Source organism: Pinus tabuliformis, chromosome 4_2, assembly GCF_031772625.1.
Source record: "Pinus tabuliformis cultivar Carrire ecotype Pingquan chromosome 4_2, CPIR1, whole genome shotgun sequence".
Taxonomy (NCBI): domain Eukaryota; kingdom Viridiplantae; phylum Streptophyta; class Pinopsida; order Pinales; family Pinaceae; genus Pinus; species Pinus tabuliformis.
The window spans coordinates 423971708-424043796 of record NC_142304.1 but is presented as its reverse complement, the minus strand read 5'-3'; the positions used below and the strand labels follow the sequence as shown (position 1 = coordinate 424043796).

At 41.1% G+C, this 72089-nt stretch overlaps 1 protein-coding gene and 1 pseudogene across 1 annotated transcript; one reads left to right on the top strand and one right to left on the bottom strand.

The window, feature by feature from the left end:
• The first annotated feature begins 43268 nt into the window (after window positions 1–43268).
• On the top strand, window positions 43269–65840 carry LOC149169763 (AP-5 complex subunit mu-like; annotated as a pseudogene).
• Window positions 65841–66262: 422 nt separating this feature from the next.
• LOC149169762 (uncharacterized) lies at window positions 66263–67498 on the bottom strand. Its single transcript, XM_089425327.1, has one exon. It carries the CDS (start codon window positions 67496–67498, stop codon window positions 66263–66265), a length of 1236 nt encoding a protein of 411 aa, XP_089281453.1.
• Between the last annotated feature and the right edge of the window lie 4591 nt (window positions 67499–72089).

Genomic DNA, 72089 nt, shown 5'->3' with positions numbered 1-72089 from the left:
GACTCAGGTGCCGGTGTGTGTCTATGTTATTTAGGCAATGGATTGATCAGATTGCAAATACACAGACACTTGAAAGGGAAGACAACAGAGAAATACAGTAAGCAAATACAAGAACACAATAAATCAATAAGGAGTTCACTGTATCATCCAGGGCTACATCTCCGGTCCAGCTCTGAGTGGTGGCCTTCTTTTATTGTGTCTTGAAGCAGAGAATTACAATGAAGGAGATCGATTTGAGTCTCCTGAAACAGATTGGATTGGTAGAGTGGTTCTTGGATTCCCTAAGCCACTAGAGTGCATAGACTCTTTTCCTTACCAGTCTTTGACCTCTCTGGTTTGACAAATCCCCTCAGGGATGGCTTGAATCTCTCAAGCACTCTGGTACTCGACGTTGCCTTTGGTCAGCTCGGCCCTCTGTCTTCTTTCTGATTTTTTGCCTCACTGGTTCTTCTCTTCTCTATCTTTTGTCTTCGGTGTTCCTCTCCATGTCCCTTCTATTCTTTGTTCATGGCTTTAAAGCCATTCGAGCTCATGGTAATTTGTTTCCTCTTCCAATTCCTTTGATTCACCTACTAGAGCTTCACTTGGAGTTCTCTGTCTCGATGTCATCATCGGACTCATAGGGAGCAGCCACTTATCCTCCTGCGAACTGTGCCAGCTTGCTTCGTTGGTTCATTTCTTCAGTTATGTTATGGAGTGAGTCATATTCCACCTTGGCAGTCAATTTGGACTTCAAATTATTTCATATCGCGGCTTAATCCTCTGTCAATTTTTTCTTCTCCATCGGACGTGATATCAGCCATCAGATCTGGATTCCCCAGATCCAACGCCATCCGCTCATTTCGTGCGGTTGACTTGCTCGATCGTTAGTGCGAGATGAGCGGCGGTTTTCTCTCTCCTCCACTTACCACACGTTAGGCGCTGAGTGGAATCACTCCACTTTCATCAAAACTGCTTACTACCCATGGATGCCCCCGATCAATACCGTCAGTTTTGGAGTGGGTCCCGCCTTTAGCCTATAGCCTTTTTCCCCATGGTTTTCCCAGCTCCCATGCGACCAAGTGCTCAGGGCTTCTCCATTTCGAAGGTTTTCTCCCAGTGATGCGCTAAGTGCTAATCATGCATCAAAAACTCCCTCCATTTCCTGATCCAGGCTTCCCAGGGGCTAATTTCGCCTCCCGCGCAGTCTCCATGGGCCTCGGTCAACATGCTTTGACCGAGGTCCTCGTCATTGCACGCTGGCTGCCAACTGCCACTAGTTCAGAGGTGTTTTTGATCATTGTTCTTAATTCTTTGAAGTCTGTCCCGAACTGGTACAGCCATGGCTCTGTTAATCATTCTTTATGGATCTAATTCGAATCATGGCCTTCCCACTGAAAAGCTTTTGTACCACCAAAATTTGGTTTTCTTTCAAGCATCGACTAAGTGAGGGTACTGTTGTCTCACTTGCCTAATATCAATCCACTTTGCACTGCTCAACTTTGAACCTTTGAGTTCGATTCTGAGGTACTCGACATTTCCTCTTCGCGTTGTCCTCACATTCCTGTCCAAGACTGTGTCTTCCTGCAATTCATTCAGATATTTAGGTACCAAGTCATCAATAGAAGGCAATTGACTTTGCTCTTCAAGATCCTCAATCATTGAAGCTTCAAACAATCTCAAGCAATCTGCATTTACGACTGAGTAGATGTGCATGTAAGCTGGTAGATCAAGGCAAAAATCATTTTCACCAATCCTCTCAAGTATCTTGAAGGGTCCATACCTGATAGGCTTTAGCTTTTTACCTTCACCTTGCATCCTGTCCTTGCTGATATACAGCCAGACCTGGTCTCCAACTTGAAAACTATGCTCCATCCGATGTTTGTCATGCCTAGCCTTGTATCTGGCTTGGCTCTTTTCCAGCTGTTCCTATACTGCCTGGTGGATTTCCTAGATTTGTTCAATGAACCTAGTTGCCTTGTCCACATCACTGTGTCCATCAACGGTGGTATCTTTACCAAAGACAAAATCCAAAGGAGACCTTCGTATGAAACCAAAACAGGTTTCAAAAGGAGATCTCTATGTAGAAGAATCTTTTGCTCTATTGTAAGCATGCTGCACATAACACAAGTGTTCATCCCAAAGCTTAGGATGTTTGCTGCAATATCCTCTGAGTAGCTGGATCACTATCCTGTTAACTACTTGTGTTTGGCCATCGGTTTGTGGATGAAAAGTTGTGCTTTTCTTCAGTTGGGTGTCCATCAGCTCCCACAGACTTGACCAAAACTTCCCAACAAATCGGGTGTCTTGATCAGATACAATAGAAGTGGGTAACCCAAAATGAACCCATACATGTTCAAAAAATAGTTTTGCAGTTTGTTCAGCTGTAATTTGCTTATTGCAAGGTATCAAAATACACTTTTTGCTGAACCTATCCACAACCACATACAGATAATCATGACCCTTTCTAGACTTAGGCAGTCCCCCAACAAAATCCATGGAAACACTTTCCCAAGGGTGAGAAGGAACTGGTAATGGAGTGTATAGGCCTAGTTTTCTATTGTTGGGCTTGCTTTTAGCACACATAGTACACCCTCTTACATATCTAGAAACTGTCTCATTCATTCTTGGCCAATAACAAAATCTTTGCAGTTGTGCAATTGTTTTACTTACCCCAAAGTGACCTGATATCAGAGAAGTGTGTGCTTCTCTAATTATCTTTACCCTCTCGGTTTGTGGAATGCAGAGTTTCCCACAATGATATAAGAGTCGGTCCTTCACATGATAATCCAATTCTTCTACCCTTTTGCCTTGTCTCAAAGTTGCATATACATCTTTAAAGTCCATATATTGAGCATATTGTTCAACGTAGCTTTCATGTAGTACATAATTATGCTTAAGTATAGTAGATGCATTTATAATGAGTCTAGATAACATGTCTGCAACTTTGTTATGTATGTCCTTTTCATATCTGATGACTAAATGAAACTGTTGTAGAAAACCCATCCATCTGTAGTGTGTTGATTGTTGCAATTTAGTTTGGGAGTGTAGATATTGAAGTGGTTGATGATCAGTATGTATTACTGTCTCTTTGCCCATTAAGTAATGTTTCCACTTTTTCACACTCTGAACTAATGCATATAATTCTTTATCATATGTAGGATAGTTAACTATTGTAGGATTAAAAGTCTCAGAATGATAACATATGGTTTTACTGTGTTGTGTCAATACTGCTCCTATGGCATAGTCACTGGCATCTGTTTGGATCTAAAATGGTCTTTGTAGATTAGGCAGTGCTAGTATAGGTGTTGTACTAATCTTTTCCTTCAAGGTGTCGAAGGCTTTCTGATGTTTGCCTCCCCACTGAAACACCTTGTTCAATCCTGTCAAAGCATGTAAGGGAACTACAATTGAGGAAAAGTTAGAGATGAACTTCCTCCAATATTGTGCTACTCCTAAGAAGCTTCTCACTTCTGTAGTAGACCTCGGTTTAAGCCAATTTACAATGACTGCCACTTTAGAGGGATCTATTTTCAATTCACCAACCCCTACTAAGTGACCCCGATAATTTAGAGAGGTTTTACCAAAATCAAATTTGGAGAGTTTAACATAAATTTTTCTCTTTTCAAAACATCTAATGTCTACTTAACATGCTTTAAGTGTTCTTCCCACATTTTACTAAAAATCAGAATGTCATCCAGATACACAATAACAAAATCATCAAGACAAGGCCTAAGTACATCATTCATTAATCTCATGAAAGTAGCAAGGGCATTGGTCAAGCCAAAAGGCATAACCAGCCACCCATACAATCCCTGCTTTGTTTTGAAAGCAGCCTTCCATGCATCTTGCTCTCCAACTCTGACCTGATGGTATCCACTGTGCAAATCCAGCTTGGTGAAATAAACAGCGTCCTTTAATCGATCTAAAAGATCATCTATGCGAGTAAGGGGATAACGATTTTTGATTGTTATCTTATTTAGTGCTTGGTAGTCAATGCACATTCTCCACGAGCCATCTTTCTTTCTCACCAAAACAATTGGTGACCCACATGGTGATGTGCTAGGCCTGATGAACCCCTTCTCGAGCAACTCTTGCACCTGCTTCTTGATTTTATCATTCTCTAAAGTAGAAAACCTATACATTCCAATATTAGGCAATGGAACATCTTGCTGCAAAATAATATCATGTACTATTTCCTTTTTGGGTGGCAGCCCTTTAGGTTCTTGGAACAGAACATCATACTCTGAAACAACCTTTTCTATATCAGCTTGCTGCTTAGCATTACAGCCCTCAAATACATTGGTTTTATTAGGTTTCTTTTCCTTTACAACCATTAGTAAGAATTGTTTGCATGAATTTATCATTCTTTTCATCTGCCCTAAGTTTATGAGAGTATAATTATTCTTGATCTTATGAGCTCTTACAAAGTATTTGATTCCATCTTTAACAAGTAGATACTTGTTCTCAGCCCTATAGAAAATAGCCTTTCTATCATACAAGTAAGGACTTCCTAAAACAATTCCACATATATCCAAAGGAATTATGTCTAACACAACCTCATCTACAAATGCTGACCCAAAAGAAAACTTGAGTTTACACTGTCTAGTCACTTGTAGTTGTGCTTTATCATTTAACCATCCTAATGGGTATGGTTTCTTGTGAGGTGTAGTTGCTAATCCCAATTTCTTTACAATTGCTTCAGAAATCAAATTTACTTGTGAGCCACTATCAAACAAAGTATCAATCTTTTTATGTTTGGAAACAACTCGAATATGGAAAATCTCATGTCTTTTTCTCTCATGTTCTTCATCAATAATAGATTGAGCAAAATTACTAGTAGATGCTTTAGAACTCTTACCTTTTATACATGTGGCTGCAATGATTGTTTCATCTCCCGAGTCTGACCCCAAATCTTTCTGAATAGCTGCAGCAGTCTTCTTCTTCTTGGCCTCAGACTTCTTAGGTCTCAGCTCTGGATGTAGAATCCAACAATGCTCATCATCATGGCCATCCTTTTTACAGTGAGTGCATGAAGCTTTGCTTTTCTGTGCAGTATTAGCCTTCCTTGCTTTCCACTTCTGCTTTCTTTTCTCCTTACTCTTGATTGCATTGGGTTGGGTTGGTCCCCCAACTTCTGGATTTCCATTCTTTCCTCTAGCCTCGAGATGAGTAGCTTATACAAATACCTCATCTATACTAGTGGGATTAAACATGAGGATGGTATGCCTCATGTAGCTGTGTAGACCACCAATGTACTTCAAAAGAGTCTCTAGTGAGTCTAATGAGATTCCTAGAATCAATGCTCTCTTTCTAAATTCTTGAGTGTACCCTTGCACACTTTTCCTTTTTAACTGCCGAAGAGTTTGCCAACTCATCATGGCTTGTTGCATGTAGGCCAATGGATAGAATTGCTTCTTGATGGCAGAAACAAATTCACTCTAGACAGAGATAGTCTTACCATGTCTTTTCATGTCAGCTTGGGTTCTTCCTTCCCACCAAACCAAGGCAGTGCCTCCTAGGCATAGGCTTTCCAGCTGAATTTTACTCTTGTCTAAGTCTATGTTCTGCACTCTACAATACGCATCAATTTGTCTAATCCATTTGTCCAAATTTTTAGCATTTAACTCTCCATCATATATAGGCAAGTCGAATTTAACATCTAGCTTGGTCAAATATGCTTTCTTATTATGCACAGGGCTATTAGGAGGTGTAAGAAAGTTTTCCTCTTTCCCTTTTCCTTTTGAGTGGTCATGGGAATGAGATTCATCTTCTTCTTTATCTTTTTTAGAGCATGATGAATCTTTGTCCTTATGCTCTCTAAAGTCCCTATACATTTCTTCTACCATAGACTTTATAGCTAGGAAAATCTCTATGAATTGAGGGTCTAGCCCCACAGAACCTTCCTCTAACATGGTCTTCCGAGGATAGACTCTCCCAATCTCAGGATTAGTTTCGACCAACTCTCCTTCTCCTAATTTGAGCTTTGATCTAGTGAGCATTCAACAGCTAAACCAACACAAGCTTGTCCAACCTTACAACCTAAAGCTCTGATACCAATTGATCTGATAATCACCCTATGAATGATCTCAGTTATAGATTTATTAAATGAAGGTATTATAGACTCATGTGCTGGTGTGTGTCTATGTTATTTAGGCAACAGATCGATCAGATTGCAAATACACAGACACTTGAAAGGGAAGACAGCAGAGAAATATAGTAAGCAAATACAAGAACACAAGAAATTAATACGGAGTTCACCCTATCCTCCAAGGCTACATCTCCAGTCCAGCTCTTAATGGTTGCCTTCTTTTATTGTGTCTTGAAATAGAGAATTACAATGAAGGAGCTCGATTTGAGTCTCCTGAAACAGATTGGCTTGGCAGGGTGATTCTTGGATTCCCCAAGCCACTAGAGTGCATATAATCTTTTCCTTACTAGCTCTTTGACCTCTCTAGTCTGACAGATCCCCTCAGGGATGGCTTGAATCTCTCAAGCTCTCTGGTGCTCGATGCTACCTTTGGTCAGCTCGGCCCTCTGTGTTCTTTCTGCTTTTTTTCATCACTGGTTCTTCTCTTCTCTATCTTCTGTCTTCGGTGTTCCTCTCCATGTCCCTTCTGTTCTCTGTTCATGGCTTTAAATCCATTCGAGCTCATGGTGGTTATTTTCCTCTTCCAATTTCATCGATTTTCCTGCTACAACTTCGCTTGGAGTTCTCTGTCTCGGTGTCATCATCGGACTCATAGGGAGCGGCCACTTTTCCTCCTGCGAACTGCGCCAGCTTGCTTCATCGGTTCGTTTCTTCAGTTACGTTATGGAGTGAGTCATCTGCCACCTTGGCAGTCAATTTTGACTTCAAATTCTTTCATATCGCGGCTTAATCCTCCGTCAATTCCATCTTCTCCATTGGATGCAATATCAACCGTACGATCTGGATTCCCTAGATCCAACGCCATCCGCTCATTTTGCGTGGTTGATTTGCTCGACTGTTAGCGCATGATGAGTGGCGGTTTTCTCTCTCCTCCGCTTGCCACATGTCAGGTGTTGAGAGGAATCACTCCGCTTTCATCAAAACTGCTTACTGCCCATGGATGCCCCTGATTAATACTATCGGTTTTGGAGCAGGTCCTGCCTTTAGCCTATAGCCTTTTTCCCCATGGTTTTCCCGGCTCCCATGTGACCAAGCGCTCGGGGCTTCTCCATTTCGAAGGTTTTCGGCCAGTGCTTAGTGCTTAGCGCTAAGTGCTTAGCACTAATCTCGCATCAAAAACTCCCTCCATTTCCCGATTCGGGCTTCCTAAGGGCTAATTTCGCCTCTCGCGCAGTCTCCATGGGCCTCGGTCAGCGTGCTTTAACTGAGCTCCTCATCGTTCCATGCTGGCTGCCAACTGCCACTGGTTTAGAGGTGGTTTTGATCGTTTTTCTTAATTCTTTGAAGTTTGTCCCGACCTGGTACACCCATGGCTCTATTAATCATTCTTTATGGATCCAATTCGGATCATCAGGTACTGGGTTAGCAAGTGATTTCATAAGATTTATCTGAGTATGACTCAAAAACTGAGCCAGAACTGTGATGTGGAGTCGCGAAGAGGTTCGGCCTCCAGTAGAGTCTCCAGATAGATGATTACAACCAAAGATGTGTCCAGACTTTGTCTATCATCAAAGTTGGATCTGTGTCATTCTCCCAGGGAAGTTGAGCTTCAATCTCCTCTCCCCAACAATGGCGCCAATTATGTTAAGGCTCTAGGAACCTCTCCTAGGTTGTAGGTCGAAGATGCCTAGTAACGTATAAATTGATTTATTTTTGCAGAATTTTATTGGAAGGGATGATGGTTTGGTTTAAGCTAGATAACCACTTCTACTATGTTTTCACTCCAGACATGCATGAACACCCTCAGACTACAAGGCTTTAGACCACCAATGCTCAATAGTATGGGAATTAGGTGAATATGGAGAATATTGACCACACCAGCAGATACACACAACCATGTGATGGCTGGCTGCAACCAGTAAAGAAACTTGTAGATCTAATCTATCAATGCAAAGACAAGATGACAGTTGTTTTGCATCAGACACAGAAGGAACCTGAGTGGCCTACTCACTGATACATTCAATATTTCAATACAGAGATAAGATGATAGTTATCTAGTATTAAACATGGAAGCAATCATGAATACAATGCCACAGGCACAAGCTTAGAACAAAGAAGAAATGGATAGTGAGCATGTAATAGCAAAAGAAGCTTGCATTGCTGAAAATGAAGATGAGATGCTACAAGTTACAGAGTGTCTACAGTCTCCAGAAGTTGAACCTTACATCAAATGCCAACCCTTTTTACATCTTTCTTTAGGCTATTTATAATTTATCATTACAATGGCTCTCAGTCGTTTAGGGATGGGGGTCTTAATCAACCACTATTAACTGTCTGATAGCGTCTTCGGATGCAGCTGCCTTCTTTGTTACGAAAACTCCATTAGTTCTGGTACTGTGCTATCCTTCAGGTTGTTGGACTGATCATGGCAGATGAGTGCCATAACTATTAAATTCAGTTTCTGAGTCGTGCCATGTCCTTTTCTCCATTTGGCCATGCTCTCGGTTTAATTCAGTTGTTGGGGTCAGACTGGTCATGGGGATGGAGTGCATGGGTAGATGAACGGCAAGGGTGGTCATCATATTGAGGAGATGTGTGGCAAAGATCAATTTGCAAAGCCTAACGGTCATGGTGGGAGCGGGATATGTCTAGGCCGTCAGATATTCAAATAGGTAGATCGAATGATTATCGGGCGGTGGAGTTGCGCGGACGGTAATGGGAGGGGTGGTGTACTCTGGGTGGTAATATATTTTTTTTTATCACGTGACCATCAGGCGGTTAGTGGTAATTGTCCAAAGTCGCGCGATTCCATTTAGCAGCTGACACGTAGTGACTGAGGGAGAGAAACTATCCATATCGCACGTGTATTGCCCGCGCTAGTTGCCCATGCGATATGAGAGAGGATCGTCAAATCTGGTGGAGGTGATCTGATGGTGGAGGCCAATCGGGCAGGTTGCCTTTATCGGGAGGAATGTGGGTTGTTGTACTGGCAGGACGAGATCAACAACGTGGATGCGGTGAGGTGTTTTATGAGCGCAAGGGCGTATGGTCAGGTTTTATGAGTACTTTGGCTTTGCGCTTGGGGTTAAGGCCAAAAGGGAGTATTTTGTTAGGGTTAGAGGGTGAATGAAGGAAACGGGAAGGTTAGCAATTGAGCGGGTAAGAGGAAAAAAAAGAAAAAAGGAAAAATGACCGAGGTGGGGCCCCTTTGAGAACAACAGATCAGACCGAGTCCCTCTTTGACCTTCAAAAAGTCAGCACTGCATCTCAGGGCTAACATGGTTCATGAACAGATGTGATGAGGATAGTTTTCTCCTGTATCAACCTCGTTAAAAATGAAACAGATATGAGGATAGTTCCCAGTATTGTGTCAACCTCATTAAAAAATGAAACAAAGTCTCAGAGCATAGTTCTTTGTCTTATGTCAAGCTCATTAAAAAATGAAACAAGGGTCTCGAGGATAGTTCTTTTATTATGTCAACCTCATTAAAAAATGAAGCAACTCCCTTTTCCAAATCGAGTCTTTGATTAAGCTCTCGTAAAATCCTAGTCGAGTCCTTCCAAGGTCTCGAAAGTGAACCTTCATTCCATCCACCTAGCTGCATGAAATGAAGCTTGGGGGGGCATGTACCTCGAATTGAGTCATTATGCTGGGGGCATGCAAACTTAACTCAAGCATAGTTTGTTTTTGTTTCAAGCTTGTGCAAACATGAAACCGAATTCAGGTAGAGTTCCCCATGGTTCAAGCTTGTGTAAAAATGAACCCATGCCCAATTTACATCTTGTGATTGCCATTTTTATCAGCTAATTTATGTTAGATGAGCCTTACTTGTTTCATTCCATCATCGCCATCTCTTTGGCCGATCATATGCTTTCACTTGGTTGTTTTTTCCTTTCCTGAAGAACCACAATGATGAGTGGTTTTGTTAGCCAGCCTCTTGACCATTACATGTTTTGAGCAGTTCCATAATTACCAGATCTAGTTGCTACTCTTTATACCACTCGTTCCTCGAGGATGAGTCGCCTTTAAGCTCTTTTCTAACTCATAAAAAATGAAAAGATTGCTGAGTATTTTTCCCTTTTTGGCTCGTTAAAGAGAATAAAAATGGGGGGTCCGCTTTCAAGCTCTTTTTTGACCCTTTAAACATGAAAAGATTGTCGAGCTCTTGTCATTTTGAACTTGTTAAAGGCTGCGAAACGTTGTTTACCCAGTATACGTTTACCCCTCTTTCGGGCTAGGATGAACTATTTACGAAAAAAGGTACTCCTTGACTGAAATGGTTAAGCAGTTCTCTCAAGTATCGTTTTCTACCTTTTCGGGCTCGAGAGACACAAATGTGTTAGAAAATTATATATTATGGAGCAATGGAACACATAAAATATTGCAGAAATATAAACACAGAAAGCGCATAAAACAAGAGAGACACAGATATACGTGGTTCACCCAGTTTGGGCTACGTCCACCCCGAACAGCCAGTCCTTCCTTTCTATTATCCAGCGAAATGAAGAGACACAACTTACAGCAGATCCGCTGTAATATCCTATGTTTTCTCTCACAGTCTCACCTCTCTATTTCCCGCTCACAGAATACACATCTATCACACAGCCTCAAATACAATGCCCTCATACAAAGAAAGGGGTTGCCTTCTAGGGCAAAAAACCCTAAACTAAACATAAGTTCTACCGTCAGATAATCTGCCTAATGAACGACCCAGATTGACTAGAAATTACTATACTTTTACAAGGCAATTTTATAGTTGTTTTTAGCTTCGAGGGCGCTGCCCCTGAAACCCCCTGCCAGGGGGGGCTCCCAAAGGTCGCAGCTGCCCCCCCCCCCCCCCCCCTGGACCCCCCTGCAGCGAATATTTTACGGGCAGCGTTGCCGCCCCCATTTCGAACTGGGGTCCAATGTGGTGATACCTTTGAATATAGAAGATAATCAGGCTCCACACCCAACAATCTCCCACTTGGAGACTGATTGTAGCAACTCCACCGCTGCTCCATTTGCTGGACAATGACTCCTCTTTGGACCTGGTTGTTTCTCATCTTCATCGTCATCCTTGAAGACCAATTGAAACTGAGCATATTCTCAGTTTCTCCCTGGTTACAACTTTTGTTAGCATATCTGCAGGATTCTGGCTAGTGTGTATCTTTTCCAACTTCAACTCTCCATCTTCCAACACTGATCGTATGAAATGGTACTTGAGCTATATGTGTTTAGTCCTAGAATGAAATGTTGAGTTCTTTGCAAGATGAATGGCACTTTGGCTATCATTGTATAACGTGCCCATATCATGCTCCTTACCCAATTCACCCATAAACCTTTGTAACCAAATAATTTCTTTACTAGCCTCTGTAGCAGCAACATACTCTGCTTCTGTTGTTGAAAGTGCAACAACACTTTGGATTTTTGAAACCCAACTGACAGTTGTTCCTCCAACAGTAAATACATATCCTGTAGTGCTCCTCCTGTTATCTCTGTCACCTGCCATATCTGCATCAACATATCCTTGTAGGGAGATATTTGAACCACCAAAGCATAATGCTTGATTTGTGGTACCTTTCAAATATCTGAGAATCCATTTCACTGCCATCGAGTGTTCCTTTCCTGGATTGTTCATGTACCTGCTTACAACTCCCACTGCATGTGCAATATCGGGCCTTATGCAGACCATTGCATACATTAAGCTTCCAACTGTTGATGCATATGGAACTTTAGACATATAATCCATGTCTTCTTGGGTCTTTGGGCACATTTCCTTGCTAAGTTTGAAATGGCTAGCAAAAGGTGTACTAACTGGTTTTGCATTGTGAATGTTAAATCTTTTCAACACCTTTTGTATGTACTCATTCTGAGACAATGTTAATTTACGATTTTTCCTGTCTCTAGTTATTCTCATACCAAGGATTTGTTTTGCAGCTCCCAAATCCTTCATTGCAAATGAATTTGCCAATTTTCTTTTCAGCACATTTATTTCCTGCATGTTAGATCCTGCAACAAGCATGTCATCTACATACAATAACAATATAATATAGCTGCCATCATTTTGCTTTTTCAAATAAACACAATGATCAGAGTGACATCTAGTATAACCTTGTTAGACATAAACTTGTCAAATTTTAGATACCACTGCCTTGGAGCCTGTTTTAAGCCATACAAGCTCTTCTTCAACCTGCACATTAGTTTCTCCTTCCCTTTCACCTCATATCCTTGTGGCTGCTGCATATATATCTCTTCCTCCAAATCCCCATGGAGAAAGGTTGTCTTTACATCTAACTGCTCAAGATGCAAATCTTCAGCTGCTACAAGACTTAAAATAGTTCTGATTGAAGTCATTTTAACAACAGGAGAAAATATTTCATCAAAATCAATACCTTTCTTCTGTGCAAACCCCTTCACCACAAGTCTAGCTTTATACCTCTGTTTTCCTCCATCTTCTTCCTTCAACCTGTAAACCCATTTATTATTCAATCTAGTTTTTGCTACAGGCAACCTGACTAAATCCAAAGTATGGTTATGCATTAAGGAGTCCATCTCTTCTTCCATGGCTACCTCCCACTTCTTCTTGCTTTCAACTTGCATTGCTTCTTCATAACATTCGGGTTCACCGGAATCAGTCAACAATAAATAATATAATGAAGGAGAGTATCGTTCAGGGGGTCTACTTATCCTGGTAGATCTTATAACACCACTTTCAGGTGTTTGGGGTGCCTGTTGTTGTTGTGGTGGTTGATGTTGTTGTGGTTGTTGATTATTATTATTTTCAGGCACCTTTACTTTTTCAGTCATTTCATCAAGAACTACATATTCCTTGTTTTCCTTTTCCTATTTCTTTTCCTGCAACTGATTCTTATACAAGACCTTTTCATTGAATATTACATCTCTGCTCCTAATGATTTTGTGATTTTCGTAATCATATAAGCGATAACCAAAATCATTAACACCATATCCAATAAAGGTACATTTCTTTGACTTTGCCTCAAGCTTTGTTCTATTTTCTTTATCAATATGGACAAAGGCCTCACAACCAAAAGGCTTTAAAATAGAGTAGTTTACCTTTTTACCTGTCCATGCTTCCTCTGGAACACCACCATCCAAGGAACTTGAAGGCCCTCTGTTTATTAGATAAACAACAGTATCTACAGCATCTGCCCAAAACTGTAAAGGCAATCCTGCATGCAATCTCATGCACCTTGCACGCTCCATGATTGTTCTGTTCATCCTTTCTGACACACCATTTTCTTGTGGTGTTCTTGGAACTGTCTTCTCTCTCCGAATTCCATGCTCTGAACAGTACCTATCAAACGCTTTGTTGTAATATTCACCTCCATTGTCTGATCTAAGACACTTCAATTTCTTTCCTGTCTCAGTCTCAACCAAAGCTTTCCATTTCTTGAAAGTATCAAATACATCAGATTTATTCTTAATACAATAAATCCAAGTTTTTCTAGTTGCATCATCAATAAAAGTAACATAATAACGAGAGCCACCGAGAGATGATACCTGAGTAGGTCCCCATACATCTGTATGCACAAGCTCTAATTTTTCATTCTTCTTTTCTTTCCCAACTCTGAGAAATCTGACTCTCTTCTGTTTTCCATAAATGCAATTCTCACAGAAGTCCAAATCAACATTCTTCAAACCCAGTAACAAATTCCTTGAGTGAAGAATCTTCATCCCCTTTTCACTCATGTGTCTGAGCCTATGATGCCATAATGCTGCATCTGCTCCTTTGGAAGTTAAAGCATTAACAAAGTTAGAAATACCATTGCATAAATACAATGTACCAACCTTTTCGCCTTTTGCTATTACCAAGGCTCCTTTGGTGACCTTCCAAGCTTTATCTGTGAAAGTTGTCACACAACCTTCACTGCCTAACTGCCTTGTTGAAATCAAATTTTTCTTTAGATCTAGAACATGCCTTACCTCCTTTAATAGCCATTGGTTTCCATTTTACTATTTTACAAGAACCTTACCCATTCCAATGATTTTACAGGGTTTATCATCACCCAGAAGAACTTGTCCAAAATCTCCTTGAACATAGTCATGAAAGTATTTCTTATCAGGTGTGGCATGGAATGAAGCCCCTAAATCTACCACCTAGGAATCAGTAATATTTTCGAAAGAAAGAATCAGAGCATCTTGTAACACCTCACCTGTCACATTTGCTTCATGATTGTTTTCTTGCTGTGCATCTCCTTCTTTTCCCTTCCGAGATCTACGGTCTTTCTTTAGGTGTCCTTTCTTTCCACATTTCCAGCACATTATCCCCGATCTGGACTTGGATCTGCCTTTCCTTGATTTACTGCGATATCTTGAGCTCTTTCCTCTTTCCATTTTTTTTCCTCTAGATTCTGCACTCAAAGCATTTCTCGATGTCTCACCAGAGCTTTTCCGTCGCATTTCCTCGCTAAGGATAGCACCGACAACATCATCAAAATTTAAAGTACTAGATCCAGAAATGGAGTTACTAATGGCCATTACCAAACCATTCCAACTTTCTGGTAGTGAGCACAAGAATAACAGAGCTCTAACTTCATCACCAAAGTTTACCCCTACAGAACTTAACTGACTTGTAACTGTATTAAAATCATTTAAATGGTCTGCAACAAATCCACCTTCTGGCATATTCATATTAAATAACCGTTTCATAAGAAATACCTTGTTTGAGGCCGAGGGTTTTTCATATAGTTTCGACAACGTCTGAATCAAACCCTCTGTCGCGGTTTCCTTCGAAATGTTGAAGGTGACTGACGCAGCAAGGCAAAACCATATTGTTCCAAGTGCCTTTCTATCGAGAAGGTCCCATTCTTTGTTTGTCATACCCGTCGGCATCTTTGATTTTCCGCCCAATGGTAGGTATAGATCTTTCTAATACATATAATCTTCCATATGCATCTTCCACAGCAAGAAGTTTTGGCCGTTAAATTTCTCGACCCTAAACTTACCATCTTCCGCCATTGCTCCCACTCGAACTAGGAAACCTTCTTTCCTGCGAGTTTATCAGCCAAATAGACCTTCGGCTCTGATACCAGTTGTCAGAAAATTATATATTATGGAGCAATGGAACACATAAAATATTGCAGAAATATAAACACAGAAAGCGCATAAAACAAGAGAGACACAGATATACGTGGTTCACCCAGTTTGGGCTACGTCCACCCCGAACAGCCAGTCCTTCCTTTCTATTATCCAGCAAAATGAAGAGACACAACCTACAGCAAATCCGCTGTAATATCCTCTATTTTCTCTCACAGTCTCACCTCTCTATTTCCCGCTCATAGAATACACATCTATCACACAGCCTCAAATACAATGCCCTCATACAAAGAGAGGGGTTGCCTTCTAGGGCAAAAAACCCTAAACTAAACATAAGTTCTACCGTCAGATCATCCACCTAATGAACGGCCCAGATTGACTAGAAATTACTATACTTTTACAAGGCAATTTTATAGCTATTTTTAGCTTCGGGGGCGCTGCCCCGAAACCCCCCGCCAGGGGGGGCTCCCAAAGGTCGCAGCCGCCCCCCCTTGGACCCCCCCTGCAACGAATATTTTACGAGCAGCGTTGCCGCCCCCATTTCAAACTGGGGTCCAATGTGGCGATACCTTTGAATATAGAAGATAATCAGGCTCCACACCCAACAAAATGTACGAAAAGGGACCATGTGGAGTTTTATTTTCCATGTCTTTTTCAAACTCTCTAAACATTAAAAGGATATCGAGTTACACCTTTGTCGGACTCATTAAAACATTAAATGACATCGAATTCATCACCATGACAGACGTGAGATTCTCCTTCCTAGGGCTCATTAAACTTACTAGGTCAGATTCATCCGAAGGATGGACTTACAATGCAAGCATATGCTATCCCCTTCAAGCTTGCGATTAAAAAATAATTGGGGTACCTGCCAGAAATGGTGGGGGGAAAATGGGAAATTTTATCAGTTGTGTCAACAACTCACTCTTGAACATGACACTTTCTGCTTCTAGTCGGGTTGGGATATCCTCACTTCATCTTTGACCTTCCTAGGTTGGGCCGTTTATTTTTTCCTTCCATTTGATCTCTACCGCGTCATCATGACCACCGATACTATGGATGATGTTAGCCTCCTGTCGCAACAGGGTATCATCTTTCATGATTGACATTTTTACATGCCAAATATGTCATACTTTGCAGGCTGTAGTGTTCCATATTTCCACGAGGTGCCATGAAGTATGCTTAGTCCAAATGCACTGATGTATTCCATTTTTGATGAGTTGTTCCAGTTTTGGAGAGTTTTCATTTAGGGGAGGTCCAAACAGTCTAATCTTGGTCTCCCTAGGTTTCAATTTCCTGTTGTAGAATATAGAGAATGATATCTGTCCAAACAGTTTAATCTTGGCAGATCTGTAGATAGGTAGAGAATCAAAGGGACCCAACTGTTTAATCTGGGCCCTGGCAGAAATAAGTGCAGATTTAGATAGGAAACATTCAAAACAAAAATTGTGAATCTCGGTCTGCAAGGCTAAGTGCACCCAAACCAAAAAGAAGAAAAACTGTTAGGAAGGTAGGCTGGGTAGGTAGCTGTGTGGTTGCAGAATGATAATTTATGATCAATTTTGTGTTGCGAAGTGCTTTATCTTTACAGATTACAGTACAAGCAGTTTTCATGCAAAGGAGCTCAAAGGTGGACATAACTAACTCCCCCTTCTTCTAATTCCCCAAGTCACTTACTAACTTCCCAAAGAGGTCAAGATCTGCTTGGTTCCTCTTAGTTTCATCATCCTCCATATCAGTTGCCTTGGTGAAGATCTGCTTCGCTCAAGAATTTTATTTCTTTTCAAACTCTTTTCCCCAAAATTAGCCTAAGGTCCCTGACCTTGGCACCTGCTTATCATCTCCATATTAACTACTAACTCTAGTATATAACTCCCTATCAGTTTTCCCCCTTCCCCTACTACAACTTTGTATATAAAATTCCCCTATGTAAATATCCCCTCCTTGGCAATATAGCCATATTCTTTATAAGTCCGAGAAAAAATGGTCCATCTGGGGCTGCTTTTAGCCCATCCGTGTCCAAGCAGGGATTAATCTGACACCTGGCCAGATTAATAACCTCCCGCTCTAAAAATCTCAAAAATCCCCCTATTCCACCCCTAACCCTAAGTTTGTACATAAATCATTAAACCCGCGCTCAAAAACCCATGTTCCACCCCTCTTTCCTAAGTCCTAACTGTAAATATCGTAACCCGCCCATTTTTAAACTCCATAAACCCCCCAAACCCACTAAACCTGAGTTTTAAAACCCTACCGCTGCGCCGTATTAAATTTGGAATATTCCACTCATATTCCCCGCCCGTATACCCCCGCCGACTCACCATCGCCGCCAGCCATTGGATCATCCGCCCCGCAGATCTACGGCTGACGGGCCCTCCCATCCCCGAACCGCCCGAAGTTTAGCGTCCGGGAGATGGGCGGTATTACCGCCGTACTCCTGCCACGCGTCAAGCTCTGGGGTGTGGCGGAGCCCCTTCCCCAAATACCGCCCAAGCGTTAAGGTGGTGCGCCAAAAACCGCTTACCGCCCTCCCCTGTGACGTAAGCCCCACGTCACCTGCCGTGTCACCCCCCCTGCCCAGTCACCATGACGCGTCATCCGCCTGCGTGGCCCCCTCCCACCGTACCGCCGAGTCCCCAGCCACGTGGCCTCCTGCCACCGTACCCTGCCACTATACATGCCACGTCACCATCCATACATGATGATGTCACCTGCTGACGTCATCCCGCCACGTCATTGCTGACGTCACCCGTCGTACAATGTCCCGTCATGCTGATGTCATCAGCACTTTTTTGGCGCGAAGGAGCAAAAATCGCACTTCGGAGCCCCGGAATCAGTTTTTGAGGCAGTTTTTGATGAGCGATTTGCGCCGCCTAGTGCAAATCGCTCATCGCTAGATTTTTTAGGCCAGAATGGGGAATCTTTAGGGAATCTTTTCATTTTGCAGCCCCCAGGAAGCCCGAAAGGCGCCGAATGAACCATTTTTCTTCGCGAAGCACTCAGAAAGGAGCAGAAAATAGTTTTGAAGGAAACAGAGGCCGAACAGCGGCCATTAATTTGTGATTAGACCCACAGCACATCAGAACAGCATCGGTTTATTGCCAAAGAGTATCAGAGGAAGAAGAAGAGCCAAAGAATATCAGCCGAAGATTTTTTTAGGGGCTCGAAGCACCTGAACATTGATGAGCCCCCCAGAAAGTCAAATCAAGAGGCATAAGCCCATCCTTGCCCTCAAATCACAGTTAAAGCTTTAAATGCAGACAGACAGCGAAAAATCAGAAACCCATACACATTTATTGCAGAAAACACTGCACCAAGCCGCCAAGGACTACATCATTTACTCAGTTTTGATACGGCAGCCCTGAGCGCAGCCCGAGATATTTTTTTGCATTTATTTTTGGATAGGATTAGGTTAAGTGATCATCTTTCTTTCAAACCTGTTTAGGTCAAGTTGTAATAAAAGCAGTTGTAGAGAGTTTTTCCCTATATATACCGCCCTCTACATTGTTTCAAGGGTTGGAAAATTGAGAATTTTCACTAGAGACTCGCATTGTATACCTGAGTTTTTTCTATAATCAAAGATTGCTGAAAGCTGGGAGAGCAAACTGTCTGTTGTAAATGAATGTTTGGAGATATGAAGATGGAATTCTTGTGCTGCAGTCTGAAGCAATAAGTGCATCTTACCTCTGTTTATTGTTTACCACTATCTAAATAGCAGAAAGAAAGAATAGCTTAGAATTTGTTTAAGTACACTCTATGCTCAATTTCTGCTGTTTCTTTATGTTTTCCTCTGAATGAATGAATTGGTTATGAATGTGAATTCCCCCAGGCTCATATTTACCCCGATTCACCTGTGTTTTCCAATTATCTAGGGATTCTTTACTGCCCCTAGGTAGAGCTCTGTTACCCCCATCTGTTAAGCTGATTGAGAGATTCTTAACTGCCTCTCATTACTTAGCATTCTTTCCATCATTTAAACCTGAAATATTGTTTCATGCTCAGCTATCTTGCTCCATTTTCCCTCTTTTGTGACCAAGAAAAAATGCAGCAGCAGTCCCCCTCCTCGACTCCATGCCCAATGGTTTGAAACTTCCAGACTATGCCTTGCCTCTCTGTCTGAAAACACCAATTTTCCCACCAAAAACAAAACAAAAACCCTCTGGACTCAAGACCTAGCCTAAAATCCTTTTCAACAAAGCTAAATCTAAAAGAGAGAGCCCTCTCTGATTGCAGGTTGGCTAGAACCTGCAGTCCAAAGTTGGTCTGTGGTTACCTCGGCCGTATCCTTTTCCGGAGCTTAAGGACAACCTGAGTGATAACATAATGGCGACTCCACTGGGGATCTTCCTCATATAGTTTCACGAAGAAGGTAAGAAAGCTTCGCTGAGACCATAAATCAAACTTTCCAATTGTTGTTTATCTCTTAAAACTACAGATGAAGCATGAATGTCAGCCAGGAAGCCTTTGAAACTGTTTTTTGCTTTGCATTAACAGGAGTAAATAAATGATGCTTCAGTCAATCTTCATGCTAGTTTTAAGTTACAAATAAGCTGTCCCAAATTTTAAATAGTCCCTTGTCAATTACAAAAACATTCCCAGGAAAAATACCCAAAAAATAATTCAGAAGCTGGCTCCCAAGAAAAATCCACAATATACCAGATCAAATCCAGATCCCAACCCTCCAGCTATTTTTGAAAACCCTAACATAATCTCGAAAATCCTTAGGAAGCAAGAAAGACAGGAAAATTTTGCTGATTTGAGCCCTGAAACAGCTTACCCTAGCTGTATTCCGACTCCTGTCAAGGTTTTGTTCCGTTCAACCCCTATTTCCCTTAGTTCATCATCTACATCTCGTAGTACTCCTTCCACACCTTCATTCACTATACATACTAACACTACTGTTGTTTCCAGCGTTCCAGTTACTCCTGTGATCCCCGTTACTCCAGTTGTTCCACTTATCCCCGCTGTTCCACTTATACCTGCCAATATGGCTAATAGATATGCACCCCTGCAATTACCTGCTAATGCTGAGGCTTTACCTCAAGAGTACCAATCTAAAATTACCTATTTTGACAGCACTGGTCCTTTCACAGCCATTTAGCATACCAAAAAGATGCAAGATTATTTTGAAAACTACGAAATAGATGATGATAGTGTAAGAATGAGAATTTTTGTTCAGAGTTTAACAGGTGATGTAAGAACTTGGTTCAGATCACTTGCTGCAAATTCCATAACCACCCCAGATGAGCTTTACCAATCTTTTACCAACAAATGGGAGAAAAAGAAAGACCCCTTGCACATACTAGCTGAATATGATACGATCAAACGAGGTCCTCAAGAGACTGTTTTGGAGTACTGTGCAAGATTCAATAATGTATACAACGCAATACCACAGAACTTAAGGCCTCCACCTGACCTTGCCTTGTACAAATTTCCCGATGGATTCGACCCGGATATGGCATACCAGTTAAAAGAAAGAGCTCCTCAAACCCTTGTGGACATGCAAAATGTTGTTGTTAGTGTAGAAGCCAATTTAATTGCCAAAAGAAACAGAGCTAGAATGAAAAGAAGAACCACCTTTAAGGAAGAACCCTCAGCTTTTGATCAAAATCTTGATGCTATCATCAGTGGTCTGCAAAGGCTGGGAGAAAGAGTAGAAAATGTTGAGAGAAAAGCATCATGGGAAGGACAACAGTCTAATACCATAAGGAACCCAAATTTTAGGAAAACGCAGAACACAAATGCTGGTAGGCCTAATCAAGACCATGATATAAGACCCCCTTTCCAAGATAATTATGTTGAAGGATCTACTTCTAGTGAACCCATAGAGGACACTCACATGAACTTAATGGATCTGAAGGGCGAGCACCAAACTGTCCTGTCCCAAGAAGACCAAAATGAACTCGATTACAATCAGTTTCAGACTAGGTCTGGCGAGTCTTTTGATTTTAAACAAGGTTATGATACCGTTGTGTATGAAGTACACAAACAATATAAGCTGAGAACTAGGACCATTGACATTTCCGAACCTAGCAAAACAAAGGATAGCAAACAGCCCAACAAGATCAAAGGCAAGGCTGTCATAATAGAACCAGCTGATATACTTGTTCCAAACCGGCATCAAGTGACTGTAGAAGACATAAGAGAAATAAAGCCTTCCAAAGATCAACCTTTGTCACCTTCTTCCTCGAAAGAAAGCTCAAACAGAGTTCCCAAAAACTTTCCTGAAGTTGAAAAACCGCAATAAAAAACTTCCCATAACGCTGATAAACAAGAGCAAAACGCAGACAATTCAAATGAAACAGAAAAAACTGCCATTATCAACACCAAGACTCCACTGGAAAAGCCATTTAACTTAGAGACAGAAATAGCTAAGTTAAAAATATCTATTCTCCTCTCAGAACTTGCCAAACATGATGTATATAGGCAGCAAATTCAAAGATCGCTTCAAATGCCAGAGGTTAAGGACGATGTAAATGTTTTAGATGACACCCCAAAGCTGCTATTTGGCCCAGAAGTTAATGGAAAATCAACACATGGACCGGTCCCACCCTTTTATGTCAGTTTGCATATACATGACAAAGTTTTGCACAACGCTATGTTTGACTCAGGGGCATCGCACAATCTTATGCCCAAAGCAGTTATGGAAAAACTGAATCTTGATGTTACAAGACCTTACAAAGATTTATACTCATTTGACTCAAGTCAAGTGAAATGTTTAGGCCTCATCAAAGACTTGTGTGTCTCCTTAGTCCAATATCCCAACAAGACCATCCTCATGGATGTAGTGGTTGCTGACATTCCACCAAAGTACGGTATGCTCCTGTCAAGATCATGGGGAGCAAAGCTTCAAGGATCCCTTCAATTAGACCTTTCCTATGCCACCATTTCAGTCTTTGGGCAACCAAAGAGACTGTATAGAGAAACGCTCATGAAATATGTGGTAAGTAGTGAGAGCAAGCCTGAAAATTTTCCCATTTACTCGATCCACTCTGATATGGATTCCTTTATTTTGTTTAATGATGATACAAATGTTTCAATGGATAATGAGCCCTTTACTCTAGAGCAACAAGCACACATCAACGAAGAGTCGGTTGCACATACCCACGAAACTGTCACAGCAGTTGATGCAACCAGCCTACCAGAAGAATTTCCCCAAACAGAAATTTTAAATCTGCCCAATCCTAAAACAGCTCAATCTCTTGATACTGACCATAAGCAAGAAATCACACGGTATTTAGAGTTTGATGGCTCTGTCAACAAGTTAGGAGCAGGGGCAGGTGTATGGATTCACTACACATATAACAACCATGCAGAAGGCCATGCCTACAGACTGAACTTCAAATGCACAAATAACATGGCAGAGTATGAAGCTCTGCTTTTAGGCCTTAAACTCCTCAAAGCTCTAGGAGCTGCAAAAGTGTCTATTTTAGGAGACTCTGATTTAATCATACAATAGATGAAAGGCAATTTTGTAACCAATGACAACAGAATGAGAGCCTATAGAAATGCAGCTACTAATATACTCCAGGCAATCACTGAATTCAAGCTTGACAAGATTTCCAGAAATCACAACATTCATGCACATAGCCTAGCCACCTTTGCTAGTACATGCAAGCTTCCTTTTGACCCAAACCATCACTTCACAGCTGAAATAAAACATAGGCCCGTTGTCCCAAATAATGTTAAAGATTGGCAAGTATTCGAAAATGATGCCCAGATTAATAATTTCCTCACCCTTGAGCATGAGTTTTCGAATATTAACATCGACATGGATGCTATGAATGGCTCCCAACACCAAACAAATGAAAATCAGCAAGATATAACGGCTGCAACAGTCAAGCAAATCCTGAAACCAACCATTTTTGAAAAAGAAAACATAGAACAGCTGAAACAAATACACTTGGAAGATATAGCCAAAACAGAGGCAGACATCATTGACTTGAAGGATAACTTTCTGCCTGCTGGCCTAACCCCATTAGAAGACATGTTTGATGCTAATGATGTTCCAAAAACCAAAATTACAGCCTATAAACACTGATATAGAGGAACACAACATTGGGACAACAGAAAAGCCAAAAATGATCAAATTGTCCAAAAATTTACCACCTGATCAAAAGCCCAAGTATATTGACTTATTCAAAGAGTTCCAAGATGTATTTGCTTGGAGCTATGAGGATTTGAAATCCTATGACACCTCGGTGATCCAACACACCATTCCTTTAAAACCAAACCAGAAACCCTTCAAACAGAAACTTAGAAGAATTAACCCTATGCTTCTTCCCCCGATTGAGAAGGAAGTAAAGAGGATGTTTGAAGCAGGCATCATAGCACCTATCAGATTCTCTGAATGGGTGTCCAATCTTGTTCCTACGAGGAAAAAGACAGGAGAAATCAGACTTTGTGTAGATCTCATAAATTTAAATCAAGGCTCCCTAAAAGACCATTACCCTTTGCCTAAAATGGACCACATCTTGAAAAGAGTAGTGGGATCATCTAGAATCTCTTTGCTAGATGGTTTTTCAGGTTTCAACCAAATACTTGTTCACCCGGACGACCAAGACAAAACAACTTTTACTACACCTTGGGGAACATTCAAATATGTAAAGATGCCATTCGGTCTTAAAAACGCTGGTGCTGCCTTTCAACGTGCAATGGATATTGCTTTCGCCAAAGAAATACATGACTTCCTAGTTGTTTACCTTGATGACTTAACCCCATTTTCCAAATCTGATGAAGAACACCTCAAGCATCTCAGGCAAATTTTCATGACATGTAGGAAATATGGCATTTCCTTGAACCCCAAGAAGTCTCTGTTTGGCCTTGAAGAAGGCAAATTACTTGGCCACATCATATCAAATGATGGGATCAGAATCGATCCCGAAAGAATACAAGCCATCCTCCAAATCCCATTTCCAAGAAACATTAAAGAGCTACAAGCATTCCTTGGGAAAATCAACTTCTTGAGAAGATTTATTCCAAATCTAGCTGAGCTGATAAGATTGTTAAGCAACATGTTAAAGAAGGATGCCAAGGTAAAATGGTCTCTTGAAACCAAGCAAGCATTTGAGAGTATCAAATCAGCCTTAACACAAACCCCTGTCCTAACTAGCCCATAGTTTGACAAAGATTTTATCATATTTTCATTTGCATCTGATCACACTATAGCAGTTGTCCTACTACAAAAGGATGAACAGGGAGCTGAAAAACCAATCGCTTTTTTCAGCCGAGCCTTAAGAGACGCCCCTTTGAAGTACCCAATAATGGGAACACAGGCCTACGCACTTGTTAAGGCCATCAAGGATTTCAGAGTGTACATTTTATATTCACACGTGATTGCCTATGTCCCACATGCTGCTGTAAAAGACATATTGACCCAAGAGGGATTAGAAGGCAAAAGAGGCAAGTGGATTGCAAACATCCTTGAATATGACATAGAAATAAAACCAACCAAGCTGATAAAGGGACAAGGTTTAGCTAAACTGATGTCCGAAACAAATTTTCAAGCCTTAGAGATTAACCAGCTGGACAATGAACCGGAGCTGGCGACTCCACAGATCAGTGAAATCTTTTTACAATCCCCATGGTACGCTGACATATGCTTTGTATTGTTAAACTTGTGTCCTCCCCCAGGATTGTCTAGAACCAAGAAAAGATTTTTGAAAATGAAGGCTTTAAATTTTTGTGTTATAGATGGTGCATTATTTTGGAGAAATCATGAAGGTATATTGCTTAATTGTTTAACCATGAATGAAACTAACAATGTCATGAAAGAATTCCATGCAGGTGATTGTGGAGGACATCTATATTGGAAGTCTACTACTGATAAAATTTTAAGGGTTGGTTTCTATTGGCCCTCTCTTTTTGCAGATGTAAAGAAGTTTGCCATGTCATGTCACAAATGCCAAATTGTTGAGGGCAAGAGAAAGTTGTTACCCCTGCCCCTTAAACCCATCTCAACCGAGCAACCTTTTCAACAATGGGGTCTTGAGTTCATTGGAGAAATCCATCCCTCTTCCTCAGGCCAGCACAAATGGATCCTAACAACCACTGACTATTTCACTAAGTGGGTTGAAGCCATTCCCTATAGACAAGCCAATGACACCATCATTATCCAATTCCTTGAGTGCAATATCCTTTCTAGATTTGGCTGCCCTAAGAAAATCATCACTGAAAATGCCGTTGCCTTTAAGTCCAAAAAGATGATTAATTTTTGCCACAGATTTCATATTACCTTGGGCCACTCCACAGCCTATTACCCTCAAGGTAATGGCTTGGCCGAATCATCTAACAAAAGCCTCATCAACATCATAAAGAAAGTGTTGGAAGAAAACAAGAAGAACTGGCACAAAAAATTGGTAAATGCCCTATGGGCAGACAGACTTTCAAGCAAAAGATCAATTGGGATGAGCCCTTATGAGCTAGTATATGGCATGGAGGCTAGATTTCCTTCATCCCTGGGCATTCCTACTATCAAGCTGTTACAAGATATTCAGGCTGAACCGAATGACATTCAAAGAAGAATCAATCAGACCATCCATCTGCAGCAAACCAGAGAACAAGTTTATGACAGAGCTCAAATTGTGCAAGAAAAGCTCAAAAAGATGTTTGATAAGAGAGCTAAGGCTGAGGATTTCAATGTTGGTGACAAAGTTCTAAGATGGGACTCAAGAAGGGAAGACAAGGGAAAACATGCCAAGTTTGATTTTCTATGGAGAGGTCCATTGGTTATTTCTGCTGTTCAGGGAAATAACACTTATTTTCTCATATCTGTAGAGGATTGTTCTGCTGAAGAAGGCCCTGTCAATGGTCGTATGCTGAAGCATTACCATGACCCCTTTTAAAGGGACACAATGTAGTTTTGTATATATCTTTGTACAGTCTTATTTGTATATATCAGCACTTTGTTTTCATTTTTATAAGCAAGCTGATTGTTTAAAGAACAGCAGTAAATTCTGTGAAGACGTAGCTGATGCAAGTGCCTCAGTTCTGAAAACTTTGTCTTTGTACCAATGCACAAAACAACAAAAGGAAAAATGTCACATTACAAGAAATTCAAGGTAGAAAAGAACTATCCGCAATCAAAGGCATGTTCCAGCAGCATTGTACATAATTATCAAGCACGCAGAAGAAAGCAGGCGATGTTGTACAGTTCACAATAATTCAGTTGAGGAGGAGGTTGTTCAGATTCCAAAGTTTCATATTTTCAGCAGCCAGAACAAAGAAGTGTTTCCAGTCTACAGCAACAAATAGAAGATCAAGGTAGTCTGACCTGCTGTTCTTGACTTTTCATAAGGAAAAGCCATCCCCAACTGGAGCCACTGTTAGCCTCCTGTCGCAACAGGGTATCATCTTTCATGATTGACATTTTTACATGCCAAATATGTCATACTTTGCCGGCTGCAGTGTTCCATATTTCCACGAGGTGCCATGAAGTATGCTTAGTCCAAATGCACTGCTGTATTCCATTTTTTATGAGTTGTTCCAGTTTTGAAGAGTTTTCATTTAGGGGAGGTCTAAACAGTCTAATCTTGGTCTCCCTAGGTTTCAATTTCCTGTTGTAGAATATAGAGAATGATATCTGTCCAAACAGTTTAATCTTGGCAGATCTGTAGATAGGTAGAGAATCAAAGGGACCCAACTGTTTAATCTGGGCCCTGGCAGAAATAAGTGCAGATTTAGATAGGAAACATTCAAAACAAAAATTGTGAATCTAGGTCTGCAAGGCTAAGTGCACCCAAACCAAAAAGAAGAAAAAATGTTAGGAAGGTAGGCTGGGTAGGTAGCTGTGTGGTTGCAGAATGATAATTTATGATCAATTTTGTGTTACAAAGTGCTTTATCTTTACAGATTACAGTACAAGCAGTTTTCATGCAAAGGAGCTCAAAGGTGGACATAACTAACTCCCCCTTCTTCTAATTCCCCAAGTCACTTACTAACTTCCCAAAGAGGTCAAGATCTGCTTGATTCCTCTTAGTTTCATCATCCTCCATATCAGTTGCCTTGGTGAAGATCTGCTTCACTCAAGAATTTTATTTCTTTTCAAACTCTTTTCCCCAAAATTAGCCTAAGGTCCCTGACCTTGGCGCCTGCTTATCATCTCCATATTAACTACTAACTCTAGTATATAACTCCCTATCAGTTTTCCCCCTTCCCCTACTACAACTTTGTATATAAAATTCCCCTATGTAAATATCCCCTCCTTGGCAATATAGCCATATTCTTTATAAGTCCGGGAAAAAATGGTCCATCTGGGGCTGCTTTTAGCCCATCCGTGTCCAAGCAGGGATTAATCTGACACCTGGCCAGATTAATAACCTCTCCCCTAGCCCTAAAAACCTCAAAAATCCCCCTATTCCACCCCTAACCCTAAGTTTGTACATAAATCATTAAACCCGCGCGCAAAAAACCCATGTTCCACCCCTCTTTCCTAAGTCCTAACTGTAAATATCGTAACCCGCCCGTTTTTAAACTCCATAAACCCCCCAAACCCACTAAACCTAAGTTTTAAAACCCTACCGCTGCGCCGTATTAAATTTGGAATATTCCGCTCATATTCCCCGCCCGTATACCCCCGCCGACTCACCATCGCCGCCAGCCGTTGGATCATCCGCCCCGCAGATCTACGGCTGACGGGCCCTCCCATCCCCGAACCGCCTGAAGTTTAGCGTCTGGGAGATGGGTGGTATTACCGCCGTACTCCCGCCACGCGTCAAGCTCTGGGGTGTGGCGGAGCCCCTTCCCCCAATACCGCCCAGGCGCTAAGGCGGTGCGCCCAAAACCGCTTACCGCCCTCCCCTGTGACGTAAGCCCCACGTCACCTGCCGCGTCACCCCCCCTGCCCAGTCACCATGACGCGTCATCCGCCTGCGTGGCCCCCTGCCACCGTACCGCCGAGTCACCAGCCACGTGGCCTCCTGCCACCGTACCCTGCCACTGTACATGCCACGTCACCGTCCGTACATGATGACGTCACCTGCTGACGTCATCCCGCCACGTCATCATGCTGACATCACCCGCCATACAACGTCTCGTCATGCTGACGTCATCAGCACTTTTGTGGCACGAAGGAGCAAAAATCGCAATTCGGAGCCCCAGAATCAGTTTCTGAGGCAGTTTTTTATGAGCCCCCAGGAAGCCCGAAAGGTGCCAAATGAACCATTTTTCTTCGCGAAGCACTCAGAAAGGAGCAGAAAACAGTTTTGAAGGAAACAGAGGCCGAATAGCGGCCATTAATTTGTGATTAGACCCACAGCACGTCATAACAGCATCGGTTTATTGCCAAAGAGTATCAGAGGAAGAAGAAGAGCCAAAGAATATCAGTCGAAGATTTTTTTAGGGGCTCGAAGCATTTGAACATTGATGAGCCCCCCAGAAAGTCAAATCAAGAGGCATAAGCCCATCCTTGCCCTCAAATCACAGTTAAAGATTTAAATGCAGACAGACAGCAAAAAAGCAGAAACCCATACACTTTTATTGCAGAAAACACTGCACCAAGCCGCCAAGGACTACATCATTTACTCATTTTTGATACGGCAGCCCTGAGCGCAGCCCAAGATATTTTTTTGCATTTATTTCTGGATAGGATTAGGTTAAGTGATCATCTTTCTTTCAGGCTTATTTAGGTCAAGTTGTAATAAAAGCAATTGTAGAGAGTTTTTCTTTATATATACCGCCCTCTACATTGTTTCAAGAGTTGGAAAATTGAGAATTTTCACTAGAGACTCGCATTGTATACCTGAGTTTTTTCTATAATCAAAGATTGCTGAAAGTTGGGAGAGCAAACTGTCTGTTGCAAATGAATGTTTAGAGATATGAATATGGAATTCTTGTGTTGCAGTCTGAAGCAATAAGTGCATCTTACCTCTGTTTATTGTTTACCACTATCTAAATAGCAGAAAGAAAGAATAGCTTAGAATTTGTTTAAGTACACTCTATGCTCAATTTCTGCTGTTTCTTTATGTTTTCCTCTTAATGAATGAATTGGTTATGAATGTGAATTCCCCCGGGCTCATATTTACCTCGATTCACCTGTGTTTGCCAATTATCTAGGGATTCTTTACTGCCCCTAGGTAGAGCTCTGTTACCCCCATCTGTTAAGCTGATTGAGAGATTCTTAACTGCCTCTCATTACTTAGCATTCTTTCCATCATTTAAACCTGAAATATTGTTTCATGCTCAACCATCTTGCTCCATTTTCCCTCTGTTGTGACCAAGAAAAAATGCAGCAGCAGTCCCCCTCCTCGACTCCACGCCCAATGGTTTGAAACTTCCAGACTATGCCTTGCCTCTCTGTCTGAAAACACCAATTTTCCCACCAAAAACAAAACAAAAACCCTCTGGACTCAAGACCTAGCCTAAAATCCTTTTCAACAAAGTTAAATCTAAAAGAGAGAGCCCTCTCTGATTGCAAGTTGGCTAGAACCTACAGTCCAAAGTTGGTCTGTGGTTACCTCGGTCGTATCCTTTTCCTGAGCTTAAAGACAACCTGAGTGATAACAGATGCAAAGTTGCTAAACTCCGAGTCATGTCACCGATATGTTCAAGAGTTGTCCTTCTGTAGTTACACTTACTCCTGATTCTCTGTATCATCCAAAATCATTTGCATCCCTTTGTCTTGTGTCGATGATGTGGGATACATCATGGCCCTCCTTCGATATGGTCACTTCCTATTAACTTCAGCTCATTATCTAGGAAGTTGGCCGAGAGACTCCCTTCTAGTACCTTAGAGCTTGCATGCCCTAATGGCAAGTTCTTTGCACTCGACGATAAGTTCACATCATTGAATTTTGATTGGGTGATTTCACAGGTGTTTGACTTCAGTTCCTTTATTCACATTCTGTGAATTGTGTTGCTAGTACCTTGAGAACCATTGTCATTATTGGTGGTTTCTCTCGCACTTGTTAACAGTTTACATCATTGACTAGTAATCAAGCAATTTTCTAGCATGTTCGATGTCAACACATCTATTCACATGTTAGAATTTGTACTTTGATTGGGTCATGTTGGAGCGCAAGACCCTGGGCTCAGATTACAAAATTCCAGGTTGCAAGGCAATATGACATGGTTGTGCTGATATACATGTCTCTTTCAGATGGATGGCTATGACCATACCGTGAGTTGTCATATGTGATCCTTCTCATTATTGGATGGTTGCGACCATACCTTGGTTTCAATATGATCCTCTTTATCGGATGGTTGTGCCCATGCCTAGATCCATTTACATGATCATTATATGGATGGTTGCATCATTACCATGATTCACGTATCATTTGATAGAGTTTTCAGTAATGTATATGTATCTGTACTTTCTTACAGGTTTTCCAATGACAGACTCCGGTTCCTCGCACTGATTCATAAAGCATTTCACCCCTCACTCTAGTTCGGCCTTCATGCTTTAGGGGGCATCTGTTACACAACATTTTGTCATTGTCCCTGTACTCCCCGTTCCTTGATCCTAGAGGACCTCTACAGTGAACCCTACATTCTTTCCCATTTGAAGAAACTTCCATTGTGTCCCTCTTCATGAGCAGAACAATTCCCTTTTGCATCATTTCCCAAAAATCTTCTATTTTTCCCAGTTTACAAGATCGGCACTAATGACCTGTTTTTCTCCTTGTGCCGATATGCAAGGATTAAAAATGTACCTAGCATCGATAGGAGTGACTGAGCCTTTTTCCAGTCACGCCGATCCTCTTTTGTAAATTTTTTTAAATATGGAGCCAAAGCTTCCAAATCTAGAAGTATGGTAAATGGTTAGGTCAGATGGAGCCGAGGAGTGTTACAGATCCATTTGGGCACATTATTCCCATCATCTAGATCAGTGTTTTAGGGATCATCAAACCCTAATTTCAGTTGCTACATGCCCTAAACAAGTCAACCTTTTGAATGCCTCCTTCCCAAACAATTTCATGGCCTGAAGACATCCTAAAATGACCTCTAGAGGGACCAGCGTATGTAGGCCCATGCAAGGGTGCGCTGCAGAGTAGTTAAGTCCATGCCAGGGTGCTCTGCAGAGCACTTAGGCCCTCTTTGACCTGTGCTGGGCGAGTTTGAGTGAAATTCACATAGGGTTTGGGGAATATTCTTATCTTCTAGAGCCTTTTAGAAGATTCCCAAACTTATCGTCTCCTATGAGCTCAAAAATGGATGAGGAATGAGTTAAGATACCTCCTATCCTCTCATCCCTTCCTCCATGGAACTAATTCTAAGTATGGAAGGCCATTCAATACCCTCATTGATGACAAAACCTCCTCCATCTTCCTATAAATTGAGCACTCATCTAAGTGATCAAGGGCTGGACTTTGATGAATTGTAAGGAGATAATGTTAGTTTGAGAATTGAGACTATTGTAAGTGTTGTTATGTTGCCAGAATGTCATGCTTATGATGTGATGTGGATGGAACCTAAGTTGGAGGAGTGACTTCGAATCAAGCTTCATGGTTGTAATTCTTCCTTCTATTCAATAAAGTATTTTCACCTTTTTCCATATGCTTATCTTGATATGTGATGCTTATATGTGTGAATGTATCTGATTCCATTTACTTGTAATCAATAGATCTTGCTTTGATTCATTATTTGTCTTATGTTGATGTTTAAAGGTACTTCTCAAGCGTGTTAAGTGTTAGAGCCTAGATTTACCTCAGGCTGAAAAGATAAGCTTCTAGGTCCACATCAAACCACGCCCAGCCTCGTAGCTAGCCCTACGAGGATAGGAGAGGGCTCTCTCCGGGTAAATCTCAGCAAAAGATAATCGATGGGGCTTGAGATGACTGAAATAAAAGCTAATATTAGGCTAGGTATGAAGTGCAAGGATTTGATTTGATTTTTATGGTTTTGTGTTGGAAAAAGGGAAAGGCAAATTTGGGTTCAGGGATGAGGCCAAATTTTTGTAGAGCTCCGGTTGGGCAAGGTAGGCAAAAGTTTTGATGCTTTAGATGAAATGAATGGATGGAAAATACCACTGAGGATCTAAAGAGGGCAAGAGGGTATCAAGGATCCTCTTCAAACTGAAGAAAACATTGAGAATTAAACAAAACTAACAGGCAGAGCACAACAAGCTAATGAATTCTACCTTTGTCACTTAATTTGTTTAATTTCAGAAGTAAAGAGAAGGGAAATGGCATACATACAACATCAATGAACTTACAATTACATGAGAAAAAACACCATCAAAAAACAGAGCCACAAGGATCCCAACAAGTGCTGCAAAACCCTGGTCTTTCCTTAGCCAAAAATGCAGAAATCAAATGTACAATGAAGTGCCAAGCAATCCCAAGTGTCCAACCCTGAAAATGACTTAGAAAATACATGATATAGACCATCCTAACCCATTCCCATGCCTCTAGGGGTCGAGCTCATCATTCTAGGAGTTGTTTCAACCAATTCTAAACAAGGCACTGAAATCTAGGTAATCAAACAACTTGCCTCTATATGGAAGGAAACTAATTCATTCATTCAATTTTCACTTTTTAGTGAATGAATCCTCTAGAACAAGTAAATATGTGCCAAAATTACATCATGGTTATGAAATTACATCATGGTAGATCAAGAGTTACATGAAAAAGTGAAACTAGTCAAAACTGGGCGAATTTCTGAGCTGCTGAGTGAAAAATAGGCAAAAATCCTCTATGCGTCGCCCCTGAAACCTGTATGCATAGCACAACTTTGGAGCTGATTTTGAGGCCCTTCCCGAAGTCCAAATTGAGCTCATGATAGCTCGTTTGAAAGCCCTACCTGTCTACTTTCCAACCCAAGTATAATTTCTATATTTGGATGTCATTTTCCCCTCCAAAACTTCAATCTCCCAAGACTTCTTCCTGTGGGTGCAAAAGGTGGTAGAGAGGCCATTTTTAGGGTGTTTTTGACCATTTAGGCAACCCATAACTTGATGAAATCCTTAGGTAATCCATGAGGATGCATAAATTTTGATGAAAAAACCGAAAATGTAAAGTTTTCCTCCTGGAGATCTCCAAATTATAAGTGCGCCCAAATGGCGCTACGCGTTGGGCGGAAAAACCTGTTTTAGACCAAAATTTTCAAAATTGACAAAATTTTCTCCAAATTTGCTGAAATTTGGACTGAAGGTCAATCATTGAGTATCATGCTCAAACAAATAAGCTTCGGCCAAGATTCGAAGCCTATCATCCCTTTTGCGTCATTTTAGTGCCCTCCTTAGTCTTGCCTTCAGGATCTTGATCCTCGCTTTGCAAACATGAGTTCGTGCCCAATAATGATTTTTCATGTGCCTGAGCATGTCCTTGTCCTTGTTTGCCTTCACCAACAGCTTCTCTAAGTGGATGTTGATCCTCTCAAGCCAAGATTCCCAATCATCATTGATCTCTTGCTCAAGTGAAGTGAACTCCACCCTCCGTCTTTGGGCAGCTTGGCGGTTTTCACGGATGTTTTGCAATTCCATGACTGTATGCTGATCCTCCAATTGCTTGTTTCACTGCTCCAAATAATTTATGACCCATTGAGCTCTCTGCAACTTATCGGTCAATGCATCTATCTTGGCATTCTGCTCCTGAATAATCTCCCTCAGCTTTGAGCTAGGCGAGCTCACATCATCATCAATGAGGATGAAATCAGTGTCTTGGCCTCCTGAAGGGCCCTCATCCTGAATAGGATTCTTGCCTCTGTCTTGTACCTATACCTGTGCTGCTGATGACGGCAACAAGACCCCTTCCACCCCAGGTGGAGATAGTACTCGTCGGGCTGCTGCAAATAATCCTCTCATGCCTCTCTGATAGGTGACATATGTCGGCACACTAGTAGTCTCTGCCTCCTGACCTCCATACTGATGTGAAGGTTCACCCACATCATGGACAACCTCCTGATGAGTTGCTGAAGCTGTGAAGAACTCATGGGAAATGAAGTCTTCCCATGTGATACCCTGCAAACCAAGCTGATGCACAACAATGATCTTGATGAGTGGATAGTGATAAATGTTGTTGTACTGTTGTTCAGGAGTCTTCTTCTATACAAGAGTAGTCATCCTCTCGATGTTTCGGCACATGAAATACAGAATGTTCATCATCTTCACTCTCATGAAATGCATCAATAACCTGATATGGTATGCATAGAGGCGTGAGAAACGGCCTTCACAACTGAAATATCTGATAATGAGTCTCATCAACGACGCATAGGATTCTTTCATCAGAATGGGAACACCCTATTGAGCTGTCTCACATAGCTAGGCCTAATATATGGTTCATAATGCACTCTGTCTACCTACTGTCTTTTGTTCCATTCCTCACCTACATTCAGTATTCCTGTCGCTTGAGAAATGGTTTCTGGTGTCAAGGTGAAGTTTACACCAGCAAGAGTCACCTGACCATCATGCAAATGTAAAACAAACAACCGAGCCAACTCCTGATGATACTGAGTCTGAGCAATCATCTCACAATACTGAAAGCATGACTGTTGTTGGAAACATGCCATGGCAAGTGGGCAGGCCTGCAATTGAGTTAATGAGGTGGTCTCTTCTCTAACATTTCTACCACCCTTACGAGGCCTTCTCGTTACATTAAGCTCTGTCGTAGAATCATTGTCTTGTTCATATGATGTTTCAGTGTCTGTCATGGTGTCACAAGTCTATGCCAAGTGAATGTTTGATTGGTTTGCAAATGAGAAATAGGTGTTTGTTTTCAATGCCAAATGTGCCAAAGGGAAATGAGGGACTGTGAGGAATATGGGACAGTGGGAAAAGTGGAGTTTGTCAAGTGAAATTAAGGTGTGCAATCATAATCACTTGACTGTTGGGAATGGGGGATTTGCTACAAATGATATGGGAGAGGGAAAATGATAGGGAATGGTAGGATTTAGGATAGGGAAAATGGGAAGAAGGGATATGAGTAGTCTAGGAGGTTAGGGCATTAGGGATTGACTGTAATGATAGAATTATGAAAGGGAAAGGATCACAAGTGAGAAAGGAGACTTGGCACCAAAATTACAACTTCAAAACACCAATTTCAAAACCCAAAGGAGTAGATTTTGATATAAATATAGGGTTTATATTTTCAAACTTTAAACTTTCAAATCTTCCCTCCAAACAATACCCAACACAAGCTAAATTCAATTCACAGCCTTGCAAACTTACTTGGCACGAGGAAAAATGAGTTTGATTTGAAAATTTTGGAAGCAGTGATGATTTCGTGCTTGTCGGCCCAGTGCACCGCGCGCGCACAGCCAGTGCACTGCGCCTCCTATATGCACCGCGTACGTGTAATTTTACACTGCAAACAGTGGCTCTATGAACCGCAACCTCCCGGTGCACCGTGACATCCACCCAATGCGCCGTGCAACCTTCCAACACACAGTCAGCCTTCAAAAACACCAATTCGCCCTTTCCCAACTTAAGTCGACTTCAATTGATCTCTTGGCATACCAATGGGTGTTTCAAACAATGAAAATATCTTATATAGTGATGGGTTTGATTTTTGTTCCTCAAAAACCCACTTTCTTATGTTTTAGTTTTGGCACTTTTCTCATTTTAATACAACTCTGTTCTTCTTGTTTTCTCTTTGATTTTTGGCTGAAATGATGAAGCTCTTGGCAATTTTTTGCAGGGATGTTTGGCATTGAGTTTCGGCAAAGGATGACCAGGGCTGCATCTGAAATATCCAAGAACTGAAAATTTTGAAATTTACATGGCAATTTATTACAAAGGACAAAATGACGAATTTTCTTCAAAACAGAGTTTTGAAGAAAAGTCGTAGTCCAGCAATATGACAATGAAATTTTTGAAATAAAAACTGGTTTAGAACCTCCCTTTGGCCTGCTGGCATTACTGGACACTTTGAAGACTGAATTTGCTAAACCCTAGACCTAATGACTGAAATGACTCTTTGCCCACCAGAAGACCAAACATTGACTGTAATCGATTGGAAAATGATTTTGATGGATCTTGATTAAAAGACCTGAGCCAGTAGGTGCAAGACATGAGGGGAATGAGTGACAAGGCCCTTCCGTCAGATTATGGCATGCCCCTAATGGAATGCGGATGAATGAACTATATGAGACACCTAAAAATGAAATGCAATAAGAGAAATGGTCTCTGACGGATGGATGTAAAGACCGACTCTAACATTAAGTGCGGGAAGGAGCGACAAGATCAATACAAAGGACACAAGAGGAAAGTGAAAGTACAAGTAGGTCGTCTCATTCTCTTTGTCTTATCTATTGTTTACATAAAAAGGTTAAAGTGCTTTAAACTGTTGTTCTAGATATAGCTACTTATCTAGGGAATTAGTATTTATTCGTAGATACCAAATTCTTCAAAACAAATTGGTGACTCCACTGGGGAATAATCCTCGTTCCAAGTAGCTTATCACATCCTAGGACACTCCAACAGACCTTACTTTCTTTCATTGATTGTATTTCAGCCTTTTAGAAGTGTTTTTGATCAAAAAATTGTCATTAGATGCCTCTTGATTGGCCTCTCTGGAACCAGTGTAGGCTTGGTCAGGGGACAATGCTCTGCAGAGCACCCTTGAGTGAGAGACAGTGCTCTGCAGTGCAGTTACTCCCTCTTTGATCTGTGCTGATCCTCCTTAGGTCAAACATCCCTCCTTTGACTTGGATTTTTTCCAAATTTGCTTCTGAAGTTGCTTGGTGAATGATCAATGAGTGTCATGTCTTTGAAATCAATATTGTATCTCATTTGCTAGCCCTACTTTGACTTGATTGATTAATGTTTCTTAAATGATTTCTTTGTCATTATCGATTCATCGTCAAAGTTAGATTATAGTCAATTAATCTTTGTTCGAAAGAAAGTGTCGTAAAATTCTTCTTTCCTTCGAAACAGAATTGTATTAAAGTCTTCGTTCTTGTAAAAATATTGATTGATTGTATGTGCATTAGTTTCCTTTTTGTTCATCATAAAATTAAGGGAATCAAAAAAAAAACTTGCATCGTGCATTGAAAATTTTTGTGTGTGCTCATAGGAATAGTTTAGGGAAATTGCATTAGATTGTGCTCTTTTCTCTTTGATTGAAAGAAATTTGATTGCTCTATTCCTATTAGCTAAGGTTTTCATTGTTAAATTGAATGGAAAGAATGCTTATCATGTTAGTTGCATTCTAGGAATTGAAAATACATCACGTGGTGAACCTTGAAAGGAAAATTCCTAATCAAGATCAACTTAAAATTAACCTCAATTTACCTAATGGAGCATTGTCACCTAACGAATAACACTTAGAGGTTCTAGGCTAGAGACGTGTTCCGATGTCGTAAAACATAGCAGTTGTCGCTAACTTGTCTGCAATACATCCCAAGTGTGATATCTCATTCCACGTATGTGAGTATATCGTAGCTTGTCCATGTACCTTCAGGTATATAGGGCAGTGTTACAGTACATAAAGTATATGGGAATGCTCTCACTGTGCGATTTTGCATTAGACAACGCTAATATAGATTGGGCCTCCATGTACTTTCAGGTATATATGGGAGGACAAAACTAGGTTTCTATCCATCCTTAAGTAATTGAGTCGGCTGCTTTGTACACTGTGATACACCAAACACAAAATTCAGGGAGATTTCCTGCCTGTACTTCTCGGTTCGTTGGGAGGTATTCTGCAGTTCACAGTTGCTTGGTAATCCTTTTTCCTAGATCATCCCTCTTTTGTTTTGTTATGTTATTTTGATTAAAATAAAATTAATTGACAGTGGATAACATCCTCCACGCTCACTCCTTAGTTGATCTTAGGTTGAGACATATGGTGACAAATCCAGAGTCCACCGATCAAGGAATTCCTTTTGATGGGAATCCTAGTCCTTTTCCTCCTTTCAGAAATAGTGGTGCTCCTTATATGGCTACATTGTCCCTTCTGAGACTTACCATTGGCTTACCAGTATGGTTTTTTTTAGCCTCCTTGGTTCAAAATTTCATGATTTCTCTGTAATCAAGTACTCCTCCAACTGGACAAAATCAACCTCCCGTTGATTCTAAAGTTGACCCTTTGCCTTCTTCCTCAGTTGTTTCTTCCTCTCCTTCTTCCTCTTCGCCTGGTGAAAGTGTTGGTACTAGTAACCAGGTGGCTAAGAAGAAGAAAGGGAAGAAGAAGAAGAAGAAGAAGAAAATTCAGTAGGGGGGAAACTAAGAAACCATTGCTTTGAATGCAACTTCTGATGAGAAACCATCTGATAAGCATCACAAAGTTCGATATCCATGCAAACTTTGTGCGGGAGACCATCTTCTATGAAATTGTCCCGGTATTACTCAGATCTTAGAAGAATGGTCTTCTCGTTCACATCATCCTGTGTCATCAACTTCTGGAGATCATGCTGGTGACACACCATCAACTAGTGGTAGTAAAGTTCATGGAAATAAGGGTAAATTTAAGTTTCCCTATAGGTTATGTGAAGGGAATCACCCCATTCACCTTTGTCCCTATCTGGATGAAGCTAAAAAAGTGTTGGATAACCGTCCTGCTTCACCGCAGCAACTTCCATCTGGTTACAGGAAACTATCCCTTAATCCTTCACTAGTTGATAAAGTGTCTGACTAATCCAGGTGGATATTGGTGACCACCTACCAATTCCACTTGGACCCCCACCATTGCTTCGTTGAGTTTTTCAGTTTCCTTAATTGTACCACAATTTACTATTTTTATCAGTTTTTAGGGTCCTAAACTTTCGGAGCTGTTTTGAGGCCCTAAACGACATTTTTTTTGGAAATCTATTACCAACGATTTTGTATCTAAAATTGTCTACACTGTCGTAGTCCTCGGAGAGATATTTCCAACGAGTTATTATGCACGTCAAACAGAGATAATATGACCAAGTCACAACCCCGGGAAGTTGGATGTCCAAATCACCCCAACGGGGCCCATAAACTCTTGGTGTTACATCTCCTCAGGTTAGGGTTTTGGTTGTTTAGGGTTAGTTCTTATTGTTAAATAATTAAAAGGCCCTTGAGCCTCATTGTAAGTCAGTTCAGAGGCATGTAGCCACTACATCTCTTCTCAATGATAAGCCACCATCGCCCTAGCTGGTTTATTTCCATTTCTGTTTGTAAGCATATTTCAGTATTTTACATTAATGAAATGAAGTATTATTTCCGTTGCATTTCTGTGTTTATGGTTGTCTCTATAATTTGTTGCATTCCTGTTTAAATCCAGATCAGTGGTATCAGAGTGGTCTTCTTTTTTTCTCTGTTTTTCTTTGCATGTCTCCAACGAGGTCAGGATATAAGGAGTTAGGGCTTGAACTGGTCGAACCTTTGCAAGACCATCCTCACAAATCCCGATAGCCTCCCATGGCAGATGAAAAGAAAGACGAGGGGGAAGGAGATCCTATCAAAATCTTGCTTGAAGAAGCCCTCAAGCGACAACGGAATGCGATGATGGACAACTTTTCCCAAATTCTTCAGCGGCTACCCAGGGGCGATGCATCAGCTTCCAACAGCTACTCTGGAAACACCACACCGTTTAAGGTATAAGTTAGTTTTAAAATCTCCATATTCGAGGGTTAGATAGACATAGATGTCATCGATAAATGGTTAAATCTACTAGAGGGTTATTTTTCTGTTCATGATTCTTCTAGTCAGGAAAAGATTATTTTCTCTCTTCACAAAGCAACCCCCCACGTCAAGGACTGGTGGGAAACCTACTGCGAGCAGAAGGATGAAAGTACAGGCTCACTATTTTCAGCTGCACCCACTTGGAATTCATTCAGGGATGCCATCAAGGAGCACTGCCACCCTGTCGAAAGCTATGAGGATCAATACATAAGTGGACCACGCTAAGTAGGGAAGGGACCAAGACGTGCCAGAGTTTACTAATATTTTCCATACCCTTTCCACAAAGTCAGGTATCAAGGATTCAGAGTATCATTTGGTACTCAAATACTATGGCTGCCTGCACAAGTACATCCAAGAAGAAATAGAATTCCTGAACATCTCCTCGCTTGGCACGTCATACCGATATTCCGTCAAGGCCGAGCAAAAGTTTAAACAGAAGAAGCGAGACTTTGGATCTACGAATCTGAAGCAAGGGAAAAGTGCACCCAAACCACAAAACAAAGGAGAAAGCTAAGGCGGGGAAGCCCAAGACAACCCACCAAAGCTGCAAGCAAAGAATAGTGCTGTAAAGCTGAAATAGGACACAGAAAGTGGTGTGAGTTCCATAAGAGCTCCACTCACAACACAAGTGAGTGTCAGGCCAAGCAGTCACTGGTGGTCGAGCTAAAGATTTCAGAAACAGATGGATGTTCTGACTCTGAGTTAGAACCCGACAAGGGAATGACAAAGGGAAGCAGATTATCGATACAGAGCCGAACACCGCCGTTGCCACCACGAAGATCCAGAAGGAGGAACTCGAAGATCCAAAGGAGGAGGAGCATCTCTTCCACTCCCAGATGTGGGTAAAGGGCTCTGTAGTGACCCATCATTAATATAGAGAGCACGAGAATATTAGCATGCATACGATGCATGCATATGATAGCTACATATGCATGTATCGCATGCACTGCACTAGTAACTATATTCTAAATTACCTAAAATATTAAATATCCTGACACTCCCTCAAATAGAAAAGTCGCATTCACCCATCAGCACATATTACTTAATGCCTCATGATTAATGAGCGATTACCAATGATATTAAGTTTAAAAGTATAAAGTAAAAGGGTTATAAAGAAAATAAATGTAAAGAATTATGTAAATTCTTAAAAATCAGGTTATATAATTATCTATCTCAGAATTTTAATAAAGTATGTAAATAAATTATTAAAGGGATAAATTAAATCAAAGTAAAGTTCCTATGTATGAACTTAGGACATTTTAATTAAATAAATAAAATTTTAATCAAAGTAAAATCACACATGTCAAAATATCCTTAAAAGAAAGATACGACTCAGCATGTTGAGGAGGTGTCGCTGAGAAAGGAAGCGGTGGGCTCGTAGGTGGAGAGAGAGCAACTACCACTAATGAACAGTACATAAGGAGATGGCGAGGAGGAGTTTAGGGGGCCCTGTGTTCTTTGCCTTTTGATGGGGGAGATTGTATTTGTTGTAAGTGGAAAAACTGATCCGGGTGCTGTTGCAAGAGGAAGGAAAGGAAATTTATACATACTGCTTATAATCCGGAACTATTGAGCCTTGTTTGTTTTGAAGTTTCTGGGCACGGGGGAATGGTATGCATCGGTTGAGAAGCATACTGGATTGAGTATCTAGGTATACTCGATTTGGTTGGGTGGTTTTTGGTCATTCGGTAACGAGAGCGCTGGAGAAGTTCTGCAGCATCCTCATCGCAACATCTGTAGCAGACCAGGTAAGTACTTCATCAAATCAATTAATATAATTTCAAACTCTTTCAGTAATCTTTACAGTTTCACAGTTTCAGTAATCTTTACAGTTCAGTAATGACTCTTTAACTTAGTACGGTCATTACATATGGTATCGGAGCCGGTTCAACTTTCGGACCTGTTAAGTTTGTTAAAGATTTAAATTTATCAAAATAAGGTGGTGGTAAAGCCATTTAAATCATGCATCCAATAATAAATCTGACTCATTGTCTGTTAACACTCTGCAAAACGTTAGGTAACCAGAACTGTAAGCTATTAATTACAAAGTAATCCAGAAACTGTTGTTTTGCAATCATCTGGGAAATCTGTTCAACAATCACAGTAGTCTACTGGGCAGTCAGTCCCCTGTTTGCTTTTTATCAGTATCAGCAGCTTGTTACCAGGCAGCAGTAGTCAGTGCAACATTCTGTTATACAACAGCAACAGGTCGCATATCAACGGTTGAACCCCAACAATTGCGGCAACAGTCATTGTTGCAGCAACCGCATTCAAACGATCACCAGGCGCAGCACAGGCTTCAAACATCAGATAGCTTGTTACAGCAGCAGAACACACCTGAACAGTATTATCAGCCTTCACAGAAAAGAGGGCTTCAGAATGTTTCTTCAACTTCTATTGATTTATCTGGTCAAACTGAACAACGAACCATTGGTGCTGAGGACCAGCTAGAGATAATATATCATAAATTGGTAAAATTTGTTGGCTCCTTCACTCTTTAATGACAATCACAATAAAATAATCAAAGTCGTTTCAAAAATACATTCCATCTTCAAATAATACTACATCCATCAATAAGGAGGACAAAGATTTGGTCAAGAAGTTGGCCTCCTCCATTGCCGAGTCTCCGCCCCAATCACAGCTAGAGGCCAGTTGCGGAAATGGGAGCGGCACCATCATGGACGGTGCAGACAGAGATACCCCTGTTCCAGAACCCGTCTTCTCCCTCGCCAGCCCCGGAAAATCCAGGCGCTTGGCCACCGCCCCGTGGCAATGATGACGGTATCAGCGTCCACCTGCTTCGCATCTGTGTAAACCCTGAATGGTCTTATTGACAAATCGAGGCGGACCACTGTCTCCGTGAAAACCCGCGTCCCAAAACGGAGACTCTGCGCCTTGAATTTCTCCGTCAATTCCATCCCCATTATTCCCTGCAGGAACCCTGGGAAGTTTTCTACGTCAGTTGTGGTCGTCAGTTGGCCACCGGGCGCGATTCCGTTGAACGAGAACTTTCACCAGCTACCGCGCAGATTCTGGTTTTCTTTGCTGGGCTTCCCGCCTCCCAGCGGCCTAGAGAAATAACCCATCGCTGAGGCAGACTCATGTTACAAATGCCTTCGAAGTCTACAAGATCATCAAAGTCACAAACCAGTCGAAGCTCAACAATGGGGGAAGGGAAGCATGTGCACGCACTAGAGAATAATCCCATCAAAAGGGGCTTTGGGATATCGATCTTGCGACACCTGAAGGCCACCATTAATAACACAGGCATGATATTCGACACCTGCCTAGCTAAACGATTGCGTGCTAAATTAAGGCGTGAGTTTGGTAGTTTATTTGACGCGTAAAGAATTACATGCCCCGTGGGCTCTTATGAGCCATTATACGCCGATATTCCATTAATAAACAGGATGAGCGGTTAGAGATGATACTTTTAAAGGTATAGGATTTCATTATTTTAAAAAAAATATACATATATATATATATATATATATATATATATATATATATATATATATATATATATATATCCAGTTATATTTAATTATTGTATTGAATTTCAATAATTTAAATTAAATAATTTAAATTCGTTCTACTTGAGAATCGCCATAATTGCTAACAGAGAAGAAGGAGTAATCGAGCTCAAAACACAACTCAGGGATTCTTGAAGCAAGCCTAACACTGAGTGGGCTATGATCTCCATAACATCATTGTATCTGGTTGTCCCTGGTCCATTGGAAATGGCAGCAAAAGCCAAAATCGATCGAAAGGAATATATGAGTCAACTAGGTCTCTGGATATAGTCCCACAGAGCATTTCGCTTTGATCAAATCAATCAAATTCACCTGATATAAGGCTCCCTATTTAGAGTCGGCAAAAAAAAAATCGTGAATTCAATCGATCCGTTGTTAAGACGGCAACTGGGTCGATTGGCAGACAACATCAAACGCTTTAAACTGCGTTTCAATGTCGGTAAAATTGCAGTTTTGCATTGTTGTATTTACAACTTCATGGTTTTGGCCGGAAGAAAATTTCGGAAAGAGGGGCATCTTAGTTGATGCTTAGTCCACGCCGAAGAGGAGTTCCACGCCCGTTTGGGACACTCAGAACAAGCGATTTCTTCTGATAGTTAGTCTCTTGAAATTTGTATTGTGCAGAATGCCTGGATGCAGCATCCGAGCCGTATGGGTTCTTAACAATGCCAACAATGTCGTCTTTTCTAGACGCTTCCCGGTGGTAGGAAGGCAATGGCGCATCGCCTGTAAAAAAAGAAGAGCAGAAATCGGACGAAGGGAAGTTGGTTTCAAGCTTGTCTTCCTGTCTACCAACCGATGGGGAGATAACCCAGGGTTTCATTGATAGGAAGCAGAGGAAAGCTTGTTGAATATTCAAACGCTATGGAGGAGAATTGAAGCATGGAAGAAGTTTTGTTGCAAAAGAATCCCTTCAAGAATTGATGACCTACAAGAGATGGTTCCGTTTCTGGGTATGGAATACGCATTGCTTCATCACAAAAGGGTTCAGATTCATGGGTGGACGATCCCATCACTCGCCATGTTATAAGTCTTCAGCTTTACAAAAATGTTGAAAGTGCTCCATTTTTATTGTGGCCTCTAGTTTTGCACATTAAGGGGCAGTATCGTATTCTGGTTCTTCCATTGGTAGAACCTTATCACTTGATGATGTACAAGAAAATATGCCAAAGGGATGACTGCGGAAATCCAAATGAAGTTAAGAAAAATAGCTTCCCAGGCGAAAGTCTATCATCGCTTTTACTTGATCTTCCATGCATCACAGGGTATGGGCATTCATGGTGGCGCAAGCCTTGGGAGACGTGGTTACTGGTGAGGTGCTTGAACTGGAGATGATGGTTAGTCCACCACCTTCTGTAGGAGGCCTGTTGGACACTTTAACTGGAAGCATGGGGATAGCGGGCATTGCAGCTAGGGCTAAGCCTGTAGGAACACCTGTTGCAGCTACGGCAATTGTCAGTTCTACTGCTACAGGCACTACAACATCAGATCTTCCTAGTAGCAAAGGTAGCTCCAGAACAGTGGATAAAGATGCCCTGAGGAACTTCATCAGTAGTTCAATGCCTTTTGGTACTCCGGTGGACCTTGGTGTTGCTAATCTTTCTGCTACGAGATTGAATGGGTTTTCATCATTGGACATACCTCATACAGATCTAAAACAGCCAGCGTGGAAGCCTTACCTGTTCAGAGGAAAGCAGAGGATATTGTTTATGATTCATGAAGTCGTATCTGCAGAAATGTTCCTGAGCAAGGTGTGGACAAGCAAGCTTTAATATTTTCACCGCCACTTGGAAACTTTATTTTAATGCATTACCAGGCTTCTCTGTGCATCATAGGTCCTCCAATTAAAGGCGCAAGATAGTTTTAATTGATGGTAATCCATCAGTAGGGACAATGTCAACAACAGAACATTCAGTTGAATGGAAGATAATTGTTAGTGGATGAAGTGTGACTGCAAAAAGTTTAGAAGTAACTTTTCCAGGGACGATAAAGTTTGCTCCAAAAACTATTAATCAACATTCCTACACGTCAAATTTGAAGGCATAAGCTATGCATGAAGAGGAGAGTGATTATGAGGTTGAAGGTTCAAATAGCATGAGTAACATAGAAGAACTCTTGGAAGAAAAGATGAACAAAGATCTGAACTCAGTTGATTTAGAGGAGCCATTTTGTTGGGAAGCTTATAACTATGCAAAGGTTTCGTTCAAGCTTCTTGGCAGTACTATGTCGGGCATGTCTGTTGATCCTAAGGCAAAATAGGGACAGGCTTACAAACTGCAAGAGAAGGGATGGAAGCCCCGATTGGTTCAAAAGGGAGAATGACCAAAACACTTATAAGTATTCTGGTGGTTACTGGGAAGCTAGAGAAAATGCTTGTTGGGAAGGATGTCCTGACATATTTGGACCAAGGACGAGATTAACTCCTTGAAGAGTTGAGCGAAAAGGAGTTGACATATTCTCTCGAGATAAGTACTTTCTTGAATATTTTGATATTATGCTTTTAATTATTATTAGTCTCTTGTAATTGTAAATTTTGCTTGGATGGATTCGTTTTTATAATTATTTATGCTCCTATAACAAACAATTGGTAATAATGTTTATATTCTTACGATCTTCTATATATTCATTTTAAATGTTTAGTCATCCTCCTTTATAATTACTAGGGGACTCACTCCTCTGTACCTGTCAACCACGTAGATATTCCTCTTTGATAATTGAGTTGTATAAAGTTCTTCTATGAGACCTTTCTTCAAGTTTGTATGAAAACTTCTGTAGGTGTTTTCTTAATAGTTATTACTTCAGAAAATATATATATACAGTGGAAAAATAATATTCAAATGAGGCCTCTAAAGAGTCACATATAATATCTTCCTTACTCAAAAATCACCCCAGTTGTTATACATAATTTAACCATATTATTATCACAATACCACAGTAAAAGAGGTAGGATTCCCTCCTGTATATTCCCTTAATTTCTAATAAATTTCTGAGTTTGTGTGAAGGTTACAGTGATCCCTTTTTGCACATCAGTTATTATCTGTTAGCTGTATTTCCACTATATTTCCAGTTAAATGATAACAGAACCAGACAATTGAGCTCAAGTGGTTATATATACCATTCACAATTATTCAACAAGGAATACACTACTATTAAACACCATGTGATGAGGAACTAACTCAGAATTGCAACAGCCATTAACTCATTCATATAGAGGCATATAAATAACTGGTATAATGCATAGAACTTAAGTTCGGACCCTGGAATGTGCTCTGGCAAAAGATCTGGAAACAATAGTTCATTTGGCATGGATAGCAACTCCTTGATAGTGAATCAGTCAATAGGAACGGATGCATACGCAACATTCAGACCTAATTTAGCAATTCTTATAAGTGATGAATACAACCTGAGCAAAGGTTCCATGAGCATAAATTCAACCTATAGGGCCAAGGTATTGAAAGAGTACTACCATTTAAACATAGAGCAATGTTCGGTGTATTATTGTTAAAGGAAATGTTGAGTACAAAATATGTTCCCCAAATGTGTTGCATACCATACTTTGAGCTAGGTATTTCAAACAATTTATATATAAAAGAACACAACAAATAACATTATTGTTAAAAAGAAGGAATTGAGATTTGTCTTTGCTAATGACTATCCATATGATGCATTTTGTTACCAAGTAAGACAATAACCCAGCTAGTTGTTACTGGAGCAAACACATACAGATCAATGAATGTTTGAAACATAACGATATGTGCTCGTAAGATCAAATATCAAGTGTCAGTTAGCAATCTAAAGTCATAAGTTTTATGCACAAACAATACACGAAAGAATGATTATATTTTAATATGAAAGCCAATGACATGAATAGATTATGGCAAAGTATGTTATACTTTAGATGACATGTATGAAATATACATAAGCTATGTGTTTTTTAAAATATTAATGCACATGTTATAAATGCATGGACAAGTGTTTATGATTGCAGATCAAATCTGTTACCAAAATGACCACGTGATGACAGAAACTTCAGAACAATTAAGGCTCAAAGAGATCCCATGATAGGGTATTAACCTTGATTCCACTGGGAGGGGTGGAGGTTTTGCCCACCGTTTAGCCTTCGAACCCCGGAGTCATGGGAGGACTGTGCGAGTCACGCTCCCCTAGACGTGTGATGATGACTACCAGATGCCTACTAGGGATCAGGTCGGTATAGCCAACGCTGTCACCCTTAGAGTTTATGAATGGTTAGGTCAGTATAACTGACGCCATGGCATACTCCAGTAGAGGACGGATAGGATGGGAGCGGAAGAGATTAGGAAGGATAGGATGATGTTGTGATAGCCTGGGGAGCCTGATGAAGTAAAACATGATCATTAAAGTTATAAACCTAAAAGTATTCAAAATACCAATTTTATAGTGTCCTCACATTAAGTAAGAATTTAACCTCAATACACAATCCGAACAAGAATGTATTAATCACTATTATAAGTATTGATAAAAAAAATAAAAAAAATAAAAAATAAAAATAAAAAAACTCTAACTTCGGGACGAAGTTTTCTGAAGGAGGGGTGTATGTACTGACCCATCATTAATATAGAGAGCACGAGAATATTAGCATGCATACGATGCATGCATATGATAGCTACATATGCATGTATCGCATGCACTGCACTAGTAACTATATTCTAAATTAGCTAAAATATTAAATATCCTGACACTCCCTCAAATAGAAAAGTCGCATTCACCCATCAACACATATTACTTAATGCCTCATGATTAATGAGCGATTACCAATGATATTAAGTTTAAAAGTATAAAGTAAAAGGGTTATAAAGAAAATAAATGTAAAGAATTATGTAAATTCTTAAAAATCAGGTTATATAATTATCTATCTCAGAATTTTAATAAAGTATGTCAATAAATTATTAAAGGGATAAATTAAATCAAAGTAAAGTTCCTATGTATGAACTTAGGGCATTTTAATTAAATAAATAAAATTTTAAATCAAAGTAAAATCACACATGTCAAAATATCCTTAAAAGAAAGATACGACTCAGCATGTTGAGGAGGTGTCGCTGAGAAAGGAAGCGGTGGGCTCGTAGGTGGAGAGAGAGCAACCACCGCTAATGAACAGTACATAAGGAGATGGCGAGGAGGAGTTTAGGGGGCCCTGTGTTCTTTGCCTTTTGATGGGGGAGATTGTATTTGCTGTAAGTGGAAAAACTGATCCGGGTGCTGTTGCAGGAGGAAGGAAAGGAAATTTATACATACTGCTTATAATCCGGAACTATTGAGCCTTGCTTGTTTTGAAGTTTCTGGGCACGGGGGAACGGTATGCATCGGTTGAGAAGCATACTGGATTGAGTATCTAGGTATACTCGATTTGGCTGGGTGGTTTTTGGTCATTCGGTAACGAGAGCGCTGGAGAAGTTCTGTTGCATCCTCATCGCAACATCTGTAGCAGACCAGGTAAGTACTTCATCAAATCAATTAATATAATTTCAAACTCTTTCAGTAATATTTACAATTTCATAGTTTCAGTAATCTTTACAGTTCAGTAATGACTCTTTAACTTAGTACGGTCATTACAGGCTCCCTGCTACAGTTCGTTGTCAATAGTGGGAGCCAAAAGAACCTCATTTCGGTAGAGGTCGTGAAGTTGTTGGGCTTACCGACCACAACACATCCACAACCATACACCATTGGGTGGCTTCACCAAGGCTGGGATCTTTGCGTGAGCCAATAGTGTCGCCTTCCATACAACATCAAGCCCTTCATAGATGAGGTATTGTGTGACATTTCTCCCCTTGAAGTTTGTGATGTATTATTAGGACAGCCATACTTGTGGAAGCGACATGCTGTGTATGAATCAAGGCTACGTGTTGTTGTTGTTACTTTGGGAAATAAATTGTACAAGATACCAGAGGTAGCACCGTCTATGTCATCTCTATGGTTAGTACAAAACAATGCAGTAAGCTCATTTCCAAAACTGAGAATTTTTTTTTCTTGATGATATGCCCTCAAAGAAAGAAGAAGACGGTGGCCACGACCTCCAAACAGGGCCCCTTCGCATGAAAACTACAGATGGACAAGGTTGTGGAGGAGTACGAGAACATGTTCACCTCCCCTGCAGAGGTTCCTCTACACTGTCAGGTTAAGCACTCCATTGATCTGACCCCAAGTGCACCGCTACCCAATGGACCAATCTATCAGTGTTCCATTCTGGAGAATGATGAAATCAAGAGGCAGATTCAGGAGCTACTACAAAAAGGTCACATCCATCCGAGTTCATCACCTTGTGGGAGCCCGATTGTGTTGGTACAAAAGAAGGATGGGACTTGGAGACTCTGTATTGACTATCGGGCATCGAACAAGATCGTTGTCCATAATAGGTACCTGATCCCATGGATTGATGACCTCCTGGACCAACTAAAGCGGGAAAAATATTTCAACAAGGTCAATTTGAAGTCAGGATATCACCAGGTACCAATCAAACCCTCCGATGTGCGGAAGACTACCTTCAAGGCCAGGGAGGGCCTTTTTAAATGGTTGGTTATGCCTTTTGGATTGACGAATGCTCCTGCAACCTTCATGAGGCTAATGGATGACATCTTGCGGTCATTCACCAACTCATTTGTAGTGGTATACTTTTATGACATCCTGATCTTTAGCCAGAGTTGGGAAGAGCACCTCCACCACATCTGACAGGTTCTCCAAACACTACGGCAACACAAGTTATGTGCCAATTTGGAGAAACGAACTTTTGGCATGACCCAGGTTCAATATCTGGGATACATTATTGATGAACAGGGGGTGCATGTGGATCCAACCAAGATCCAAGTCATTTGGGATTGGCCATCTCCAACCATTCTAATAGAGCTCCACAGCTTTCTAGGTCTTGCCAACTTCTACCGCAGGTTCGTGTTGGGATTTTCTCATATCACTTGGTCCTTGAGTCAAGTCACCAAGGGAGGAGTGAAAGAAAAATTATTTTGGTCTGAATCTCAACAGAAAATATTCACAGAGTTGAAATATCACCTCTGCTCAGCACTAGTGCTCACATTACCATACTTGCAACAACCATTTGAGGTTGAGACAAATGCCTTTGACTATGCTATTGGGGCAGTCCTTATTCAACATGGGCATCCAGTAGCATATCACAGTGAGACACTTTCAAACACAGTCCGGAAGTATCCCACTTATGACAAAGAGATGTATTCAATTGTGCAGGCTTGCCGACAATGGAAGCGTTATGTTTTGGGGAAGGAAAAGGTCATCCACACAGACCACCGACCCCTACAATTCATACAGGCCCAAGGGAAATTGAAAAATGATTGCCATCAGAAGTGGTCCACATAATTACAACAATTCCATTTGAATATCAAGTATAAGAAGGGCAGCACCAATAATGTTGTAGATTGCCTCGTTTGACCACCGATCATGGTGTTAACCACCATGCTCAACTGTTGTGGGCATGAGACTTCTGATTAGCCACTTCTCTACAAAAGCGACCTAGAATTCGACCACACATACCAGACACTCTTGGAGGGTCAACATGTTCCAGATTTTCACCTCGAGGATGCCCTGTTATGCCACTTGGGTCACCTTTGTGTTCCTTCAAGAGAGTGTGCCAAGATGATTTTGGAAGCACACTACAGTTGGACTGTTGGGCATTTTGGGGTCAAGAAAATGGTGGCAGTACTACAAAAGTATTTCTATTGGTCGAATCTTCGACAGGATGTTGGGAAGTACATCAGATCATGCACTGCCTGCGCCATTGCCAAACCGACCATCAAGAAGCAAGGCCTATATACCCTGCTACCTACCCCTAGTCAACCTTGGGAATCCATCTCCATGGATTACATATCAGGCCTTCCTTCCACTAAGCATGGAAATGACTGTGTTTTCATGGTCTTCGATTGGTTCTCGAAGATGGCCATTATGGCAGCCTGCAAGAAGAATATCACAGTTGAAGCCACTGCTAAACTCTTCTTTGAACGAGTGTGGGTACGCTTTGGGATACCACAGTCTATCATCTCATATCAGGATAGCAGGTTCCTCAATACATTTTGGTCCAGTCTCTGGTTGATGCTGGACACCAAACTCACTAAGTCCACAACCTTCCATCCTCAAACTAATGGACAGACAAAAGTTGTCAACAAGATTATCGTACACATTCTGCACATGTACAACTCAAAGCATCCACACACATGGGATGAGAGCCTCCCCTATGTTCAACACAGCTAAAACCGGTCTCTCCATAGCTCGACCGGCCATAGCCCTTTTTAGGTGGGCTTGGGATTCTAGCCACTATGTCCCATTGATGTGGCCATGCCATTTGTAGCTACTCACGCACATTTGTCTCATGTCCAGTCTAAAACAAATAAGGCAAACAGCTTCATTGAGCACATCCAACATATTCGCCAGCAAGTCCATGACATTCTACAGAAATCAAATGCCAAGTCCAAGCAGCGACATGATCAACATCGGGTGCCACACAAGTTTCAGGTGGGTGACAAAGTTCTGTTTCATTTGCAAAAGGAATGCCTTACCAGAACCTATTAGAAACTCAAACCACTCTGATATGGTCCTTACACCATTACTAAGGCTGTGGGAGACAATGCATTTGAGCTCAGCATTCCCCCATTCCTTGGCCTGCACCCAGCGTTCAATGTGGACCGTCTTCGGCCATACTTTCCACCATTACTAGACACATCCGACATTGTAGAACAACTCACACCCACAGAGTTAAATACGGATTGCATGGAACAAGTTGCAACTGATCAGATCATGGACACATAGATCAAGCACACTCGCCATCAAAATATCCAACGGTATCGAGTTGTCAAAGTAGGCTAGCTCCTTCACCAGGGCAAGTGGCTCACCAGGGACCAAGTTCAGCAGAAGTTTCCCCATTTCATGGAGGAACTCAACGCAATGGGAACCATTACTTCCTAAGGGGGGAGGAATGATCCAGGGGGATATTGACCACCCGCAATTCCACTTGGACCCCCACCATTGCTTCTTTTAGTTTTTCAGTTTCCTTAATTGTACCACAGTTTACTATTTTTAGCAGTTTTTTGGGTCCTAAACTTCTGGAGCTGTTTTCAGGCCCTCAACGACGTTTTTTGGAAATCTATCGCCAACGATTTTTTGTCTTAAATTGCCTTATTTATTGTAGTCCTTGGAGATATCTATCCAATGGGTTATCATGTGCGTTAAACGGAGTTAATATGACCAAGTCACGACCCCGGGAAGTTGGTTGTCCAACTCACCCCAATGGGACCCATAAACTCTTGGTGTTACATCTCCTTGTGTTAGGGTTTGGTTGTTTAGGGGTTACTCTTATTGTTCAATAATAAAAAGGCCCTTGAGCTTCATTGTAAGGCAGTTCAGAGGCACGTAACTGCCACATATCTTCTCAGAGATAAGTTACCATCGCCCTCACTGGTTTATTTCCATTTCTATTTATAAGCATATTTCAGTATTTTACATTAATGAAATGAAGTATTATTTCCATTGCATCTCTGTGTTTATGGTTGTCTCTATAATTTTTTGTGTTCCTGTTTAAATCCAGATCACTGACCCAAATCAACCATTGATCAAACCCACTCTCTCTGAATGTGAATCCCATGAGTCTATACTTGACCAATCATAGGTCGAGGAAACTGTTGACCCGATTTCACCTTCAATTAATCGTACCTTTCCCGAAGAGAGTGAATATGATACCACTCAAGTTATTTTCATTTCTTCAGATTCCAATGAGCTTGGGGGAAATCCTCCTGTTCCATCAAGACAAGAGGAAAATCCTCTCGTTCTCGTAACTCAAGGGGGAAATTCTCCTATTCTTACAGTACCCCCTCCAAGTAGTCTAGTCACTTCCTTTGATTGGAATCGACTGACAAGATGTCATCTTCCTTCTTATGTTCCTTTCCAGATCATAGTATAGGTTTGTAATATGATTGTACCTAGCACTATTATAGATGAAGGTGCATCTATGAGTATCCTTTCCTCCACTACTTGGCAAGCACTCGGTTCGCCGCCACTTGTCCCTGTTACCCAAAATCTATTGGCTTTTAACAAAGGAACCAATCAACCATTAGGGATCCTTCCTCAGTTGCCTATTACTTTGGGAGGAAAAATTGTTTATCTCAATGTGATGGTAGTCCCAGGCCCTTTAGATTACAATTTACTTCTAGGGCGCAACTATGTTTATGACATGGGAGCTATTGTTTCAACACTCTTTCGAGTGATGCATTTCCCTCATGAAGGCAGAATTGTCACCGTTGACCGGATTTCATTTCCCATCTGATGAGAACCTCTTGGAAGTCATGACCTCTTATGGGTCATGAACATAGAAATATGAGGATAGTTCTTTTAATGTGTCAACCTCATTAAAAAATGAAACAGGTCCATGAGGATAGTTCATGGTCTTGTGTCAACCTCATTAAAAAATGAAACAAAGGGTATGAGGATAGTTCCTTGTCTTGTGTCAAGCTCATTAAAAAATGAAACAAGGAATATGAGGATAGTTCCTGGTCTTGTGTCAACCTCATTAAAAAATGAAACAAAGGGTATGAGAATAGTTCCTTGTCTTGTGTCAAGCTCATTAAAAAATGAAACAAGGATATGAGGATAGTTCCTTCTCTTTTGTCAAGCTCGTTAAAAAATGAAACAAGGAGTATGAGAATAGTTCCTTTTCTTGTGTCAAGCTCGTTAAAAAATGAAACAAGGAATCTGAGAAGAGTTCCTTGACATCTGTCAAGCTCATTAAAAAAATGAAATAAGGTCCCCTGAAGCAAAGTTCCAAGTTGAGTCTTTGAGTAGATCTTGTAAAATCCCAGTCGAGTCTTTCACTTGATCTCGTAAATGAACCTTCATTCCATCCACTTGATAGCCACGAGTAGTCTACTTAGGTGAATGTAATGGAGCTTGGGGGGCATGCACCTAGAATCGAGTTATCATGTTGGGGGCATGTAAACGAATCTCAAGCATAGTTTTTCATTTCAAGCTTGTCTAAAAATGAAATTGAATCCAAGCATAGTTTTTTGTTTCAAGCTTGTGTAAAAATGAACCCATTTCCATTTTAACCCTCGTGATTGCCATTTTATCAGCCTTTTCCATCAGATAAGCCTTGGTTTTTCTCCTTCCATCATCACTATCCACTTGGCCGATCATACGCTTTCACTTGGTTGTTTTACCCTTTTTGAGGAACAGTTGCAATGAGTGGTCTTATTAACCAGCCTCTTCACATAAATCAACATGTTTTGAGAAGTTCCAACATCACTGGAACCAGTTGCTATTCTAGACACCACTCGCTCCTCAAAGTGGAGTTCTCTTTAAGCTCTTTTGAGACTCTCTAAATATGAAATGATTGCCTAATGCTTATCCTTTTCAACTCGTTAACAGATTGGAAATGACATCTACTCACTATAAGTTTAACCCTTTTTCGACTGAGATAGATTATTTTCAAAAAAGGAATGTGTTGACCGAACATGGTCAATAGGTTCTCTCTCATATTGTTTTACGTTTTTTCGGGCTTGAGAGACAAATATACAAAAAATAACTTATGGAGTTTTCTTTTCGTCCATTTTCAAACTCTCTAAACATGAAAAGGACCAAGTTATGTTTGTCGTTAAACTCGTTAAAACATCAAATAGTGACAAACTTGTCAATCATGACAAGACCAAGTTTCACCTTTGCTAAACTCATTAAAACATCACATAGCGATGGATTCACCCGAAGGGTGGAATTATACAACAAGCATATGTTATCCTCCTCAAGCTTGATAAAAATAAAGAGGTACTAGTCAGCAATGACTGGGGAAAATGGAAAAAGGGGTAAACCACTTTTGGTAGCAGGTTGCTCTTGAACATGACACTTTCACTTCATCAGCGTGACTATTTGGGTTGGGTTATCAACTTGATGGTTATCATACTAGTGGTCTATCATACCATCCATCACTTTGTTTTGGGTCAATGCTACCAATTCATTTCAGTGTCTTCGACATGTTCAAGATAATTCATTAAGTTAAAATTCATCCTTTGCAATCCATAAACCTTCATTTTCATGACTGCCATTCTTGAACCTTGTTTCGTCAGTAAAATTCCGTCTCCAAAATCATTACACTCGTTTCGTGTCGTTGATGAGGGATACATCAAGGCCCTCCTGCGACGAGTCGCTTCTTGTCGACATCAGCACATTATCCAAGAAGTTGACTTAGAAACACCCTTCCGGTACCTTGAGGCTTGCATACATCAATGGAAAGTTTCTCACTTCCAATGATAGGTTTACATCACTGGCCTTCGATCGAAAGACTTTGTATGGTGTTCAACATCAAAACATCCATTCACACCATGTATAATGTACTGTAGTACCTTGAGGATCATTATCATTATCAGTGATTTCTCTTGCATTTGTTAATGGCTTACATCATTGGATGGTAATCAGATGGTGTCTTCCCATGTTCGACTTCAAATCACATATTCACATGGATAGACTCGTACTTGAGCAAACGATTGAATGAGATAGAAGACCCCAGATCTAGTTTCATCCATCCAGGCTACGATTTCAGGAAATGTACGAAATTATCCGTACAATGGCTTTACATTGATGGTCATTCCGATCATGGGTCTATGTCTGTAGATGACTATCTATGCTGAGCATGGGTATGCCTTCCCTCAACTATTCATGAGAAAAAATCAAAATATCATGATATTATGTATTGTAATCGATGCAGGTCACCAACCACTTCGGAACCTCCTCATCACATCATAAAACATTTCACTCGACATTGCATTTTTGACTTCATGCTTTAGGGGGCAGCTGTTATAGATCCATTTGGGCACATCGCTCCCATCATCTAGATTAGTGTTTTAGGGATCATCAAACCCTAATTTCAGTTGCTACATGCCCTAAACAAGTCAAACTTTTGAATGCCTCCTTCCCAAACAATTTCATGCCCTGCATACATCCTGAAATGACCTCTAGAGGGACCAACGTATGTAGGTGTTAAGTTATGGTATGTTCTATGCTTATAACAGTTTACTTCTTTTTCTTATTATATTCCACCGATTAGCAATCACATGTACATAAAGTAAAGTGCAGATAGAACATTAAATGATCGACAGAAAACAAGCCAAGACAAGAGACACAAGATGTGGCGGCTAGCCAGGGACAAACCCCACAATGTGTGGGGAAACCCTTTGATCAAATCTTCTTTTATCTTCAATAATTCAGCAGAGAGAAATAGTACAATAAATCTGATTCATATCAGCAGTAGCAAACCCTAGATCAGTAGCATCAGCATTAGCGGCTTCATTATCAAACTAGGGTAGACCATATCTCACAAACCGACAGTCGGATTGACTTCATTCCACCACCAAAAGTTTCAGCTTCCAGAGGAGGTTCAGATGAACCTATAGCGCAGTTCAGATTAGGAGATCTTCTAGGCCACGCAAGTCAATCTTTACTTCTGCAGTTGCAGCTTCAGTTTCAGCTATTTCCGGCTTCAAACTAGGGCAGTCGATATCTTGCAAACCGTTCGTCGGATTGACTTCATTCCACCACCAAAAGTTTCAGCTTCCAGAGGAGGTTCAGATGAACCTACAGTGCAGTTCAGATGAGGATATCTTCTAGGCCACGCAAGTCAATCTTTACTTCTGCAGTTGCAGCTTCAGTTTCAGCTGTTTCCGGCTTCAAACTAGGGCAGTCGATATCTTGCAAACCGTTCGTCGGATTGACTTCATTCCACCACCAAAAGTTGCGGCTTTCAAAGGAGGTTCAAATGAACCTATAGTGCAGTTCCAAAGAGGAGATCTTCTAGGCCACGCAAGTCAATCTTTACTTCTACAGTTGCAGCTTCAAATTCAACAGCTTCCGGCTTCACATGTGTGAGAGAGAGAGACCCATTTCAACGCAGTAGAGAAGAGACTCATATCTGCGCAGTAGAGAGAGAGAGATGTGATGAGATGAGTGAGTCCAAATGAGGAAAAGTCCTCTTATATTTATACACAACGTAGGTGGGTGAATAGATGCGACTGTTGGGCTTCTGAGCCTACATGAGTTGTAGGTCGGCTTGATAATAATTCCATAATCAAAATAAATTCATATCTCCATGAATACTTATCGGAATTGGATGATCTTTATATCAATCCTACACCTCTCGACGAGAGGAATCTAATAAAAATATTATTAGCCATGAATAAGATGACCCACATGAAGTTTTTCCCTGGTTGCCAATTTTAACAGTAGGCCCATGCAAGGGTGCACTGCAGAGTAGTTAAGTCCATGCCAGGGTGCTCTGCAGAGCACTTAGGCCCTCTTTGACCTACGTTGGGCGAGTTTGAGCAAAATTCACATAGGGTTTTGGGAATATTCTTATCTTCTGGAGCCTTTTAGAAGATTCCCAAACTTATCATCTTCTATGAGCTTGAAAATGGATGAGGAATGAGTTAAGATACCTCCTATCCTCTCATCCCTTCCTCCATGGAACTAATTTTAAGTATGGAAGGCTGTTCAATACCCTCATTGATGATAAAACCTCCTCCATATTCCTATAAATTGAGCACTCATCTAAGTGATTACGGGTCGGACTTTGATGAATTGTAAGGAGATAATATTAGTTTGAGAATTGAGACTATTGTAAGTGTCGTTATGTTGCTAGAATGTCATGCTTATGATGTGATGTGGATGGAACCAAAGCTAGAGGAGTGACTTCAAATCAAGCTTCATAGTTGTAATTCTTCCTTCTATTCAATAAAGTATTTGCACCTTTTTCCACATGCTTATCTTGATATGTGATGCTTATATGTGTGAATGTATTTGATTCCATTTACTTGTAATCAATAGATCTTTTTCTTTGATTGGTTCTTTGTCTTTTGTTGATGTTTACAGGTACTTCTCAAGTGTGTTAAGTACGGGAAGTAGCGACAGGATTGATACAAAGGAAGCAAGAGGAAAGCGAAAGTACAAGTAGGTCCTCTCATTCTCTTTGTCTTATCTATTGTTTACAGAAAATGGTTAAAGTGCTTTAAAGTGTTGTTCTAGATATAGCTACGTATCTAGGGAATTAGTATTTATCCATAGATACCAAATTCTTCATAACAAGGAGGTCAGTTTGGGCTCCTTTCCCCTTTTAGGATGGAACTACTTCAAGAGATAAGACCTTCTCCCATGAGAAGAGGAACCATCTCCCCTCCATCCAAGATATATAAACCTCTCTTCTTCCCAAGCACAAGCTAGCTTTTAGTTCTAATTATGTTCTGGTTGAGGTTTTGATTTTGGAGTAATTAGAAAGTTATCCATACTTTCTATCTCTCTAGTTGTGTATGAAGGAGAATTGTGAGTTTGGTTTGGTGTGAAGACTAAAGGGAAGATCCTTAAGACTACCATTGTTGGGGGCATCCGTGGAATGCTAGCAGAAGTGTGTGGGAACTCGGATATGTCAGAGGAGAATGACAACGTCAAGAGATCGGTTGTAATCTCTTCTTGATCTAATATAAATGAAACTATCGATTAATTTCCTACATGAAGTGTTTATTTGCATCTTTATGGCTCAATGTTTCTTGACCTGTTAAGTAGGCTGAATACAAGTTGTATGTTATTACGTTTGTTGTTTGTTGTTGTTTACTTGTTTCAAGTGTCCAAAGAAGGAAACAGGAGATAATTGGGACAAGGAAGTAGGAACATCACTAGGCAGAATAACGCACTAAGAGGTAGGCCCTCTTATTTGGTTCTAGCCTAAGGAGATTTTCCATAGATTGTTTGTTTGTGGCTAGACCCACTCTCGGGCTAGAGGAATTGTTTGTGTCCGCACTTAGAATTTTACCTGCACCACACTTTATCATTGTTTACTTAGATGATATACTCATATTCAGAAAATCCAGAGATGAACATGTCATGCATGTGAACAAAGTACTTAATGTCTTGAGAAAAGAACAATTGTTTTTAAAGATGTCAAAGTGCGAATTTGGCAAGACTTCTTTAGTGTATTTGGGACACATTGTTGGAGGAGGTGAGCTAAAGATAGACCCCTCTAAGGTTGAGGTCATTCTCAATTGGCCCAAGCCCAATACAATTACAGAGGTAAGAAGCTTTCTAGGGGCAACACAATATTGGAGGAAATTTATTGCTAATTTTTCTTCCATTGCAACACCACTACATGCATTGACTAGTGTCAAGAAAGTCTTTCATTGGGGAGATGTACAACAGAAAGAATTTGATGACTTAAAACAAAAGATCATTTCAACAGTAGTATTGGCTCTTCCGGATCTTAGACATCCATTTGAGATTCAAACAGATGCTAGTGATTACACCATGGGAGAAGTTATTATGCAACATGGTAAACCCATTTCATTTCATCTTGAAATTTTTAATGGTGTGTGACTAACTATCTCGCTTATGACAAAGAACTTTATGCATTGGTACAAAGTGTCAAAAAATGGAAACACTACTTGATGGGGAAGGAGACCATTATCCATATCGACCATCAACCATTGTAGTATTTACAGTCATAGTCAAAGTTGCAATCAAGACACTTCATATGGATGGGTTTTCTACAACAGTTTTATTTGGTTATCAAGTACAAAAATGGAATCTACAATAAGGTAGCTGATATGATTTCTAGGCCTATTGTAAATTCATCTATTTTACTCAAGCATAATTTTGTTTTGCATGAAAGTTACATTGAGAAATATGCATATGATAATGACTTTCAAGATGTGTATGTAAGCTTGAGGCAAGGAAACCAAATTGAAGAGTTAGATTACCATGTACATAATGTTTTGTTGTATCACTTGGGAAAGGTATGTATTCCACAGGGAGAAAGAAACAATATCATAATAGAGGTGCACACTTCATTGATTGCTGGATAATTTGGTCTAGGAAAGACATTAGAGAATATCCAAAGGTATTGTTATTAGCCACACATGTTTGATAATGTATCTCATTTCATTAGAGGATGTTCTTTATGTTCAACAAGTAAGCCTAGCAATAGGAAACTAGGATTGTACACTCCACTTTCGGTTCCATGGGAGTGTATCTCAATGAATTTTGTAGGAGGTCTTCCATTGTCAAGGAAAGATCATGATTACTTGTGTGTAGTTGTAGACAGGTTCAACAAGATTTGTATTCTAACACCATGTAAAAAGAAAATTAAAGTTGAACAAACAACACATCTTTTCTTCCAAAATATTTGGGTTCATTTTGGTCTTCCTACTTCCATTGTAAGTGATCGAGATTCTTGATTTGTTGGGAATTTTTGGTCAAATTTGTGGGACATGATGGACACTAAGTTGAAGAAGAGTACACCCTTTCATTCGTAAAGAGATGGACAAACCAAGGTGGTCAATAGGAAGACCATTCATCTTCTTAGACGATATTGCAACAAACATCCCATGTTGTGGGATGAAAAATTGCATTACATACAACATGCATACAACAGGGTAAAGCATTCTTCCACAAACACATTGCCATTTGAGGCATGTTTTGGGTACTTGCCAAGATCACCATTGGACTTCATCTTTGAGAAATATGTTTCCATTGATGGTCATAGCGACATCGATAGAGAAAATTCAGTTGATACATTAGACAATGCAAGAACAGCTTGAAAGAAGTCAAAGCAGCTAGAAGGCAAGGCATGACAAACACCGTGTCGATCATAGATTTCACGTTGGAGACGAAGTTTGGTTATATATTAGCAAATATATACTTCAAGGGGAAGGTAAAAATCTGAAGCCAATCCATTATGGTTCTCTAAAAATTCTGGAAAAGATTAGTAACAATGCATTTAAGCTAGATTTGCCTCCTTATATGCAAACATACTATGTTGTTAATGTTGAGAATTTGAGATTGTTTGAGCCTCCTTTGATTGATGATCAAAGAGAGCATGTTCAACTACCATCAATAGATGATTTCTCACCATAATATCTTGATGAGCTAAAGCAAGATCACATACTTGACCGAAGAACTAGATCTTCAAAGAGAGGGAATGTTGGATACCTTCGAGTGGGGCTGAAGGGAAAAAAATTATTCTAAAGCCAAATGGTTGCAGATCGAGAAGGTGAGGGAGTTTTACCCTCACCTGCTGAAAAAATGATAGTATCTTTTGGGGTCCAAAGGATTCCAGTGGGGAGGAATGATCAGGTGCTCAGTATTTAGCTCAAAAATCAGAGTTCTCAGAATTGCTCGAAACTTGAATGACCGCGTCCGTCTCGGTGATACGATCCCAATGCAACTAGTTTCACTAAAAACCGAGATCGTATGAGGAAGATATTGCATTCTGTCTGCTTTACTAAACAGTGGAATTTTGCAAAAAAAAAAATATACAGTCACCGCATAGTCAGTTGTTCATACTGTTGATGTGGCAAGTGAGTGGGTAGGTCAACGGGATGGTCAACATCCAATTTTGTTTCGCCAAGTGTCATGTTTTTACTGGTCTGCAGGTGTGGTGACATGGCTCGATTTTATTGGTTTATGAACGACCAATGAGGAGGGGACAAGAGTCAAGCCCGGAGGCTGCCATGTGTCCCTCCCCAAAGGACCACATATATCGGCGCACAGTAAAATTTTATGGTAGGCTGGGGGGGTCGAACCTGGGAACTGCATCAAACAAACCACATGACATACCGTTACACCACCTCCGTAGTTCTTACAAGACTATGGTTTCACATTGATTTTAATGTGTTAACGTTTTGTGGTTGGGGGTTAGGAGGGAGCCAACCCGTAGGCCATCCTCCTCCCATGTGAACACTCCATCTGACAGTAACGGCTAGCAAACAACTCAAATGGTAACCACAAACTACGACATTTTATGCTCCCATGTGAACACACCACATTAACCTCCAGCTAACAGTTAGTGAAACCGTGTGGATATTGTACTAACCGTCAGTTAACCTGACATTCAATGCCATCATGTGTCCACTATTATAACCGCTAGACTAACGGTTTAACATAACCACAGATTAAGTGCTAATCCAACTTATCTGTTAATTAAACACGCTTATCCGTTAATTAAACTTGCACTTAAGATGGTGACAAATTTGACAGTCCTCCAATTTCGGCGAAAATTCCAAAATTAGTGGGATTAACTAGAGTTCCTCTAGTTTTAGAGTTTTCCTAGGGAAAACATTTTTTTCCATAACTTTTGCGAAATTCGACCAAATTGGGATCAGGAAAAGGTGTTCCTAGATGATTTTGGTGCTCTGAGCACATTGAAGTAGGTTTCAAGAGTAGTAGAGCATTGCAAATAACATTTTTTTCCATTATTGAGCTAATACAGAGGCCCAAGCCATGGAAGCTGGACCAGGGAGATGTAGCCCAGGAGGGGTGAACTCCTTCATCAAAACACTGTGTTAAGTGTTCAATTTGATGGTTTGATGTACATTTACATGCTGTTGTTCATCACTTTACTTTCATGCTATTTTTCTCATGAATTTCATTCACAAACACCATAAGGAAACCTATGCACATGAAGAAATGGAAAAGCATTTGTTTTTAATTCTGAAGTTGAAATTAACATAGAAAAACTAACATTCAACAACATATCAATATGCTCCCAAGCTTTAAAATTGAACCTATAATCTTCTCTTTAACTGAGGTCAATCCTTATTGAACACACATTGAAAAATTAAAAACCAAATAAAACTGCTGAAAGAATGCTCCTACTGTGAGCTTATTGAAAACAAACCTACTCTAATCTACTAAATACAACTGCTGAATCAAGTAATTATAGATTTCTAATGTAAACAATTGAGTAGGTGGCTATATTATTTCTTTGTATCCTCATGGGATTCCAACAGAAAGAAAATGTTTAAAACAAATAGCTCAAACAGAAATTTGAATCTGATATTGAAAAATTGCACAATTTGAGTCTGCTTTCTGACTCCAAAAATGTTGCAAAAGGACCCTAAAAAAAAAAAAACTAATATAGTTGTTTTTCCAATTTTTGACACTCTGATATGAAACTCCTCCATCTGCATTTACTTTCTCATACACCTCCATCTGATTGTTTTTTTCCACTGGAAAAATCGTAATCTTTCATTGATTAGAAAAATTACATGTTGTAGATGCATTTGCATATGCAAAAGTTCTTCCACTACACTTGTGGGTATCTGTAGGTTGCATATCTATCTATCAAAAAACAAAAATCATCTCGCTGGATGTTTTACATCGCCATATATACATATTGCCTCACAAGGCTGTCAGTTATAATATTTATCAGCTATATACAAAAATAGTTCAAAAATATCATTTCTTGGTTGTTCATGGGCTGGCTGCCCTATAATATTGTGCATCTATGTATGGGCGGTGATAGTACTGATATGCATTTGCACCCCGCTGCTCCTGAATCATCCACTCGCCTCTGGGTAGTACCGTAGCCTCCTTGGATAGTTGGTCGGCACCGTTGTTGTGTTCCCTGTAGATATGATTGCAAGAGATATTATTAAACTGTGCCTTCAGTAAATTTATTTCATCCAGTATACTGCTGAGTGTGTGCGAGTGGCAAGCAGAAATATTATTGAACCAATCAATGACAATCTTTGAATCCCCAAAAATGTTTAAATGCAAGCAGTTATGGCTCAATGCAAAATGAATGAGATGGCGGAGTGTGATGATCTCTGCAAAGTTGTTTGAACCAACGCCCAGACCCAGCTTTGCTTTATAGAAGTGTTGTTCGTTAATGAAGAGGAGAAAGCCCCCTCCACATCCCTGCTGTTGGGCTGCACCATCGAAATATGCCCATGGGCAGCTGTGATCGATTTGAGGGGGATCCCGGGGACGGCGGACCTTAGGCTGCGGTGGCTCAGGTATGTCATTGAAGACAGCAATGATCTTAGCAGTAAGATGCGGCCACTGAACCATTTTGTCCTCGAATGTCAAACGGTTTCGGGCCAACCATAGGTACCAACATATAATGATGGGCAGGCTCTGTAGCTTTGAGTTTCTATGCTGGTTATACCACGATTCCCATGTTTGATTTATGTCGATCCCCTCCCATTTACCGGAGAATTGTATAGCTGGTGTGATGGCTTGCCATAGCTGTGCTAGGACAGTGCATTGTAAGAATAAGTGTGTGCACGATTCAGTAGACTGCTTACATAGGATGCACCAAGACGGTCCATGTATCGCACGCCTCATGAGGTATTCCCCAGTGGGAGCCACCCCTTTTAGGATACACCAAAAGAATAATTTCTGTCTTGGTGGAGCAGTTAACTTCCAGATGGAGTTCCACCAGAAAGATATCAAATCCGGAGCCTTATGTGTGATCAGAGATAGGTATCCCGCTTTTGGGGTGTATGAGCCATGCTCGGAGGGATACCATATGAGCTCATCAGGTCCCTGCTTGATCCTAATGTGCGATTCGGATAAGGCGTTTATATAAGACTGCCAATCTTGGTGCCAGAGAGGTGGAATGTTGATCTGTTGTGCCGATTTCCATTGTTGATTGAAGATGGTAGTGTGCTGTGGATCCGCTATGTCAGCAATGTGAGAGATCCCTTGAGAGTGCAGGTGTCGAACGAGGGCTTCTGGCAATATGTGCCTTCCACCGCTACCGTTCCAAGGGTCCAGCCCGATCCTAGCCTGAGTGCCATCGTTTATTTTCCATATCAGGTTATCTCTGATGAGTGGAATAGCATGGAGAAGTGCTTTCCAAACAGATGATATCCCAACTTTGGGCCAGGAAGGGAGCTGGATCCAATCCATAATTTGATGAGGCCAAATGTATTTGTGATATACAATTTGGGTCCATAGATTGTCCCCAGTGATTAGAGTCCAACCCATCTTTGCAGCCAGGGCCTGTGCAAATGAAGGGAGATCTTTGAGGCCCCAGCCTCCCCACTTCTTTGGGATGGCAATCCTCTTCCATCCAATCCATGCAAAGATGCGCTTTTCTGAAGACCCATTCCATAGGTACCTATTGCAGGTCTGCTGCAGTCTGGATAGGATGCTGCGAGGGATCCATGCCAAGGCCATCCAGAAGACCGGAGTAGCTTCCAAGACAGATTTGATCAGGACAAGTCTTCCTGCTCGTGATAGGTATCTATGGCTCCAGATGTTGAGCTTTTTCTCCAGTTTGACCACTAGCCAGATCCAGTCTGCTACTTTAGGGCTAATAGGCTTGATCCAATAACCCAAGTATTTAAGGCCCTGATCCAAGGGGTGTATGCTGTAAGGGAATAGTTGTAGAGCCATCTGGGATTCATGGACAGTGGTTCTGGATAGAATGATGGATGCTTTTGAGTGATTGGCCTGCATCCCAGTGGCAGAGGAGAAGAGGGAGATGATATTGGAGAAAGTGCGGGAGTCCCGGGTGCTTCCATCCAGGAATATCATAACGTCATCTACAAAAAGGAGGTGGGTGAGGAAGCAGTCCACTGATATCTTGAGGCCACTAATGTCTCCATTCCTCTTAGCAGATGCAATAAGCCTACTGAGACTATCCATGACAATAAGGAAGAGGAGGGGGGACAATGGGCACCCCTGTCTGAGACCCCTCTCCGAATGGAAGAACTGGGATGCAGAGCCATTAATCAGCACACTGAAGGAGGGGGTGGTGATGCAGGCCATGATCCAAGTGATAAATCTGTGGGGGAAGCCCAGATGAATAAGGAGCATCTTGATATAGAGCCAGCTTACCCTATCAAAAGCTTTAGCCAAGTCAATTTTTAAGATGATGGCTTTGTGGTGCTTTGTCCAAATAGAATGAAAGGCCTCATGTGCTGCCCCTATAGCTTCATGAATCTGGCGATGTTCCAGGAATGCGAACTATTGAGGGGCAATGTGACGGGACAAAATGGGGCGAATTCGATTTGCAATGATTTTTGAGATGATCTTGTAGAGTACATTGCAGAGAGAGATAGGCCGGTATTCATCAAAAGAGGAAGGGGAGTCAGTTTTGGGGATCAGGGCAATGAAGGTGGAATTGATTGCATTTTACATGGATCCTGTCATCCTACATTCCTCAACCACCCTTAGAAGATCCTAGCTGATCAACTCATAAAATGCAATGTAGAATTCGATGGTCCATCCATCCGGACCAGGGCTTCGCTCCTTCTTAAACCATTTGATGGTGGATTCCAGTTCCTCAGGGGTTACAGGATCGAAAAGGGTCTCTGCTTCCTCCTCGTTAACAAACCTAGGAAAGTGTCCAGCAATGTTGATAATGTCAGCAAGGTTGTTACCCGGAGGTTTCTTGTAAAGGTTCCTGAAGTGTGATGATCCATCTGAGATAGCTTGTTGAAAGTATCGGCCATTCCACCATCAGCCATGGGGAGGTTCCATATTGTATTGCTGACCTTTCTGCCCTTGGCAAAATTGTGAAATAAGCGAGAGTTTTCATCTCCTGCCTTAAGCCAGGTTGCTCTACTGCGCAGTCGGATAGATTCTTCCCTCTCCCTAAGAATCTTTTGCTTCTGATTTTCCAGCTCCACAAGGTGTGCTTTTTCGGCCTCCGATGTGAAACCCAAGCCTCTTTCGTCAGTGAGAGAGGTTAGCTCAGCTTCAATGTTCATGAGAGTAGTGTTTTCCAGTCGGTACTTGTTCCTAGCCCATTCGATAGTGAGATTCTTGAGTTGTGACAGATTCATACAGAAGCCTTTAGCCAGAGAATCGGCTCTGTCTATTGGGTTGTGAGGCCAGAAGTCCTTAACAAGTTTGATGTAGGAAGGATCCTCAAGCCATCCATGATTGAACTTGTAAGGGGCTTTTGGCTTTTTATGGGGGCCATTTATTTCCAGGTATATAGGATGGTGATCTGATATACCACCTGAGCCCACCCATTGTTTGTAGTGATGAAGTCTTTGAAGCAGGGGTCCTTTCATCATGAATCTGTCAAGTCTACGGGCCAGAGCAGCTTCACCGATCCTTCTGTTCCGCCAGGTGGGGAGGGGTTTGTTCATGGGGACATCACTCAGATCATGTCGCTCCAAGAGATCGGTCATGTAGGCAGTGATCGAGTCGATTTGTGCTGTGGCACCCCAAGATTCCCCGTATCCCAATGAAAAGTTAAGATCCCCCCCTATGATCAAGTTCTCTGATGAAAAAATGTGTAGCCCCAGTAGGTGATTCCAGAAAGCTTCACGCTGGTGACACGGGCCATATATATTGATTACCCTGAGGTTGATACCCAGGTCTGCAGAAAATAGGTCGAAACCCAGAAAGCCCGGTCCTCCCCAAGTGCCTAGGGCCCTAATGGTAACAGGATTGTATCCAATTGCTAAGCCACCCGATCTTCCAGAGGAGTCTATTGCCGAAAATTTCCAACCAGGAATGATCGATGATAGTGTGGCCGAAATGGAGTCCTCGGGGCCAAGCGTTTCTTGTAGCATGATAATATCGACAGGAGATGTTTCAACCAGTCTCTTAAGGGCTAGTTTCTTTGAGGCACTAGCCAGGCCTCTGCAATTGAAAGAGAGGCACCTCATGGGGGAAGATGGCCAGGGGTGTTCTTTGCTCTAAGTACCCCATCGATAGTAGATTGACGCCCAATGGCCACCTCTGCCCCCGCCCGCCTGATGGCTTTAGTAAGATCAGATTTTCGCCCTCGAGAAGGCAGCGAGGTCAGACCAGATGTTAAGATACCCAGGCCGGCGATGTTGGATTGTGGTCCCTGGGTGTGTGGGCGAGGGCGAAGGAAATATGAATGCTTTGAGCCCCTGGAAGATGAGGGGGAGGATGCAGGTGATGAGGGCGGATGAGAGGATGTAATAGTAGGGGCAATGACCAAGGGGGAGGGCATTGAACAAAATGCAGCTGTCATAGATGGAGAAGATGATGAAGTCATAGAGTAATCAGACATTGAAGGATTGAGAGATTTACCCGGAGGTGCTGCAGAAGCGATTGCGGAGGCCGCCCGAGATCTGGTGACTGGAGCTGTTGCACGACCAAGAGGAACACCTGGTGCCTGTGGGGTTGCATGCGAGGGAGTGCTAGCGGTCGGAACTTGTTGTGCAACCCGAGAGGTAGGTCTCGGCATATAGGAATTGGGTGTTGGAGCCTCATCTTTCCTCTGATTTAGCGGACAATCTTTGAAAATGTGCCCTACCCTGTGGCACCGTTGGCATCTGAAAGGGACGCCTTCGTAGTCAAGAATCTGGACCCAAGTGTATTTGCCCCAATGTAGAGTGATCTTTTCTTCTAATCCTTCGTGAGTGTCTAGGTGTACCAGGATCCGAGCTAGCGTTCTATTTCTGGATTCCACGAAAGTTCGATCATAATCGAGATAAGTCCCCAGAGCGTTCCCAATTCGAATGAAAGTTTCTTCGTTCCAATATTGGAGGGGAAGTCCAGGGAGGCGCACCCATAATGGCCCAGCCCCAATTTGTTCGCGCTCGGGATCAAACAGTGGGCTCCATCGCTTGAGCAATACTGGTGCCATTTCTATGTGCCAGAATTTGGCCAAGACAAGATCCGTATAATTGTCCTTTGCGAAGTTGAGGGAAAACCAGCCGCGAGGGAGGACCTGAACTTCAGGGATTTCCTTCAGAATCCCACCCTAAATCTCCTTCACCCATTGAGTAAGCTGGGTCGCAGAATATGCACGCCCTCGGACATGCCCCACAAGGATAGAATTTGCCATATTAGCGGCCTCTTCAGCTGCCATGTTCTCACCGAACCAAATAGAGATGTCCCTGGACGTAGATTTGACGCACTTTGTTCTTTTTTTCCCCCCCGTGCGCGGCGCAGAGGGATGATTTACCAAGGGGTCCGGGGAGCAGTCCTGAGGGTTCGACCTGGAAGAGCTGACCTTGACTGCAGGGGTTTCAAAACATCCCGAAGGAGAGTGGAGAAGCGCTGCAAAACCAGAGGACGATGGAATAGGAGGGCCAGAAGAGGATGGAGCCGGAAAGGATGAGTTCTGAGGCCGCGAATCAAAGGGTGGCGATGGGGGAATGACTGAAGATAAAAAACGGAGGGTACCCGGAGAAAGGGGGGGTAGATCTATCCCAGCAGAGTCAGATTGAAAGGTGCCTTCGGGAGCGCTGGATGGAGGGGGGACCGGGATCGAGACCGCCAGGGAGGGATGCGGATCAGTAAGCAGAGGGTCGGAGACTGCAGACGACGATGCAAAATTAGGGCAGTCGAAAATTACCTGGGAGGATAGCGAGTCTTCGGAGAAATCAATGGATTCTTCCGTGTCCATACTATCACCGATAGTAACCGGATCCATGGTGAAAGCGACGGTTGTTGCCTGAAAAGTCAGGCCAGGTAAGCAATCGAGACAAGAGCTGGGAGCGGACTTCAGGCTAAGGAGGTAGGGTTAGACTGCCTTAACCGGAACCCTCACGGTTATCGACAGTGCGCGCCGATGTCTGTTGCCCTAACCCAATCCTACGCGGTTGGCCGCAGAGCGCTTCCGCTCCATCTCCCAGAGATTTCCAATAGTTATTGTAAGCAGGTGTTCCATTTTCTTTACCCAACGGGGTGTTCTACCTCCATCTGATTGTTATCATAATGTTGTAAACAAAATTTTTTCTGGACATGAAAAGGTTGTCCATTGCAACACTAATTTTTGATCATTTATGTCAAAGAAAGATTCCTTAAACACTACAAATGGAACAACCATGTCTTCTAGAACAAGAGTGACTAAGGATTCTTCTTCACATGCTTCAACAAAAACATCATCTTAACCTTCTAAATTTTCTGACTTTGTGTTTTCAAGAAATGTGAGATCCTGAATACTTTCTACAATTTCCAAAGAATATGAAACAATTTTCTCTTCTTCTATGACTAAAATAGAAACTATTGATTTATCATCATAATCCCTCTCTTGGTCACTTATCACCTGAACCTCTTCATCATTTTTAAGAGGAGGAAAATTCATTTCAAACTCTAGATCTTGGTCTATTGTAGACAAAGAAGAAACTACTATTTGTTGTTGGGATGAAAATTAATTAAGGGTTTCTATGATATCCTCATGCATAAGCTCCTCATCACCATAAACATCTTATAAGTATTGAATAAATTCTTCACAATATTCACAAAAAAAATTGAAATAGTGACAAAGAAGGATGAGACTCCCCATAATACTCAATGAATACTATGTGGAAATATTTAAGTGAGCATAATCTACCTGGTTGTAAGCCCTCTTACCATGAGCTAGCATTGTCTACCAAGGTAGCCGTAAACATATTCATTAAACAATCCTCATGAAACTTAATCCCAAGCTTATACACATGCATATTAAATTTATATCAAATGAAGCACAACATCATCCCCATTCAGATCTCTAAATTTTGGCAAATATAATTTCCAATTTATGCATGAAATACGATTTGGAAAATATGGTATATGTTCATGGTTCATTGGAGCATACCTTGTATATATGTAACCCTCCATGGAAGCCATATTTGTATTGTGGAGTCGCCAGGTGAATGGTGTACAACCTCTCTTGTGTGCCTGATTTTTGTCCATCATTAGGAATTAGATATGAAACAATAGTAATAGGTTATGGGAAGATGAGTCGTTCTTCCCCACCATGGTCGCCAAGATGTTAGCACTTAAAAAATTTCTCTTAGCTGTAGGAGAGAAGTTTCCAAGGTAACCTTTGCACTCTAACTTACAGATTGAAGTCTAGCCCCTTCAATCTAGAGAGGGCTCTCTCTCTGACAGTCTAATCACTGAATCAAAAAGTGACTGTACTTTTACACAGTGGCTAGATTTGTAGTTGTATTATGTAGATGTAGTATTTGGTTGGGTCTGAGGGAGATAGTCCAATGGGAAATGGAGTTAAGAAACTAGGGTTTATGTCAACTTACCATGATGTTGGTTGTCTGATCAGGATTGATAAAGGCAAGGTATATAGCACATCCTAGACCTTTGTCATCTTTATAGTTGAAGGGAGAAAATAGGAAAATAGTCCACTACATTAGGGCATATTGAATGAATCCTAGAGTAGCTTAAGAGGATAGAGATGGGCATACTTGAATATCTTAAAATCAGAGCATCAAACCATGAATGAATTCTAAATTAATTACTCTTACTCAAATACTCAGAAGAACATACATTCATATCAGATTATAGAGAAGAAAACATTGAAAAATATAGAGAATACATGCTAAGGCATACCATCACATGAATCTTTATATCATTGGTCAAAATCTACTGATCTTGGAAAATTATATACTGATAAATCTTTTAACACACAGACAATGATTATTATTTTCTTCAAAAACCAACATGTTTTCCATATTTCTCATGTAATATATACGAAAAATACAACAGAGATAATAAGTTCCTCAAAATATGGTAGCAATTATTACAAAATACGTACATAATGTAAGAATTTAATTAACAAAAATAGTAATAATCCTAAAATATTAGCTACTCACATCTCTAATCTGGCACATATCAGTGGTCAAAACATAATATAGGACTGTTGTGCATATCTCCTGCTAGTATCCTAGAACAAGAGCGATGTCAATACTACATTATAGGATCTGGAATTGTTTACTTATTTTTAGGCTTGATATCACGAGCTAAAACTCGTCTTCCTTCCTTATAGCCAACTGATGCATGAACCTGTAAATAATATCTAAACTGTGTAACTACCTCTGTAACCACCTGCTCTTTTCAAGGCTCTATGTCGTCATGTTGACTTGTATGCCCTCAGTCACAAAAACCTCTGATATATTAGCACAACATATTAAAATAGTTTACTGTAAAAAATATTAAATGGGGTAGGTCAAAATGTTGTGACACCATTAGGGTTTGTGAAACAAAATTGGGGTTTGTGTATTTCTTTGTCCCATGAAGTAAAATGATCATTTCTCCATGGCTTATGCAACTTGAGCAAGGAGATCTAGCGTATTCTGACTCCTTGTCACCCATCTAGTAGGTTTCTATGATATTTTGGCAGCCTCTTGGGTTTTTTCCTTCTTTTTGTCAACATGCACTATTTTCCTTTGTCTCTTTCTATTC

Bases quoted from the DNA above. Each gene is read 5' to 3' on its own strand.
- LOC149169762 (XM_089425327.1), bottom strand. From the start codon at position 67,498: ATGCTACAAGAAACGCTTGGCCCCGAGGACTCCATTTCGGCCACACTA.